Raw genomic sequence first — 72,089 nt, 5'->3', positions numbered from 1 at the left:
ATAAGCATAATTCTTCTCTGTGATGCAAGATTCATGCTCTATGAAGAGTGAGCTAGCATGGTTACCATTATTAACGAGGTATGGCAAGCATTTTTCATGGTGTTACATCTACTTTTTGGAAAGAAGTTTTGGATAAATGCAAACCCTTAAGAGAGAAGTCAGCCAAAGCTTCCAGAATCAAAATTAAGTGTGAGTCACTCAATTCATCTCTAAGTAACAGTCTCGATGTTGCAGGCTGCCATGATATTGGAGAGAAGAATGGAAAATTGTTCCTTGGCTGGGACATAAAATATTAAGGGATGCCAAAATTCAATATGGTAACTGATGCTTTCTGAGACCCTTAGTGCCCTAGGAGATAAAAAACTGCCTCTCCAACTCTCTTTCCACTGTTAGGTCAAGCGTGTAAAAGACCTTCTAAAACTATGTTAGCTCAGCTAGGAAACATTTGACCTTGTCCTCATGAATTGCTTATTCTGTTATCTTCATGTTTTACAGGAAATGTCTGCTCTTCTGAAATGAGTCCAAAAATAAATGATTGATTTGACCTATTCAACTAACTAGCAAACTTAGTAAGAAAATAAAACAGGCGAAAAAAAATTGAACAAGTTGTAAAAATACCTAAGCAGGAATTGCCCCTTCAAAGCTCTTCCCTATCTCACATGAGTATGGAGGAAGTCATCACCTAAGCACAAAGAAATCACATTCCCATGCAAGCACAAGGTCATTACCTTACTCACCTGAGCACAAGATCATCACACTCCCCACATGTGTACAATGTAACCACTTGAAACCACACTTGCAACCACAGTGGATAGGTTCAAGGGCACATAACTGTCCCACATTAATGAATCCATTTCTTTAGATTTTTTTGTATACTTGGGACAAAGTTAACACAATATTTTTCAGGTGACCAAAACTGTAATGTATAAACATTTTAAATTGACCACAGCCATATTTTCTTATCTGTGGAAAAGCTGATCTGTGGTGGAAGAAGAGAAAAAAAAAGCTGACATTTGGGGAGGAAAAGAAGAATTGAAAGATAGAAACATCAGTGAGCACATTTCCATCTTCAACTCAGTTGGCCCTAACAGTGTGATGCATCCCAGCCCTTTAATGGTTTTGGTTGTTCAAATTTCCCTTAAACTATTAGATAAATCCAGCATGCTTTTGATAAAGTCTCCTTTTAACTTAAGATACATGCAACTTGGTTCTTCTAGCCTCCAATAACAGTTTCAATTTCTAAATCAGTTAATGAGTATAAATTTCACTGAAGTTAACAAAGAAACTCCAAATGACTTTCAAATACAAAGTTTAGTTTTTCATTCTTATCTCTTTACTGTAGACTCCAACCAAGTTGATTAAGCAGCCACCTCCTCAAATATTGCTGCTCACTGTGGCAAAGAAAAAAAAAAGAAAGAAAAGAGGGTCTCACTTTGTTCAGAATTTATGGGTCGGAAATAGCCACAGCCCTACCCAGCCCCAAAGAGGCCTGGAAGTACAGTTCCAATGAGTAACTAGAATATGAAAAGCTAGAAATATTAGGGAAATATCTCTAATCACCACCACACCCACATTTCACTGTTAACAGAATTGAAGCTGATATTATATTGATGAAATATAATATGTATTGAAGCCAGAAGAAATTGCTGTGCTAGTAATTTTGTTGTGGGCCTCAAATATTCAGTTCCTTAGCAATTAGGTCAACTTTGCTGACTAATACTTATTTATTGGCATTGTTATACTCAGGACTAGAATTCACTAATTTTAAAAATGAAATAATTTCAACTGTGAGCTCTTTTCTATTTGTTTGAGTGAAAATAAAGATAAGGTTAAAAGTGAAAATAAATTGCTTAATTGATTTTTAGTTTTGAGGCCAAAGTATCTAACATACAGATAACATAATTGATACTAAGGTTGAGAATTGTATAAGATACACAGTAACCATTATCTGTTGCATTAATACAGGGGGTCAGGGAGTAGCTGCAGAAGACAAAAAGCAAAGCTCCCCTATCCCAGTCAATCTATATTAGACATATAGAGTAAAAAAACAAAAAAACACACTCTGTATTTAAATGCCATTTGGAATTTCTTTGATACTTCAACAAAATACTATATAGCTGATTGAACTGAAACTGTTACTGGAGGCTGGAACAATGTTGACAAGGATAAAACATTTGATAAAAGTCCTGCCTGTAATAACTTAAGTCAAATGAGGTCCCAAATGAACTCTCACATATAAGAGAAGATACTGTAAAAAGGATATTAGTTCTGATTGCTGTGGCCAAACTTCCAAAACTATGTTGAATAGTAGTGGTGAAAGTGCTGGAGAGGGTGTGGAGAGAAGGGACCCTCTTACACTGTTGGTGGGAATGCAAACTAGTACAGCCACTATGGAGAACAGTGTGGAGATTCCTTAAAAAACTGCAAATAGAACTGCCTTATGATCCAGCAATCCCACTGCTGGGCATACACACTGAGGAAACCAGAATTGAAAGAGACACGTGTACCCCAATGTTCATTGCAGCACTGTTTATAATAGCCAGGACATGGAAGCAACCTAGATGCCCATCAGCAGATGAATGGATAAGAAAGCTGTGGTGCATATACACAATGGAGTATTACTCAGCCATTAAAAAGAATACATTTGAATCAGTTCTAATGAGGTGGATGAAACTGGAGCCTATTATACAGCGTGAAGTAAGCCAGAAAGAAAAACACCAATACAGTATACTAACGCATATATATATGGAATTTAGAAAGATGGTAACAATAACCCAGTGTATGAGACAGCAAAAGAGACACTGATGTATAGAACAGTCTTTTGGACTCTGTGGGAGAGGGGAGAGGGTGGGGTGATTTGGGAGAATGGCACTGAAATATGTATAATATCATATATGAAACGAATCACCAGTCCAAGTTCGATGCATGATACTGGATGCTTGGGGCTGGTGCACTGGGATGACCCAGAGGGATGGTACAGGGAGGGAGGTGGGAGGGGGGTTCAGGATGGGGAACATGTGTACACCCATGGTGGATTCATGTTGATGTATGGCAAAATCAATACAATATTGTAAAGTAATTAGCCTCCAATTAAAATAAATAAATTTATATTAAAAAATAATAAATATTAAGTAAACTATTTAATTAAAAAAAAGATATATTTGAGTAGAATCATTGTCAGGAAATATACTATAATATACTATTTTATAATACTATCATGTTAACAGTGGTTATCAGTTAAAGATGGGATTACAGATGATTCTTTTTTCCTTTTTATCTATGTTTTCTAAACTTTCAGTATTGGATGTGTATCCAATAAACAAATATTTTTGTGATAAAAATAAAGTTATTTAAAAATCAGTAGTTATAATATTGAACTACATCAGCCGAAAGATAAAAAAAAAAAAAAAAAAAAGGATATTAGTACCATGTTTGTTAAGGTGGTTGAATTTGATAAGGCACAAGAAGAAAAAAAGGGGAAGGGAAAGGAAGTCGCTCAATTGTGTCCTACTCTTAGCGACCCCATGGACTGCAGCCCACCAGACTTCTCCATCCATGGGATTTTCCAGGCAAGAGTATGGGAGTGGGGTGCCATTGCCTTCTCCGAGAAGAAAAAACTGGCCCATAAAAGAAATAGAGAAAATTCAGGAATCGGTGTTTGTGTAGGATTAAAAAGACAGCTTTTTATCATGCTAAGCAGTGGATAAAATTGAGAGAACTTTTGAGCCAATTAAAATTCAGCCTTGAGTTAAGGATCAAATCAAGGGCATGCTGCTAAGTCGCTTCAGTCGTGTCCAACTCTTTGCGACCCCATAGATGGCAGCCCACCAGGCTCCCCCATCCCTGGGATTCTCCAGGCAAGAACACTGGAGTGGGTTGCCATTTCCTTCTCCAATGCATGAAAGTGAAAAGTGAAAGGGAAGTCGCTCAGTCTTGTCCGCCTTTTTGCAACCAGATGGACTCCAGCCCACCAGGCTTCTCCATCCATGGGGTTTTCTAGGCAAGAGTACTGGAGTGGGGTGCCATCGCCTTCTCCAAATCAAGGGCATAGCCATGGCCATAACACCCATTTGTTAGAACCGATAAATGAAATAAGATGTTTCAGAGCAGAGGTCCACATAAGTTCATGGTATATAGTGGATATCTTCAATTGAACACAATAATTCAGAGAAAAGAGATTAGATACATGGTTCTCCCACCAAAGTCTGAAAGAATGAGAAACACAAAAATAATTTAAAATAAAGGCGTGAGGTAAAGAAAGCATTAAAATACAGCAAATATAAGAAATATGTCTGGGAAAGAACCATAGCTGTGGCTGTTGGCACATCAAGATGACCAAGATCAAATACATAAGAATCCTTGTGAACTTTTAAAGAGTTATGTTGGCAAAGAAACTGTGGGCTAAAAACCATTTAAATCCAATCAAAATTCAAAATGACACTTTAATTTTCATCACTCTACAGAGAGGAAGCTGGCTAAAAAAGCCGCTCAAATTTCAAGAAGGGCATATTCTGAAATAACATTTTTAGATATCTAAGTTGGATCATGTTGAAGGAAGAATTTCCCTGGGAAATGGACATGGGGAAGGTCCATGGAGAACTTCAGTCAAAAGAACTACATCAAGAATGTGGATTAATTAAGAAGTTTTCAAAAAACAGTGCCATCATAACAACCCCAAGTAAGAGTTCAGAACTGGACAGATCAGTGACTGAGGATTTTCACATTCTCCACATTTCCAGATCAAAGTTTTTATTTCAGATCTCCTGTCTCTATTCCAGTACTGCATATTGGACATGCGGATGGGAGCATGATGTGGATTGAATGGTGGTCCCCCAAACACATGTCCACATTCTAATCATCAGAGCTGTGAACATGACTTTATTTGGAAAAAAGAAATAGTATTTGAAGATGTAATTAAGGGTCACTGACAGCTTAGATAGAAAGGAATAGAGACAGGAAAAAAAGAAGACTGTTGAACTTCTAAAATTCTACAGTGAGGAAATGGAGTGTTAAAGTCACTCAGCTGCAAGCAGGCGCTACCCTTCCAGAAAAGGAAGTATGACTCCAAGGGCAGAGCAGTAGCCGGTGGCACAGGGGCCAGTGGAGCCATCACAGGCCTAGAGGGTGGGGCCTGGAACCGTAAAGGATTACTCTCAGATTTTGAAACCTGACGAAATTTGCCCTGCTGGGTTTAGAACTTGCTTGGGACCACACTGAAATTTGGAACTTTTTTCAATCATAGCATCTTAATCCCCACAGTCAGAAGAAACAGTCAGTGGCATTGTTTAAGTGGTAAGTGTACTAATATCATGGATGAGGCATTTAAGCACTGTACTAGGCCAAAAAGTGGGTCCCCAAAGGACCTACATCCTAATTCCTGGTACCCTTGAATGTTGCCTTATACGGTGGCAAAAAAGAGTTAAGAATTTTGAGATGGGGAGATTATCATGGATTACCCAGGAGGGCCCAGAATGCAGTTATGTGTATCCTTGTAGGAGAGAGTGCATGTGTGCGTGCTAAGTCACTTCAGTCATGTCCGACTTTTTACAATACCATGGATTGTAGCCCTCCATACTCCTCTCTCCATGGGATTTCCCAGGCAGGAATATACTGGAGTGGGTTGCCATGCTTTCCTCCAGGGGATCTTCCCGACCCAGGGATCGAACCCGCAGCTCCTGACTTACAAGAGGATTCTTTACCCATGAGCCACTGGGGAAGCCCTTACAAGAGAGGCAGAGAGATTTTTACACACGATCACACAGTGAAGAAAGAGATGTGAAGACAGAAGAGAGAGATTTGAAGACACTAGTCATGAATAATTGATTGACACAGTCAGACACCAAAAGAACTTCCAGCAACTACCAGAATCTGGCAGAGATAAGAAAGGATTCTCCCTAGTACTTCTGAAGGGACCATGGGCCAGCATCTTTATTCCAGCAAAGCAATACTGATTTCAGACTTCTGGCCTCAAAACTGTGAGATAATACATTTATGTCATTTTAAGCTACTAAATTTGTAGTAATTTGTTACAACAGCCTGGGGAAACAAATACAAATCCCAAGCAGATTGACTTGGCTAAGGGCTCACAACTCATGAACAGCCGACAGAAAACTAAAATGCCTGTGTCTTTGCAGTCTCTTTGCACTACAGCATTTAGACTGAAGGGACTTTTATTAGAAATTCAAGGGCTAGAGGTGGAAATAGGGGTGAGAGGGAATAAGAGATGAGCATATTAGAAATTATTCTTCCAGCTTTTCCCAGCTCTCCGGCATAAACATTTCAGGGCTCCAACTTCACAGAAGGAGAGCAGGCTTTCTAGGACACTGAGCTGGCATCCACTTCTCTAGCCAAGAACATGAGTCAGCCCATGGCGGTGAGCATCCTTGGCTAAGTCTGCATGATAAGCCAGCTGTTTGGTCTTCTCTTTCTCGCTGCTCCATGTTTGCAGGTGGATCAGCATATTTTTCAATAGAAGAAAGATTCTGAAGTTTGGCAGGCAAAATCTATAGAGATGAATGGCCATTTTAGGCTGGGATCTAATTAATTGACTCAAATGATGAATGTGGGCTGAGAGCTGCGGTTTGCTGCTCTAAGGCTGGCTGAGCACACCCACATTAAGGTAATCTCCACCAAGTCATTGACTCTTCAGCCAGTGGAAAGCTTGTTGCCCTTTCTCCGTCCAAGTCACAAGGCTAGTAGGATACATCCCATTAAAAGTTCAGAGTCTAAGAAGAGCCACTGATTGGAATTCTGAGCTTCACATCCCCAGGGGAGTCTGAGGAAATGGAAAATCATCAATCTGACTCAGGAGTCGTCTGGTGCATAACAGTAAGTTATGTACTTACTGTTAGTGTTCCTGAGCTCCCAAATTGCTATGTGTCCTTATACACACGACTCAGTTACATCAAGTGACTCTCTGAAGGTGAGAAGCATTGCAGCAGGAACCATGGGAACTCACTTTAGTCCCAGCACTCCTAAAATTAGTTTGGCAATTCACATGACACCTTTGAATCTCAACTTTTTTACCTGTCAAATGAAGATCCTTAACGTTCTTCCTTGGGAGCCCTTGTGCCCTGTTGGTAAGAAGATAAATTGCCTCAGCCTCATTAAAAAACAGTATGAATGTGCCTCAAAAAATTAAAAACAGAACTAATATGTGATCCAGCAATCCTACTTCTGGGTATATACCCAAAAGAAAATAAAAGATAATGAAAATATATTTGAAGTCACATTTATGTTTATTGAAGCCTTATTCACAATAGCCAAGATATGGAAGCAACCTAAGAGTCTGACAAAAGAATAATGGATACACACACACACACACACACATATGTGTGTATATATATATGAGGGGTGAAGGAGAAAGAGGTTGAGGTTGGTAAAGAGTACAGAATTTGCTATATGATGAATAAGATCTGAAGATCTAAAGCAAAACATGGTGACTGTATTAATAACACTATTATGTGATTGAAATATGTGAAGGGACTAGAACTAAATATTCTCACCAAAGAGAACAAAGATACATATGTAACATGATGAATGCATATATAAACTATATGAAGTGAATCCTTTTACAACGTATACATATGTCAAATCACCATGATGTATATTTTAAATATCTTATAATTTTGTCAATTATGCCTCAATAAAGCTGAACGTCTTTTTAAAGACGTTATAATAAAAAATTCTTCCTGGCTTTACAATCAGTTGTGCCACTAGGGGTAAAGAACCCACCTGCCAATGCAGGAGACATAAGAGAGGTCAGTTTGATCCCTGGGTCAGGAAGATCCCCTGCAGAAGGAAGTGGCAACGCACTCCAGTATTCTTGCCTGGAAAATCCCATGGACAGAGGAGCTTGGTGTGCTACAGTCTATGGAATCACCAAGAGTCCAACATGAGTGAAGCAACTTAGCACTACATTCAGGTGATTAACATAATCAGGACCAAAACATCTGGACTGCTGCATACACTCATGTCCCTTACAAGTGATTTTAATACATCCTTCAGGTCCAGTGGGCATTAGGTAGACAGGGACTGGGGATTCTCAAATATGTGACTGGAATATATTGACAGTGTTCTCTGCTTTGCAGATATTTTTAACTTGCATTCTGATTCTCACAAATGCGTATTTATCTCTTACTTCCCAGCAGAGCTTGGCTGCAGAGTGAATCATCAATCTATTGATTTTAGAAGTATCTTTCTGCTCTGTGGGAAGAAAAAAGAGACACCAGTATTAAGTGAAAACTTGAAGGTCAATACAGATATAAAGAATTACCATCAAGAAGATGTTGCTTTCCTAAAAAAGATGAAATTCTAAATTCTATACTCCCCTCCCCAAATAGTATAAGGAAATTCTAAGGAAAAATGCAACTTGGTATACTAAAAACAAGTAAAGAAGAAAGCATACAAACCAATGCAGCTAATATACAAATAAAAACTTGTGTTCAAATTCTATAATTTCTCGTTACTAGGTTAATAAATGAACTTTACTTTGTGGAAGGGGGGCATTATAGCTATTAAGAGGAAATGAAGGTCATTCTTGATTTGTACCCCAGTTCTTCCATGTCCTAAGTGTGACAATCGACAGATTAATTTCCTCAGGCTCAATGTATTTATCTATAGTATGGGGATAATAGTGATTCTCTCAAGTGTTACCAGGCTTCAAAGGAGATCGTCAATATAATAGACTTTCTCTAGAGTCAGGAATATCTAAGTTAGTATCAGTAGCTGATTTTGCTACAGATTGAGGACAGGATGGACAATGAATGTAAATGAAAAGCCATTTGAATGACTATTTTGGATAGTTTGGCTAAAAAGGAAAGAGGAAAGTAGAGATAAAGGAGATAGAGGAATATGTATGGTAAATGGTGTGATGGATACTTTTTCTTTTTGCCTGCTTGTTTGAGGGCTACTGTGTTTTTTATTCTGATGGTAATCAATGGAATAAGATCCCAGGGGTCAGAAGGAATGGAATCCAGTGTGTTTAGTAGGAGAAAAGTTTCCTCTTCCACAGACTTGGATGGACGGGAAGGAAGCAGAAGGAGATGGAGAGAAGTTGGACTTGCTGGAAGAAGAAGAGGAAACAGCCCTTGTCTGAGGCCACAGTGCACTGAGGGAGGAGAAGATAGGGCTTCTCTGTGGGAAGTGGTGGCTAGATTATGCTTGAGGAGAATCATAAAAGTGCAAAATTTGTTAGGAGAACAACTGGTCATGACAACAAAAAGTGAGTTTGTCATTTATCCCAAAGGAGTTCCCCTGGGACACATAAAAGACTTGCCATGTAAGAGGAAGGACTCAGTAGAGATTGAAACTGAATTAGCAGGACATAAATCTGCAATGTTAACAACTTTTCTCCAGCAAAGAAAGTCTTAACAACCAAATTTAGGAATGCATCTGGGTTCTTTAGGAATGGAGTTTTGTTGAATGATTGAAGTAAAATGACAATATTGTTCAGTCACTAAGTCATGTCCGACTGTGAGCCCTTGGACTGCAGCCCATCAGGCTCCTCTGTCCATGGAATTCTCCAGGCAAGAATACAGGAGTGGGATGCCATTTCCTCCTCCAGAGGATCTTCCTGATTCAGGGATTGAATCCATGTCTCCTGCTTGGCAGGCAGATTCTTTACCATTGAGACTCCTTGGAAGCTCAAAGTGACGATAGTACTACTAAGTATTGTAACATGCTTATACTATGCCAGGATAGGTTGGTTTGGAAGGGGGCTTAGATCATGCAAATTTAGGCATTTGTAAAAGGAGAACAACAGTGTCAGTAATAGGACAGTTGTTGTTCATCTTTATCATTGACTTAATGCACAGAAGTGATTAAAACCTTCCATGTGAGGTTTGTCTTAGAGAGCTGTTCACACAGGTTTAAAATAGAATTTTTAATTTTTCTACCTCAAAACCTCTCTTCCTGAAGTCTCTCCCATGTCTGTGAATTGTTTCACCATCTACTTCTGTGCTCAGGCCAACCCATACTCACCCAAGATTCTTCTTTACTCTCCCCTCCCACCTCCACATCCAATCCAGCAGGCAGTCCTGTTGGCTTTACATCTGAAATATTGTCTGAATCCAACCACTTAGTGCACAATCTCCTAGTCCAAGGGTGGCAAACTTTTCCTGTAAGGGCGAGATTAGGTCTTGGGCCATAGTGTGATGAGCCCATTCTATTCTGCCTTTGTCATTTTCATCCTCTTATTTGTATACCCTTTTAAAGCCATCTCCTTGATTCTAATTTTACTGGCCCTTGACCCATTTTCACAGTAGCTAGAGTCATCATTTTGTAACAAAAATCAAACTGTCTTGCTTAAAATTCTGTAATGACTTCCTGTTGTAATTAACAAGGCAAGGCTCTGGCCTCCAAAGTACTCCGTGATTCAGCCCCTGCCTTCTGCTCCATTCTCCCTTTGCTAAGCATGCTCTGCTTATACTGTCCATTTTTCTGTTCTTTGAACTCTCCAAGCCTGAAAAGGCTTAACTCAGACCCTAGTCCTTGTAGCTCCCTCTACTTGAAATGGCCTTCTCTGGACTGATTTCTTTTTCTCATTTATACCAACTATCCTCAAAAAAAATCTTTTCTTTCAATAAAATTACTTAAAAAAAAAAGTCTCTTCTGGACTTCCCTGGTGGTACAGTGGATAGGAATCCACCTGCCAATGCAGGGGACATGGGTTTGATCCCTTGTCCAGGAAGATTCCACATGTTTCAGAGCAGCTAAGCCAGGATGCCACGACTACTGATCCTGTGCTCTAGAGCCTGGGAATCACAACTTCCAAACCTGCGTGTTGTAACTGCTTAAGCCCATGAGCCTAGAGCCTGTTGTCCTCAAGAGAAGCCACCACAGTGAGAAGCCCAAGCACCTCAGTGAAGAGGACACCCATGCTTGTCAAAACTAGAGATGAATTGCACACTGCAACAAAGACTCAGCACAGCCCCAAAATGTCTTTTCTGATCTACCTAACTACTCCTTTGTATCTCATCCTGTCTAATCATGCTACGGCCAATTCTCCTGGTTAGTTTCTTCATTGCAGACTGATCTGAAATCATTCCATTTACCTATTTATTTGCATATTAAAGTCTCCTCCTTGCCTATAAACTTTACGAAGGAAAGGATTTTGTCTCCTTTCTTTGTGTGTCTATAATCCCTATAATAGACCTGGCAGATAGCAGGTACTCAAAAAATATTTGTTGAATGAATGGAAGAATGAGTAAATGCATGAATGATCAATATTAAATGGTTTGGAGATGAAATTCAATGCCAAAGGCATCTCTCTGTCTTATTCTTCTTCCATTCTCTCATTTTCAACAACTATTTGATAACCTTTTTAAAAGTTTATGGAGCTACTTTGGACACTGTGAAGTTTTAATCAGGAAAATAATCCATGCTGATAGCTTAGCTGTCTAATTAATGCTTTTCTCCCCAGTATCATGATGATCATACCTTAACTCAGGGAGTGATGCGGACTTGGACAAGGTCAAACACTGCAGACAATGGAATAAAAGCACCATAGTTTTGTTGATCCCATGGCTCTTTGAAAGAAATTCAAAAATCAAAAGACTATGGTGCCGCGATGGCAGGACCTAGAGCCAGAAGACCTGAGGTTAAGCTCTGTCCTGCTGTTCACTGGATATAAGGCCATAGGCAAAGGACCGAATCTCTCTCACATTCCATTTCATTATTTACAAACTGAGCTAAAGGTGAGATGACTCCACAGATGTATTGTAAGGACTAGTTCAGTTCTATACCTAAAAGGGCTCTGTAAGTTCAAAAATGCTGTCAAATCTTCAGTTCAGTCCCTCAGTCATGTCCAACTCATTGCGACTCCATGGACTGCAGCATGCCAGGCTTCCCTGTCCATCACCAACTCCCAGAGCTTGCTCAAACTTCCCTATCCATCACCAACTCCCAGAGCTTGCTCAAACTCATGTCCATCGAGTCAGTGATGCCACCCAACCATCTCGTGTCAAATCTTAGCTGCTGTTAAAAACATGTTGCCTTTGTCTAAATGATCTGTGTTGTGCAGATCCCATGTGAGTTATTATGTTTTCTGAACAAAATAAGCCTTTATGGATTTTGACGTGTTACTGGTCAGGGATGCATTTGGATTTTAACAGGACTCTTCGATGAATAGGAAGCCTAACAAAAGAATCAATGCAAATATGAAAACTTTAGGTACCATGAAAAGAGCACAGGAGAGGGAGATTTTATAATAAGCACAGGCTCTTATAAGGAGTTTTCTTGGTTTTTAAATCCTGCTTCTGCCACTTATTAGCTGAATGACCTTGGAGAAGTTACTTTGCCCTGAGTTTTGGATAACTAACCTATACATGAAAAATGATAATTCTTATTCTAGGGATTCATTAAAAAGATAAAATGAAAATATAAATGTAAAAATCCCTGGTCTCATGCCCCATAGGAAGAACAGGGAGAGTGTGTTCTCTTTGACATATTTTATAGTAGGCAGCATGGCAACTGACTCTTCTATTCTAGAGGAAAGGGGGCCCAAAATAGAGGCCCTTTCAAGAAGATGTGAGTTCGAATGGGACAAGGGCATATTTGGAGGGAAAGATCTGAGCCATGGGTTGATGCCTGGGGTGGGAACTTCCAACTTCCAATCAGGGGGATCCTGAGTAAGGAACTGGAGTCTAAAAGATTAGAGAGGAAATGGACTAATTTCTCAGGTCTCCCCAAGGTTGTGGCTTTTACAAGTGATTTCCACCTTATCCAGAACAATGAGTTCCAGCCCAATCACCAAATGCAACATTTACTAATTTACACATATCTCTGAAGCCAGAGAAAGGGCTTATGAAATCCAGGTCCCACTTAGGCATGTTGTGCTGTGCTGTGCTTAGTCATTCAGCAGTATCTAACTCTTTGTGACCCCATATACTGTAGCCTGCCAGGATTCTCTGTCTATGGGGATTCTCCAGGCAAGAATACTAGAGTGGGTTGCCATGCCCTCCTCCAGGGGACCTTCCCAACCCAGATCTCCCTCTTTGCAGGCAGATTCTTTACCATCCAAGCCCAAGAATACTGGAGTTGGTAGCCTATCCCTTCTCTAGGGGATCTTCTATCTAAACATGTGCCAAGTGAGGCATATGTATTGCATGGGAAGTTAGAGATTGCACCAGACCTGGCATTCCAGATCTGTTCAAAGAGTCAACTTTAGTTCAGCTGAAGGCTGCTAATGAGTGGTAGAATTCATTTCTGACTGAAAGGAATCTTTCTTTTCGTTTCTATGTGCTCTTCCAAAAAGAGCCTAATTGTTCCTTCTGATTAATTTCTAACTACATATACTTAGTAGAATTGAAAACAGGCAGGTGCACCTCGTAAGGAGATATCAAATGAGCTACATCCTAAAATATACTCTTTTTTCAAAGACAAAGTATAGTTGCCTAAGCAAACCTCACCCGAGTCCATAATAAGGTAAAGAAAACAATAAAATCTGGATTGGCCTCAAAGGTCCATAAAGCATTGTCATTCCTCGTGATGGGTCAATGGCCCCCTCTCATAACTCAGGGTGGGATCTTGCTTAGTTTTATTTACCAGGAAACCTGAAGCATGGTGAAGCAGCATAGCTACTCTTCAAGAACCAAAGGCCTTAAAAAATTTTTGGTCCTGGGTTAGAGATGAGGAGTGTCTGGTCTGAGCTAAGTGAACACCTTACTCAAGAGTTTTGATCCTTGAGTTCTCAGGAACATATCACAGATTACTCCAAGCTATGGGCAAAATTGCTTCTAGAAAGACATTTGTATGCTTAGACCAGTGCTCTCAGGTGAAGTCCATGTAATAAATATCTGCCCAAAATACCTCCAACAGGTGAGCTCCTGTGATTATATATCAATAAGGCTAATAAAAGAAGGGGGCTTCCTGGTGGTTCAGTGGGTAAAGAATCCACCCTCAACACACGAGACACAGGAAATGCAGTTTTGATTTCTGTGTCAGGAAGATCCTCTTGGAGGAGGGCATGACAACATGCTCCAGCATTCTTGCCTAGAGAATGTGGTGGATAGAGGAGCCTGGCAGGCTACAGTCCATAAGGTCACAAAGAGTCTGAAGTGACTGAGAACGTAGGCAAACAAGAAAACTGTTGAATAATCGTCTCAATGACTGCCTCAGATCTACTTGTGAGGAGGGCCCTGGATGATGGTTTTTGAAGCATCTACTTTTTTAAGTACTTTGATGAGAAACTAAGACAAGAACTACTTAGAAGGGGTTGTGCTCTTTTCATTATATACAATCCCTGTTTTCACGATGAAATAAAACCCTAAAATCAGAGAGTATGAACCTGTTTTATGGTCGGTGTCTATGAAATGGGTAAAACTCATGTCCTGCGCAGACCTCTGGGCTCCAGGCTGGCGGCCTCAACGTCCTGACCTGGTCCCTTCCTCTGTTGGGATCGGGGTTGGCTGAGGTGTTCTGCTATCTTCAAGGCATTGACATGCACTGTTGTCTGTTGTTGTTCAGTTGCTAAGCCGTGTCTGACTCTTTTCTAACCTCAAGGACTATAAATCATCCATGGAATTTTCCAGGCAAGAATACTGGGGTGGGTTGCCATTTTCTTCTCCAGGGGATCTTCCCAACCAAGGGATTGAACTCACGTCTCCTATGACTCCAGCATTGGCAGGTGGATTCTTTACCACTGAGCCACCAGGGAAGCCCATACAGACATCTAAATCTTAATTTTCTCTTGAATCTTTAAAATACTGTTTCAGATACAATCCCAAGGTAGAAATAGGTAGGCAAGCAGCAACAAAGAACTTATTTATTCTATTCATGTGGTACTAATTCATATTCATGATAACAGAATTCAAACAATGCAAAAAATCAGTCTCCCTCATGCCCCAGGCCCTAGGTTGTCCATCTTTTTCCCTCTAAGAAAACCAATATTACCAGTTTTGTGTGTGTGTGTGTGTGTGTGTGTGTACTCTACAAGAGAGAGCTTATGTATATAAAAGCATCCTTTAAAAGTAAAAGCAATACTATATAATATACACTCTTCTGTATTTTGCTTTTTTTCATTTGCTAGTCTATCTCAGAGATTATATCAGTGGGAAATCTACTTTATTATTTTTAATGGGTAGCTTGTTTGTACAGGTGTATCTGTTTTGGGAGGTACCATGATTTATTTAACTAGTCCAATATTGATGAACATTTAAATTGTTTATATAGTCTTATGTCACTTGAATGCTGTAATTTTGAGCAAAGATGAATCTGGTCGAGATTCAAACCACCGGTCAGTTGCCTATCTTCATATTTGCCAAAGAGAGCATCAGAAAGATGAAAAAATTAAGTGTTCTTATCCCATAAACACACACACACAAATAAACATGATAATAAAAGGCTAAGAAGAAACTTTGGGAGGCAATGCATATGTCTATGGCCTTGATAGTAGTGATAGTTTCATGGATGTATGCTGCTGCTGCTGCTGCTGCTGCTGCTAACTTGCTTCAGTTGTGTCCGACTCTGTGTGACCCCATAGACGGCAGCCCACCAGGCTCCCCCATCCCTGGGATTCTCCAGGCAAAAACACTGGAGTGGGTTAGTATACTTATCTCAAAATTCATCTTTCAATATGTTCAGCTTTTTACATTGTCAGTCATACCTCAACTCTTTGTTTCTTAAAGAAAAGGAAGCACAAAAGATTCTTTGACCAAATGCATGTACTCTCTCATTAGTGTAATAGATTTCTTGCAAAGATGGCGGGAGTAATTCCACTGATTCCTACATGCATGCTCCTTTGCAATGGACTTTGTCATTCATCCCTTCCTGAGGGACAGTCCGTGACTTCTATCTGACCTCTCCTTGTGATTGTTTTCTACCATAGATTGTAGCTAAGTTCCCAGTGTACTGATACTGAATGCCTGAAGCACACACTTGGCCATCTTTACTCCTCGCAAGTCCCACAGACATTCCCCCACCACCACCGGGGCTAGTGTTGTGGCTGGATTGGTCCTTGTATTTCTTTTTTTAATTAATTTATTTTAATTGGAGGATAATTTCAATACTCTGATGGTTTTTGCCCTACATTAACATGAATCAGCCACAGGGTTCAGGATGGGGGACACGTGCACCTTTGTGGTTCTTATTATGACTGCAGGATTCCCCTCAACAAAATCATCAGGGGACTTTGAAGAACGTGATTTACTTCTCACAGGTCCTGGAGGGTACACAGTTACAGAGACTACACAGAAAGGTCTTGATAGAGACGAAGGTAAAAGTGTAGACCTGGGGCTCTGCCTTTATTTTAGGGCCCAAGTGTGCGGTGGAATTTCACGGGTTTATTCTTTATAGGAGATTTTAAAACTTCAGCATGGGAATCAGAGCAGAGCGTTCTGTTATCTAGGTTGCTCAGCACTTCAAAAAGGGAAACTTCACTGGGTAAGGGATGCCGGGGGTGGGCAGCCTGGCTCCTTACCTAGTTGTTTGCTAATAGTTGTGCCACACGGCTGGCAATTTGTTTCCAAGATGAGTGTCTTTACAATGGTTGCCTCAGCAATCGCAAAGCTTAATGTCAGGCAATTACATTACAACCGAAAAGCTTAATGTCAAGCAGTTACACCGCAGAAGCCTTGCAGCTTCTCCCCCTGCCCTCTTAAAAGGCTGCCTGACATCACTCAGAAGCCCTGTGAGGCCTGATGGTGAGAGGCCATATGAAGACGGGCTGATGGCAGAACCCAGATGTGAACGAGGCCACCTTCAACTCTCCAAGGGCAGTTAGGCAGCCTGAGACTGCCGCTGTACCGGCTGATTCTAACCCAGACTGCTACCCACAGAATCATAGCAAGAACGTGGTTGCTACTTAAGCCACTGAGTTTGGGACTGTTTGTTAAGTAGCAGTGGACGAGCGACTCAGGTGCTAAGGATTTCACCAAACCTTTCTCTCAGGGTTTTTCCATCCTCGAAAATTTTATGGATGGACCTAGGAATTCACATTTCAGCAGCTTCCCCAGAGGGTTCTTTTTTAATGTAATAGTTCAGGCATAACTCACACGCTGTGTTTATGTAGTATAAAAGGTTATGAAGCAGGATAATCAAATAAATAACCATAAAATCACTATTATCTTAAGAACTAGTAATTACCAACACTGTGCTATCTATCTATACTCTCATTCCCTGATCTATTCCACTGTCTCCCCAAGACAGAGGTAGCAACGTCCTGAGTTGAGAGTTCATCATTCCTTTGCATATAGATATAGCCATATAAAATATATATGTACATACATATTATAGGTACATTACATATGTATCACATGTGGATAAATATGTGTGTATAATATATACATTCACACATAATATATTTGGTTTTGCTTATTTTAAAACTTTATTAAAAATGTTATCATACTACATGGCAAAGCAGATTATTAGATTGATAAGGATATAGATTCTGGTGTTAAGCTGCCTGTGTACAGATTCTAGCTCTATGCCCCTTAGTATATGAGGGACCTAGGCAATTTACTTAACCTCTATGGGATTTGGTTTTCATTTCTAGGAAATAGAGGTGATGATAATAATATCTACCTCTTAGGGTCTTGGTGAAGGTTAATGAAATAACTTATCTAAAGTAATTAAGACAGTGTACTATACAGAGTAAGTGCTTTACGAAAGTGAAAGTGAAGTCATTCAGTCATGTCCGACTCTTTGCGACCCCATGGATTGTAGCCCACCAGGCTCCTCCGTCCATGGGATTCTCCAGGCAAGAATACTGGAGTGGGTTGCCATTTCCTTCTCTAGGGGATCTTCCCAACCCAGGGATCGAACCCAGGTCTCCCGCATTGCAGGCAGACGCTTTAACCTCTGAGCCACCAGGGAAGCCCAAGTGCTTTATAAGTACTACTATTTTTATTTTGCAATACACTGATTTCACCTAGTGTTATGTGTGCCATGATTCATACCTGCTGTGTATATCCCTGCAGTTCATTCATGTCTCACTGATGTATATCACTTCAGTACAGAACTATACCAAAATTTATTTAGCCATTTTCTATTAATGGATATTGTCATTGTCCCCAATTCTTTGCTTTTGCAGCAGGGGTACAATGAGCATCCTTTTACATACCTCCTAGGGTATAAATGCAGACTTTTCTCAAGGTGTATGTCTCAGAGGAGAGTTGCTGGGTCACAGACAGTGAGAATACTTAGTTTTACAAAAAGAGGCTGAGTGATTTCCAACTGTAGTGGGACCAGAAGACAGTCTCATGTCCTTGTTCTTTCCCATCTTCCCCAGGATTTGATTTTATCAGTTTTTATTTGATTTTACGAAGTTTATTGGGGAGTGTTCTCAACACTTTTGAGGGGTTGCTGAAAGCAGAAATGTGCAGAGAACCATGATGCAATGACAACAAAGATCTCACCCAATCCTATAAGACTTTGATCAGAATTTTAATGCTTTTTTTTTTGAGCCTTAGAGAAATTTTTTGCCTCGAGTATTTGGTGAAGGAAACATATGCCCTTTTAAAAAGTCTAATAATTTTGACTTTGTTGACTTCACACTCGGAGAAACCATAAGGCATTTCCTCAATCCTTCTTAGATTCTTGCAGCCCCAATTCTCCCCACTATCCCTTGCCCATTGCAATTCTCCTTTGCCTGCCTCCCTAATGCTGCCCCATTTCTATTCTCCCCTTACTTCCCTGACCACTCTCTCCTTTTACCTCCCTCTTTGATGACCATGCTTATTCCCTGCTGCCCCTCAGGTTGCCTGAGTTTTGAATCCTGACACTTTCGCCCATGGCAACTGTGAACCATTTCTTACTCCTTAATTTTACTGTCCCCCAATTTCCATTCAGTTCTAAATGGGCATCAAAAGAGTATCTACTCACCTGGTTTAGTGAAGATTAATGTAAAACTTGTAGAAAAGAATCTGATACATACTAAGTGCTCATGAAATGTTACTGTGCATTATTCCCTTCCCTTCCATCTCAAGTCAGGTTTCCTAGAAAGGGGTCTCAGATGCAAGAAGTTTATTCTCAACACTATTGGGGTTGTAGAAAACAGGGATGGTCAGAGAACCATGATGTAGTAACAGCAAAGGTCATAGCCAACCCTACAAGAGTTCTAGAGCTGGATGACCTTTTCAGAGCTGCCCTCAACTGGAGACAGAGGTCAAGTCTTTATTCTCTATATTGTAGTACAAACTAAAGCCACTTAATGTTGCTGAGACTTGGATTTCTTTATCTGTAAAATGGCTAAATTTTACCTATCTTAAAGGATTAAATGGAGAAAAAAAGTCCAAAAACAGATGCAGTAAAGAAATAACCCAATCAATGTACGGTGTTAGTCATCACAGCATGTGGCAATAGCACCTTAATAGCATACATTAAAACTCAACATTCAGAAAACTAGGATCATGGCATCTGGTCCCATCACTTCATGGCAAATAGATGGGGAAACAATGGAAATAGTGAGAGACTTTATTTTCTTGGGCTCTAAAATCACTGCAGATGGTGACTGCAGCCATGAAATTTAAAGATGCTTGCTCCTTGGAAGAAAAGTTATTACCAAACTAAACAGCATATTAAAAAGCAGAGACATTATTTTGCCAACAAAGGTCCATCCAGTCAAAGCTATGGTTTTTTCAGTGATCATGTATGGATGTGACAGTTGGACTATAAATAAAGCTGAGTGCCAAAGAATTGATGCTTTTGAACTGTGGTGTTGGAGAAGATTCTTGAGAGTCCCTTGGACTGCAAGGAGATCCAACCAGTCCATCCTAAAGGAAATCAGTCCTGAATATTCTTTGAAAGGACTGGTGTTGAAGCTGAAACTCCAATACTTTGGCCACTTGATGCAAAGAACTGACTCATTGGAAAATGCCCTGATGCTGGAAAAGATTGAAGGCAGGAGGAGAAGGGGACGACAGAGGATGAGACGGTAGGATAGCATCACCGACTCAATGGACATGAGTTTGAGTAAGCTCTGGGAGTTGGTGATGGACAGGGAAGCCTGGTGTGCCGCAGTCCATGGGGTCACAGAGAGTCAGATATGACTGAGTGACTGAACTGAACTGAATACACATTTAAAATGGGATTTAAAAATCTTAGTAATTTAAAACTACAGTGACCACCAGCATATATGAGGACAGCAGAGAACTCACTCTCACTAACTGTTGAGAATTTTCAGCAAGATTCATTTACTCATCTTCATTCATAAAGGGAACATTTTTTGAATTATGTTTCCTAAAAAAAAAGAAGAATTATTCAGATACATGTCAGGATGTTGGTAATTTTAAACAAAAGCTGATTAAATATTGAGTGCTCATAATCTAATTTAGAGTGTTTACTCATCTTTTGTGCTTTCTAAAAAGCTGATCTATAAAAATAGATTTGGGGCTGTGATGTGTGATCACAGCCGATGTCAAGATGCACCCTGATCACAGGTGTGCCAGACATACTCTTGCATTTATTGATCTACCTTATACCAGACACCCAGCATGAAAATAGCACTAGGCAAAGACCAAGGCCCCTTTCTGAAAGAATATAACAAGGATAGTTCAGAACTATCTATACTTAAGGAAAAGGGAGGTTAGCAAGGAAGACAGAGCTATAGGTCTTTCTAATGCTTTCTTTCTGCAAACCCACTGAAGAGTGGCTACAAACAACCATGGAACATTTTTCCTGCCTCCCACTACCATTTCTCTACATAATTTTCTCCTGATTTTTTTCTCTTTTCTCTTTTCATTTCCTCTTAAATACAGATGAAAAAAAATCAGTCAATTCCTTTTTTAACAGAATACAGCAAAAGAAATGAACTGAGAAGACCTCTCAACCCAAGAGCCTAGAAAACCTCTTTATATACCTGGCAAGATTATACCTTCTTCTTGGACCACTGCCCTGATCCCTTGCTTCTTGTGATAATCATATCATTTGGTTTTCATCTCTGGTACTTTGTCTTCGCACAGTGAGCCAGTGGAGCATCTCTTGGTTAAATTACTAGAGGATACAATCAAAGAAAGTGCAATCAATACAATCAAGTTTCCAAAGTACTGACTCTTTTAAGTCATTGCTGAGTTGCCGTTTTCCAGCAATACAACAACCAGAATCACATTTAAAGAATTCTACTGAATTATTGTCTATTTCCTGCCTCTTTCCCACGTGACTATCATTTTATTTTCCTTCTCCCAAGACAGTGATCTACCTGGACAACTTCTCCTTTACAAGGATATTCAAATTACCTTAAAATGATATCTGCACTAATTTCTAACTGCAGTTGCCTGCTCAGACTCTCTCAAGAAACCTGGCTCTTTAGCAAGTGACAAGGGGGAATCAATATTCCAGAGACAAAGTGATGAGAACTTTCCTGGAACAGTTTGCCATCTCTGCTTAACTCGAAATCTTTCTGTGAAGACTCAGGCAATTCTTCTGGAAAAAAAAAAAAAAAAATATATATATATATATATATATATATATATATATATATATATTTATTAGCCTTGCAAATGTCTACCAAATTTTACAATGTATTTTTTTACAATTATAAATGTACAATATAATCATAATAACCATTTATAGGACACTACGTGCCCGCCCTATCCTTTAAGTTTGTCCGTGGTGGCCCAGTTGGTTAATGATGGAGGTGGGATTTCAATGTGGATTTCTTTGACTGTAAAGTCCACGTTCTTAACTACCACATGGCTTCTTTATTTATTTGCTAGTAATTAGTACATGAGATAATGTATGAAGGGTCTAATACAATGCATAGCCCATATATACTCTATTTTCTTCTACTCATCTGAATCTTACATTAATGATAAAAAATGGTAAACCAGATACAAGAAGAGAACCACCAAGCTCCAAAGTGATCACTTGTGTTGGTAAATGGAATAACTACTATCAGTTGATTTTTCCATCCTTAAGCCAAAAATATTTTTTAGCTTACCTTGATGTCAGAGAATAATTAAGGAGCCCAATAAAGGAAGGAGGTATTCTTAATTATCTGTTGACTATTATTTGTTTTGAATGGGTAGATTAAGTAGCTTATCTTCAAGGCCAGCTTACATTATTAATGATAATTATAACAGTTAAATTAATTTTGTTAAGCATTTATTATGAGCCAGCTACTGGTTGAGATATTTTATACACAGCATTCATCTAACCTTTATAACAACCTGTAAGACTGGCGTACGATCTCTATTTTACATAGGTTAAATTTAAGGCTTTATAAAGGTAAGTATCTTGGCCCAGGGGCTTCCCTGGTGGCTCAGATGGTAAAGAATCTGCCTGCAATGCGGAAGACCTGGGTTAGGAAGATCACCTGGAGTAGGAAATAGCAACTCACTCCAGTTTTCTTGCCTAGAAAATTCCATAGACAGAGGAGCCTGGCAAGCTAGAGTCCACTGGGTCACGAAGAGTCAGATGTGACTGGGCGACTAGCGCGCGCACACACACACACACACACGCGCGCGCATATATCTTGGCCAAGATCAGAGGACTGGCAGATGCTGAAGGTAGAATCAGAACCTAGTATGCCTGACTCCAGAGCCTTTATTCTTTATGTGTCCTTCATTTGACATTTCTTTACAAAGATATCTGTAAGCACCTGAAGAGTGTCGCACATTTGTCTAGGCTTCAAGGACATTGTGCTGAACAAGATAAGCAAAATCCTGGCCCTCGGAGACTCTTCTATCAGATAGGAATACCACTGTGACAAATGTTCTTGAATGCTAAATGATAGAAAAGGGGCATACAGAATGTTATGAAGACTTATAACACGGCTATCTAACCTAGTTTAGAGAGTCAGTGAAACTGCACAGTGAAAGCAACATTTAATCTGAATCTTGAAAAATGAGTAGGAGACGGCCAGATGAAGGAGAAGAAAAGAGTATTGGGAGCAGAAGTAATAGCACATTTGAAGGCCTGGAAGCAAAATGATATGGCTCATTGGAGGAACCATAGGGTCCAACAGAACTCCAGCACAGAACTGTTCTACTACAGGCAGGTTTGAGGAAGGAGATAATTACATAACAGAGGGCCAAAGATGATGAATGAGAGCTAGACAAGGGCCAAATCACGTGCCTGTAAGCCACCTTAAGGATATTGGGCTTCACGTAAGAACTGGGGAAACATCCAAAAAAGGGTTTAGGAAAGACCAGATTTATGCTTGGAGGAGGGCAAGGTGGATACAAGGAGCCCAGATCCACCTGAGACATTTTACAAAGTCACAAGTAGAAGAAAAGATGTTTTTCTTTTCAAAGGACTTAAATGCTAAAGTGAAGTGAAGTTGCTCAGTCGTGTCCGACCCTCAGCGACCCCATGGACTGTAGCCTATCAGGCTCCTCCGTCCATAGGATTTTCCAGGCAAGAGTGCTGGAGTGGATTGCCATTTCCTTCTCCAGGGATCTTCCCGACCCAAAAATCGAACCCGGGTCTCCCGCATTGCAGGCAGACGTTTTACCATCTGAGCCACCAGGGAAGCCCCAAATGCTTAAGAGTGAATATAACTATACATGTTAACATGTGTAGCAGATACAGCTATAGACAACACTTATTGAGAACCATGTGACATTTGTCCACTTGCAGATATTTATTGGAAACTTACTTTGTACCTGGCACTGTTCTAGGAACAAAAATGCACAAAAATGCCTGTAGTCATAGAGTTCATGTTTGAGATTTGATTGCCAGATACTAAGTACAGGCATTAACTAGATAAGTCTTCCTATGAGCTGGAGAAGGCAATGGCACCCCACCTCAGTACTCTTGCCTGGAAAATCCCATGGACGGAGGAGCCTGGTAGGCTGCAGACCATGGGGTCGTGAAGAGTCAGACACGACTGAGTGACTTCACTTTCACTTTTCCCTTTCATGCATTGGAGAAGGAAATGGCAACCCACTCCAGTGTTCTTGCCTGGAGAATCTCAGGGACGGGGGAGCCTGGTGGGCCACCGTCTATGGGGTCGCACAGAGTCGGACACGACTGAAGCGACTTAGCAGCAGCAGCAGCCCTATGAGCTGGGCTAGCAGATTATCTCACCCCATTATCTCTTCTTACAAAGACACTGAGGTGCAGGGTGGTCAAGGACTCCCCAAGATTTGCCTGCAGATCTGTCTGACTCCAGAGCCAGTGCCTTCCTGTGGGATAAACACAAAGGAAAGGCAAGAGAGCCTAAAAATAGCACCCTCAGTCACTGCAGCCATGGGAGCAATGCAGGGTCCTACACAGGCTGAACTCACAAGCTTTAATTTCAGTCTTGCAAGTGGTGTTTTCAAAGATTTCAATGAACTTTTATTTTATTTTACAGTAAGACCACATTTTCCTTAATGCTTCCTTAATCAAAGTATTTCTAATGGGTAAATTCGATTCTCAGCTTGGCGCAGAAATCAGCTATGTGTTCTGAAGACAGCATACTCAACAGCCTGACTCCACAGGGCATGACTGTGATGGATGAATTTGGAGTGTCTGACAGAGAGGCAATGCCTCTAGCACCTTTATATTGATTTCCCTTTCATCCTGTTCTCCCTCCTGCTCATTGAGTCTTTTTTTTTTAAATTTTATTTATTTATGTCTACTTTTGGCTGTGCTGGGTCTTTGGTGCTGCGTGGGCTTTTCTCCAGTTGCAGTAAGCAGGTGCTACCCTCCCGCTGTGGTGCTCAGGCTTCTCATTGCAGCGGCTTCTCTTGTAAGGAGCACAGGCTCTAGGGCACACAGGCTCAGGAGTTGCAGCTCGCTGGCTCTGGAGCACAGGCTCAGTACTTGCGGCACACGGGCTTAGTCGCTACGTTGCCTGTGGAATCTTCCCAGATCAAGGATTGAACTTGTGTCTTCTACATTTGCAGGCAGATTCACAACCACTGAACCACTGGGGAAGCCCCTCACTGAGTCTTTAATGAAGAAAATTTGGCTTTGCTTTATTCAGGAGCTAGATCCCTGTTCTCTCTCCCTGCACAGTTATGCCTGCTTAGCTCCTTAGTTTTCAATTCCTCTCAGGAACTAGGATCAAGAGGTCATCTTAGCATTAGTTTCTGGAAGAATGTGCTTCAGGGCACATCCCTCAAACTCCTAGGAAAGAGGCCCTCAATGAATGCTGGAGTCAGATGCTTGTTTAGCCCATTAGCAGACAACCTGGCCTTTGTTTACCTCTGCGTCAGAGCGGGCAGCACCTCCGTGGTGGGTGGGTGGAAAGGACAGAACCTCTCCCTGTGCGCTGTCATCTTGAGTGGCCCTCCTCCGCTTGCAGTCCTCTGATCTTCTACTGGCAAAGGGGGAGACAGGTAATAGGAGAGCTGGTATCTGAACTGGTGCCTAGGAAAGGATCTGGCAGATCCGTGAATCTAGAATGTTGGGCCTGTAGAGCCTTTTTCTTTATCTCTGGGCTTTAGTCCCACTTTAGGACTACAGAAGGGCTCACTCAGTGTCTGGTCACCTATACTATAAAGGAAGAACAGACAAGGTGTGCGACCTTGAAAGGGCCAGATGATCAGTGGTTATGCTATACTGTGTCCATCATTCCTTCATTCCCACCTAAACCAAAGATAAAGGAGTTCCATTTTCCAAAGCTAATCCCTTCTGCCAATCTGACTTCCTCAGTTAGGAGGCCAATCTCCTTTCTCTGGATTCTTTACCTCACCCTTGCAGATATGTTTAAGAATTCTCTATGTCACTGAACTTTGATCTAAAACATCCTACTAAATTACTTAAGTGACCTTCCTCTATCTCTTCTTTGATCCCAGATTCTTATCACTAATTTCCTTCATTTCTAATTCTACTCAATCCTTTTCCATTTCACTTTGAATTCTGCTGCTCTCCTGTGGGAGAAGGCAATGGCACCCCACTCCAGTACTCTTGCCTGGAAAATCCCATGGGTGGAGGAGCCTGGTAGGCTGCGGTCCATGGGTTCGCTAAGAGTCAGACACAACTGAGAGACTTCACTCTCATTTTTCACTTTCATGCATTGGAGAAGGAAATGGCAACCCACTCCAGTGTTCTTGCCTGGAGAATCCCAGGGACGGGGAGCCTGGTGGCTGCCGTCTATGGGGTCGCACAGAGTCGGACACGACTGAAGTGACTTAGCAGCAGCCGCAGCTCTCCGTGACTCTTCCCTTGCAGGTTCAGTGGCCTAACTACAAAATTATTTTTTTTTCCCTCAATCTGTAGGGAAAAAAATTGATAAAAATATAAAGACTAAATAGGTCAAAGATGGAATTTAAGGTTCAGTTCAGTTCAGTTCAGTTGCTCAGTCGTGTCTTACTCTTTGTGACCTCATGAATCGCAGCACACCAGGCCTCCCTGTCCATCACCATCTCCCAGAGTTCACTTAAACTCACTTCCATCGAGTTGGTGATGCCATCCAGCCATCTCATCCTCTGCCGTCCCCTTCTCCACCTGCCCCCAATCCCTCCCAGCATCAGAGTCTTTTCCAATGAGTCAACTCTTCACATGAGGTGGCCAAAGTACTGCAGTTTCAGCTTTAGCATCTTTCCTTCCAAAGAAAAAGGGTATATAAACAAAAACTCTTAGCTAAGTGGGGATGAGAATGAGAGCAAATGCTTATTTTGAACAATTAATATAGGCAGGATAACATTCTAGTTATTCTAGAAATATAGGATACATCAGACAAGGATTATTAACTCCATCAAGGATCTATAAACAAGAAAAACAGAAAAGGTCTGCACAGACTGATTAAAGGTAAAAGCAGAAATCTATATGTGCTATACATAATTTTCATAAAAAGTTTTTAGAAGACTGAGTAGGAGACATTTCATATTTTAAGTTTTAATTTACATTTCTGATTCCCTTTGGGGGGGTATGTTTTATTGTCTATATATTTATAAGAACAGAGATGTGATAGACATTCAACAAATGTTTACTGAAGGAGTGAACTGAATGAATGACTGAAACGAAAGTTTCTGGCAGGTTTGTGTTTCAAAGTAATGCTGCCATAGAATCGTCCTTCATTTGAATATTTCATATGAAATAAATGAGAATTTTCTTCAGACCAAGGGCCATGCCATGTATTCTTCTCAGGTTCTTCTCAGAACCTGGTTGGTATGATTAATGCACAATAAATATTTTCTGAATAAAGTGAATTAATTAATGAATAAAGATACTTTAACAATGCATAGCAGGTAACAATTCTAATGCATTTGTCGAAAATCATAGAAGTATCTATTAAAATGTATTTTTATGATCAAAGAGGAAATAAAAAATACCTAGAGAGAAAAGAAAACGAAAGCGCAACAGTCCAAAATGTATGAGATACAGCAAAAGCAGTTCTATTAATAAGGGGGAAGTTTAGAGCAATAAAATCTTACCTCAAGAAACAAGAAAAAGCTCAAACAACCTAATCTTACACCTAAAACAACTAGACAAAGAAGAACAACTAAAACCTAAAGTTAACAGAGGAAACAAATCATAAAGAGCAGGGCAGAAATAAACGAAGTAGAAGCAAAGAAACCAAGTGCAATGATCAATGAAACTAAAAGCTGGTTATTTGAAAAGATAAACAAAACTGATAAACCTTAAGCCAGACTCAATCAAAAAAAAGGGGGCGGGGAGGAGTCAAATCAGTATAATTAGAAATGGAAAAGGAGAGGTTACATCTGACGCCACAGAAATATAAAGACTCATGAGAGACTACTATGAACAACTGTATACCAATAAAATGGACAACATGGAAGAAATGGACACATTCTTAGAAGGGTGCAATCTTCCAAGACTAAATCAGAAACAGAAAATATGAACAGCCCAATCACAAGCACTGAAATTGAAACTTCACTATGCTTTATATAGTCTGTTCTTCTTGTAGCCCATGTAGGTGAGGTATTTATGACATTTATGACAGCTGGAAAGCTGTGAAGAAAGGGATAAAGAAAGTGGGGTTGTGGGAAGCAAAAAGTCTCATTATCTCCAGGGCTACAGCTAAGACTGTGAAATGGCTTAGCTCCCCTGAGAGGGTACCATGTGATATGAAAGTACACACTTCAAACGTGCCATTTTGGCAGTCTCCTAGTCCTTCAGTTTCAATCCATCTTTCACTGTTATTTAAGGACATGCAATCATGGGCAACAACTCCAGCTTTCGTACCCCAGATACTTTTTCCTGGTTTTCCTTAACTTTTGCAAGTAGACTCAAATACGTGGGAGTAAAATTTTTTTTTTTTAAATGGACTCCGAACATTCCCAAGTAAGATGTTGAACTGAAAAACTTCCCATGTCTCCTTCTAATTACCACTGTCCTTCCTGCCAGATTACAAGCCATTCAAATAGCAGGCCCTGACATTATCTCACATTTGACCCATAAAAACCTCAGCACTCTGTCATTACACAGAAAACAACAGCTGAATCTTGGACATGGGATAGATGTGTATGTCATTCTGGAAACCTTCAGACAGCCCAGGACTAGTGATTCCCAACTGTTTATTCTAAGAAGAATTTCAACAAGGTTTTATTTGTGTATGTGCCCACTTACACGTGGCTGTATCAAAAAGAAAGTGAGAGAGAAAAGCTCTCCATTTTATGCTGTATTATACTGCAGTTAGAGAAAATGTAAGCAACACAGAGTTAAACCTTCTATTCCAGAACCCTTTCTATCAGGCAAACTCTGTTTTGGGCAGCTGATTCTATTTGCTCAACATACTCTGTTTTGGGCAGCTGATACTATTTGCTCAACATTCAAATGATCTTTTGTTTATATGCAAATGACACCACCCTTATGGCAGGAAGGGAAGAACTAGAGCCTCTTGATGAAAGTGAAAGAGGAGAGTGAAAAAGTTGGCTTAAAACTCAACATTCAGAAAACTAAGATCATGGCATCCAGTCCCATCACTTTGTGACAAATAGATGGGGAAACAATGGAAACAGTGAGAGACTTTATTTTCTTGGGCTCCAAGATCACTGCAGATGGTGACTGCAACCATGAAATTCAAAGACGTTTGCTCCTTGGAAGAAAACTGTGACCAACCTAGACAGCATATTAAAAAGCAGAGACATTACTTTACCACCAAAGGTCCGTCTAGTCAAGATATGGTTTTTCCAGTAGTCATGCATAGATGTGAGAGTTGGCTATAAAGAAAGCTGATCCCCGAAGAATTGATGTTTTTGAACTCTGGTATTGGAGAAGATTCTTGAGTCCCTTGGACTGCAAGGAGATCCAACCAGTCTATCCTAAAGGAAATCAGTCCTGAATATTCATTGGAAGGACTGATGCTGAAGCTGAAGCTCCAGTATTGTGACCACCTGATGAGAAGAACTGACTCTTTTGAAAAGATCCTGATGCCAGAAAAGATTGAAAGATTGAAGGTGAGAAGAGAAGGGGACAACAGAGGATGAGATGGTTGGATAGCATCACTGACTCGATGGACATGAGTTTGAGTAAGCTCCGGGAGTTGGTTATGGACAGGGAAGCCTGGCGTGCTGCAGTCCATGGGGTCTCAAAGAGCTGGACACCACTGATCTGACTGAACTAAACTGAACTGCTACTATTTGACCAAATAGCAACTGGGCAACTGACAATTACACTATAGCGCCATCTAGCTCTCACTACCAGAGCCTGATGTCCTACTCCCAGCCTGGTTGAGTGTTTAGGGTTAGTCATTACCCAATAACGCAAGGGCTTCCCTGGTTGTTCAGTGGTAAAGAATCTACCTGCCGATGCAGGAGACCTGGGTTCATTCCCTGGCTTGGGAGGATCCTCTGGAGAAGGAAATAGTAACCTACTCCAATAGTCTTGCCTGGGGAAATCCCATGGATAGAGTAGCTTAGTGGGCTACAGTCCCTGGGATCCCGAAAAAGCTGGACACAACTTAGCCACTAAACAACAGCAACTATACAGTGTAACTCAGCTGATTGCCATTAAGTGAGGATGAAGCCAAGCAAAATCCCAAAGCAGGTTTATGTTTAATAATCCATATTTAAATTTTGTTGGCTACATTCCAAACTAGTTTTCCAGTAAAAATACAAAGGCTTAGATCTTCCTTGTTGAACATGGGTTAAACGCTGCTCTGGGTTAGTTTTGTTAACCAAATTTCCACAGAGTTTGCATCGATTACCTCCTGCCCTCTTTGGAAAGGCTGTCAGGAGACAGTGTTGCAGACTTAAATCTAAAGTCACTGGATCACTGATTTTGCAAATCCCCAGGACATTTATAAAAATCCCTAATGAGGACACTTGGTAAAATTGTATTTTAATTCACTTACATGGAATAACAGAGTTGTTCACAGAGTATGTGTGAAGAGGAATGTTGAGAAGGAGGTCATATAAATAAAATAATGAATGGGTGCCACGCTTGTAGAAGATCAAAGATCCTTGCTGAAGGCATGATCTAGAAAAAAAGTCTAAGAACAAAATTTTATGATGCTTCCACATAATAAATTCTTTACTAAAGTAACCAGTTGTGGAGGGTTATGCCTGCTTTCCATCACTATTCCTGGCTAGTGCAGGGGAGGGAAAAGGGGGCACTAAATGTCAAAGGGACAAGAACACCAGAATTGGATATCTTCCCTCCAATAAACAGTGTTATGGTGGAAAGATTACAGCTTTTGGCTTACAGACTCGGATTCAAATATTTAAACAGGCACTTTCTAGATGTTTGGGAAATTAACTTACCTGAACTGTTCAGCATTATTGCAAAAAGTAGTGGAGATAATGTCTGTAAAAATATCTAAAACTATGTTTCCTGAAAAACAGTGTTTACGACTACGTAAACACTATTGAAACATCAAAAAAGAGTATAATTGCCTACTGGTATGTTTGTGGGCATCATTAGACTGTACTTATTTGGATTGCTGGTAATCTGGTGATGATTTGAGTCAGTGATTTAAGAGGGGCCAAAGGTTCCCTACTGCATTACCTTTCGTCTGCGTCATCCGGCTTCCAAAAATAGGGCCAGTGCATCCTTTAACAGGAATAGATGTCTGAAATAGCTGAAAGATGTGTAAGTGTCAAAGTCGTAAGTATGAGGAAAATTAACCTGAAATAGAAGCAGAGAAGACTTAGGATGTGTCACTGTACTCAGCAATGGGGAGAGTGCTTGTGTACAAGATTCCTTCTGACTTCAGGGGGACAATTTGGTAGGGAAATAAGCAACAGACCCACTGCATCTGCAAGCCCGAGGTTTCCGCACGGCCTTTCCTTTCATTAGCTGTGTGGATAGAAACACGTCTACACTCCTGGAGACTTGACTACCTTATTTGTAAAACAGAAATTATATTTTTTACTGCCTCTCAAGAATTGTCATAAAAAAGAAAGAGAACAACATATCTGAAAGTCTTTTGCCCTTCTCAGTGATCAATCCACCCCCAAGCAGCAATGGCTGAAGCCAAAATCCAGCAGCTTCTCTGATTCCTATCTCTCTCCCCATCGCCAACTACCTCCAACCATCAGTAAGTCCATTCACCTCTCCTCTCTGAATACATCCTGTGTTCAGAAACACATCCACTTTCCATGCAAGGCTACTATACGAGCCTCATTTCTGAACTCCTGTTCACACACTGACCTTACTAAAAAGCCTTCTCCAAACAAGAGTCAGAATGACCTTTTTAAAAAATAAACTAAGAGAGAACTAAACATTTCATACCTCTCTGTGGAAGGATTCGATGACCTTATGAAATATTCTTGACAAATAAATTAAACATTATTAGCCCTGACCACTTCTCCACTCATATCCAATTCTTCACTGCACTTCACATACTGGGATCCAGCCTCTTTGGTCTAACCTAAAGTCACTATGGTATTCTAGCTTTTTACCTAAAAGTTATACAGGTTTAGCACTTACATTTAAGGCCTCTGATGATCCATATCAAGTTTATATTTATATTTAATATGAGGTAAGATTTGAGGATTTGGGGGACATATAAATATCCATTGTTCTCATACCATGTGTTATAAAGATTATCCTTTCCCCACTGACTTGCTTTGCCTCCTTTATCAAAAATGAATTGACCATATATATGCGAGTTCTATTCCTGGACACTAGTCTATTCTCATTGATCTACATCATTATGTATTTAGGTGTTGTTGTTTAGTCGCTAAGTCATGTCCGACTCTTTTGTGACCCTGTGGACTGTAGTCCACCAGGCTCCTCTGCCCATGGGATTTCCAGGGCAAGAATATTGCAGTGAGTTTCCATTTCCTCCTCCAGGGGATCTTTCTGACTCAGGAATCAAACCCACATCTCCTGCAGTGGCAAGCAGATTCTTTACCACTGAGCTACCAGCGACCCCCTGGACTAAAGCCTACAGGCTCCTCCGTCCATGGGATTTTCCAGGCAAGAGTACTGGAGGGGGGTGCCACTGCCCTCTCTGAAATATATAGAATCTATGTTGTCTTGTGGAGAAGGCAATGGCACCCCACTCCAATACTCTCGCCTGGAAAATCCCATGGACGGAGGAGCCTGGTAGGCTGCAGTCCATGGGGTCGCTAAGAGTCGGAATGGACTGAGCGACTTCACTTTCACTTTTCACTTTCATGCATTGGAGAAGGAAATGGCAACCCACTCTAGTGTTCTTGCCTGGAGAATCCCAGGGATGGGGTAGCCTGGTGGGCTGCCGTCTCTGGGGTTGCACAGAGTCGGACACGACTGAAGCAACTTAGCAGCAGCAGCAGTAGCAGCATGTTGTCTTGATTACTGCAACTTTATATGGCAAGTCTTAAAATCTAGCAATGTTAAAAGCCTTAAACTTTATCCTTCTTCAAAAATGGCTTTGACTATTATGAATCCTTTGTTTTTCCATATAAATTAACATATCAATTTCTAAAAAAAAGAAAAATTGCTGTCTCCTAGTCCCTTTGTACGCCACTGACCCACTGACTTATTTTAATTCTTGTATAATTTTTAAAAAAATACTTATCATTCTATTTTTTCCCAGTAAAATACAAACTTTATAAAGGAAGGGAATTATCTACTTTTTCTCCACTATTATCTTCAGCTCCTCAAATAATACCTTTTGCATAATAGGTTTTCAATAATATTTGTTGAATAAATGAGTTCACTAGTCTTAGAAGTCATTTATCTTATGAAAACCCCTATTGTTTTGAAATACGTTCCTTGCCATTGAAGAAGTCAGAGCTAGAGCACCTTTCCATAGTGTCTTCTTGAATTAGAAAATTTTTCAAGGCAACCACCATCTCCTCCATACCTAGACTGACAGTAGCCAAAATGTAATAGATAGAAGGAACATTGGTCTGAAATTTGGAAGATCAAAATGTCTGATTCTGCTCTGCCACTAACTAGGAGCGTGACCTCAGGAATGTCACTTAACCTCTTCAGACCCTTTTTTTTTTCAATCTGTAATTTGGGGATATCAGTTGTATCTACCCCACATGCATTGTGGAAATTCAATGAGATAACAATGTAGTCTTTGATGCACTGCCTGTCATATAGCAAGTGATCAACAATCATTATTGTTATCATTGTGTAAATGATTATAACTTTTGGAAGTTTCTTTAGGGTTGTTTCAGGAAACCTTAGGGCTTCCCTCATAGCTCAGTTGGTAAAGAATATGCCTGCAATGCCGGAGACCTTGGTTCAATTCCTGGGTTGGGAACATCCACTGGAGAAGGCATAGGCTACCCACTCCAGTATTCTTGGGCTTTCCTTGTGGCTCAGCTGGTAAAGAATCTGCCTACAATGTGGGAAACCTAGGTTTGATCCCTGAGTTGGGAAGATCCCTTGGAGAAGGGAAAGGCTACCCACTCCAGTATTCCGGCCTGGAGAATTTCATAGAGTCCATGGGGTCTCGAGGAGTCGGATATGGCTGAAAGACTTTCACTTTCACTTCACTTTCAGGAAACATTGAAAGCTAAGGAAAAAACAAAGAGAAACAAAACAAATAACAAACTTTTCAGAAGTAAGGGTTAGGGAATTATTAGTAACTCTGGGCCTGACTGCCCTGGTATGACTTGTACCACTTCCAGTATGAGAAGAAACTTAGCTCTCTCACCCCTTGTTAGAAAAGTCATTCCTCAACCACAAACCTCCTTTCCATAAAGTAAGATTCAGATCTTCACCAACAGACGCTTTCATTCCCAAATGTCTTCTGCATTTTCCCCAAACTGCTTTTCACTGCAGGACTTGGTTCCCTAAATGTCAAAGAGATATATCAAATCAGCAGTCCATTCAGGCATGTAAGCCTTAGTTCTTTAAAATCAGGCTACACGAAGTTGGTGGCCTTCCTTGTTAATGTCACTTCCCTGGTGGCTCAGCAGTAAAGAATCCACGTGTAATGTGGGAGACACAGGTTCAAACCCTGGATCAAGAAGATCCCCTGGAAAAGGGAATGGCTACAGACTCCAGTATTCTTGCCTGGAAAATCCCATGGACAGAAGAGTCTGGTGAGCTACCATGGGGTCTCAAAGAGTCAGACACGACTTAGCATCTAAACACCTACTACTAGTACTTGCTAATGTCATTATTTGCTAGAAACAAGAGAAGAATGGGCAAGAAGGAAAGAAAGCTGGGAGACAGTGAGAGTTTAGCCCGCTATATGCGAGAGTGTATTTGTTCAGGTGTCTCTGTGTGTGTGTGAGAGAGAGAATACCTGAACCATCTCTTTCTTTAAAAAAAAAATTATTTGTTTATTTTAATTGGAGGCTAATTAATTTACAGTATTGTGCTGGTTTTTGCCATATATGAACATGAATCAGCCACGGGTGCACGTGTCCCCCCATCTTGAACCCTCCTCCTACCTCCCTTCCCATCCCATCCCTCTGAGTTGTCCCAGTGCACAGGGCTTTGAGTACCCCGTTTCATGCATCAAATTTGCACTTGGACCATCTCTTTCTTAAGGGCTACACCAGGAACTCGAATCTTCTTCTGTCTTCTAGAATATGGTTGGAACCCGAAGTAGTAGACGCTCTGCATTGCAGTTAGGATGGTGTAGACATGACGACTAGCCAACTCTGCCCATCATTTGGCTGAAGCACTGGCCTCAGTTAGGTGTAGAAGGTGTAGAAGCAGCCCAGCTGGGCTGGCCTCTACTGAAAGGCATTCAAGGAATGTGGGAACAGAGACTATGTCTCCCAGGTTGAATGACCTAACTTGACTCTCACTATTGGAAGGGTCCAGATAGGAGATGGGATCTCCATACTTCCCAGGGAAGGAGAGAGGAGAAAGTGGGCACAAAGCCCTGTTATGACGAAGCTTTGGCACTTTTCAAAGGAACCGGGACTCTCACTGCTAAACACTGATAAATGTCCTGGGGCTGGATAACTTGAACCAGAGGAGTATAATCAGTGTACGGGAGAGGTGGATCTGGTCATTGGCACACAAGTAGCTGCCCAAAATTCCCCAGGCACAGGCTTCCAGGAAGAACCCTGAGCACCACAGGGCAGGGGCATAGTTCATGGTTCACCACCCTCATTGAGCACACAGGGGATGCAGAACGCTGCTAAGAATGGTCTCAGTTTCCTCCACAGTGGATTACACATGAAAATCCAGACAGACTAGAAAAACATTTTTTTTTTTGACAGGGAAGGGCTGGCCCTGCTTCCTTGCCTCGCATTTGCCAAACACCTGTTTAATACATTCTCCTGCTCATTTCCTCAGCCAGGTGCTGGGCACACAAGAAGGCGGAACCCAGGTGAGAGGAGGCAGGAGCAACTGACAGCACCCTGTCACCACAGGTCACCTTCAGGACACCTAGGAAGGACCACGTCCTCGGAGGACTGTACACAATGCTCCAAAAATCGAACTGTTCAAAACTAAAGATAATAAAGCCCCCAGAAGCATTGCCTAGCTGTAGCACTCTGTGCTTGTAAAGCTCAAACCATCAGAGTTCAGAGCATGTAGGATGCTCCACTCTAGTTCCCACAAGGTAGAAGACAGCAACTATCTCCAAGGTACCCAGAGGAAAAGATAAGGAAAACAAGACAAGGGGAAGGAGCCTAGAAGCCTTGAGTTCCCCCTTTTCCAGGATGGTCCCACCAACCACTCTGCTGGTGCTCGTCCCATCTCTGGTTAAACACAGAAAGCCCGCTAGAATAGCAGCAGCAGTCCTGACAGAGTGATTTCTCATACGGCACCATCTGTCCTGTGCAACTGCCACAGCTGTGGCAACGGTCCCTCTGCTCAGCTTTTGGAGCAATAATAACTCTACTCTTGCTCTTCTATATGATCCAATGACTCTTCAAATATCTGGATATGACTACTAGGCAACCTGAGTGCATCCTCAGCCAGTCTGTGTATCTTCTCCCTTCAGTCAGTTCTCAGCATCTTAACTGCTTGTTTTTTTCCCAGTCATTTCAGCTCCTGGGCATCAGCCTGAGGTAGGAAGGGACCACCCTCCTTCTTGCATCTGACAGGCAACAAGTCTGAACTCCCTTCTGAGAACTGGGGGAAAGGAAACCCCTGTGTCAAGCAGTGTAATTTCTGAGCCCGGTATAACATTGCCTATTGATGGAGAAATCAGAGAGAAGTAGTTTGACCTTCTCTGTGGTATGGTACAGGCTTCCCAGGTGGCCCAGTGGTAGAGAATCTGCCTGCCAATTTAGGAGACATAGGAGACGTGGGTTCAATTCCCGGATCAGGAAGATCCCTGAAGGGAATGGCAACTCACTCCAGTATTCTTGCTTGGGAAATCCCATGGACAGAGGAGCCTGGTGAGCCAGTCCATGGGGTCACAAAGAGCTGGACACAACTGCACATGCGCACATGTGGTATTGTACAGATAGAATCCAGGAAGAAGCTGCCTTAGGTTATTGTAGACAGGCACTGGAATAAAGTTTAATACTCACTTTTTCAAATTTACAAGCAGATTTTTCCTGTCCCTCTTATTTTTGATGATGGGGACAAGGGAATACTCCACCCACCACCCACTGTGTGCGCACAGACACACACACACACACACACACACATACACACAAACACAATGCTATACTAATACTCTGTAGAAGAATCAATATGCTTACTGTGTATCCGAGGTCACCCAGGAGCTGGGCCAGGAAGCACTCTGAAAAACAACCTGTTTTTCTAGAAGACACCTGACACCGAGAGGGAACAGTTAATCTGAGCGCTTCTCATTGCTTCACAGCAAAGTAAGTGGGATTTCCCCCAGAGAGAGCAGGCTTCTACCTTGACACAGCTTTCAAGTATAGCTGAGAAGTACAGTTAATTTAGCTAAGGAGCTAAATAATGTTAAATGACCTCTAAGCGGCTGTCTGCAAGGAGTTCTAAAACACCACAAAATAGCTGATTCTATCCCATGAGAGACATGCTGAAGCCCCCCACACGTGCACACTTATCATCCATCATTTGTCAACTAGGTCTCCAACACCCACTTTGGCCATCTCTGCTTTTTCTCTAGGTTTAGAGAGGATCTAGATAAAGGTCTATTTTCAGCAGACACCTACTCATCTACTGCCTTCCTTCTCGTGTATTTTCTCCTCCTCAGTGGGTCTGTTCAGGTTTCTCTAGGGCATTTGAGCATTAAGCCCTGTGCCTTTTGTGCTACTGTCTTTTATCTGATTGTCTTCAACATTTGATCCATGACTTTATGTGCATTAGGGATAAAGGCCTGAATCAAAGAAATAGCTCTGTAGTTAAAACAAAATAAAACACTAAGAACAGAACCAACAGTGGAGAGACTACTAATTAGGGGGAAATTATATAGCAAACGTTTCCTAGTTGGTGGCTTAGAATTCTAAGTACATTTTCTCATAGTAACCATGATATGCACCACACTAGATATAGATGAAATGGTATAATTATTGTCCTACTTTGAGTAAAAAAGATCCTGGGAACTAGCCTGAGTACCTTATCATTTTTATAATAATATCTCATGGGAAGATACCCTCCTGTTCTTATTCACCATGACCCTTTCCTGAAATGGCAAACATGATTGGGTTTTACTTGTTTTTGTAGGACAAGAAACTAAATGAATAAATTATTTCATTCGTTCCTCAAGCATTTGTTAAATGCCCACCATAGTCAGATGCTCTGCTCGGTGCCTATAGAGACAGTTCTCACCATTAAGGAGCTCAGCTGATAGAGACAGATAAATAGAGTGTCAGAGTATTATGCGATGGAGCAGAATGGTGGTTAAGGACATTAGAAGTGTGATAAATACAGAAGAAAAGACCTTGTGGAATACCACTAAAGGAGATGATGGGTGAAGCGAAGTCTTCCAGGAAAACTGGGACGAGCCAAGAGAGGATGCTAGAATGACATCACAAAAGCCAAATAACAACACTTCAAGGAGTGAGTGGCAATCATGCCCCATCTATTTAGGCATCCACTTCCTCTCTTTGGAATGGATGTTGCCAGCACAGACCTCTCACCTGAACTCAGAACATTGACCTGTCCACTCCGCATCTCCACAAGGATATCTAATAGACATCCCATCAAAAAAGCCAGCAATTGGATGAGGGGGGAGAAGAGGTTGGATAAGAATAAGAGAATGGTCTTGAAATTTTATTTGTTAGAACTAGAACAAAACCCTAAGGTATGGAGGATGTCAAAAAAGCTTCAAGGGGAAGATGAGCTATAAGATTTGTTATTGTTGTTGTTTAGTCCCTAAGTCATATCTGATTCTTGCGACCCCATGGACTGTAGCCCACCAGGCTCCTCTCTCCATGGGATTTCCCAGGCAAGAATACTGGAGTAGGTTGCCATTCCATTCTCCAGGGGATCTTCCTGGATCAGGGATTGAACCCATGTCTCCTGCATTGGCAGGTGAATTCTTTACCAATGAGCCACCAGGGAAACATGAGCTATAAGATACATCTTAGGGAAAGATAAGAAGAGGGGAAGTCTCAATTTTGAAAAGAAGAGTTTGGATCCTTGAACAGTTTGTTCTTTAACCAAAACTTGACAAGTCAGATGATACATAAATTACTTAGTGCAGAACCGAAGTTCACAAACATTTGTTCTGCCCTTTTGGTGTTAATTTTCTAGTCTAAGAGAAAATCTTCTCCTATTAATTAGAATGATTCTCATTTAATAGACAATTTCATCAAGCATGGTCAGCTATCAAGACAAGAAGCTTAGGACAAAAGGGATCATTTGATTCTTCTGAATCACTTATTTTTATTTGAAAGGTTAAAATCTAAAGAAGCCTTAAGAAACTCCCATTTCCCAAGCATTGTTTCATAGGATAACCCTGGAACCAACAAAAACATCACTGAATCAGCTGGTTACAGTGGGTCGGAGCCTAAATTTTCTAATTGAGAAAATTGAGGTGCAGCAGGTGCTGCTGACATTTAGAGCAGTAAGCATCCTGCTTCTTTGTAAATGCACTTAATAAGAAGGGAATTAAAAGACTAATGCATCTCAACACAACTTCCTGTCAGTAGATGTTCAGCAAACCCTTTCCAATGTAAGGGACTCTAATGTTAACTTTTTAATTCAGCTTAATTGCTTCTCAGAGGTTTGCATTAATAACATTTTATGTGATGCCAAATGATGGAACACTGTCATGGATAAAATTTTATTTTTAAATCAATGAAAGAATACATGTCCCAGTGCCTGTGGACACTGCTTGAAGATCTTGTCCCTGCTTCCCCTCACTTTACCCTGCCCACTCCCACCTCTGTCCTCCTTGCCATTGCCCAATGAGGCTTTCTGCAAATGTTGCTTTAACCTATTTATCTTTCAGGATTTTTTGCTTCTCTTTACAGCTGTTATAGTTTCTCTAAGAGGAAAGGTAACTTGATAAATTATTTCACATTAGATATTAGGGATTTTTTTGATGTGCTGACTTCTCATCACATTTCAAAGAGATTAAATAGCTATTAAGGTATTTTGTTTTTTGGGGTTTTTTTTTGAGATTTTTTTATTTACTTTTTTTAAATTTAATTTTATTTTTAAACTTTACATAATTGTATTAGTTTTGCCAAATATCAAAATGAATCTGCCACAGGTATACATGTGTTCCCCATCCTGAACCCTCCTCCCTCCTCCCTCCCCATACCCTCCCTCTGGGTCGTCCCAGTGCACTAGCCCCAAGCATCCAGTATCGTGCATCGAACCTGGACTGGCATCTCGTTTCATACGTGATATTTTACATGTTTCAATGCCATTCTCCCAAATCTTCCCACCCTCTCCCTCTGCAACAGAGTCCATAAGACTGTTCTATACATCAGTGTCTCTTTTGTTGTCTCGTACACAGGGTTATTGTTACCATCTTTCTAAATTCCATATATATGCGTTAGTATACTGTATTGGTGTTTTTCCTTCTGGCTTACTTCACTCTGTATAATAGGCTCCAGTTTCATCCACCTCATTAGAATTGATTCAAATGTATTCTTTTTAATGGCTGAGTAATACTCCATTGTGTATATGTACCATAGCTTTCTTATCCATTCATCTGCTGATGGACATCTAGGTTGCTTCCATGTCCTGGCTATTATAAACAGTGCTGCGATGAATTTCACAATTTGTATGGAAATACAAAAAACCTCGAATAGCCAAAGCAATCTTGAGAAAGAAGAATGGAACTGGAGGAATCAACCTACCTGACTTCAGGCTCTACTACAAAGCCACAGTTATCAAGACAGTATGGTACTGGCACAAAGACAGAAATATAGATCAATGGAACAAAATAGAAAGCCCAGAGATAAATCCACACACATATGGACACCTTATCTTTGACAAAGGAGGCAAGAATATACAATGGATTAAAGACAATCTCTTTAACAAGTGGTGCTGGGAAATCTGGTCAACCACTTGTAAAAGAATGAAACTAGAACACTTTCAAATACCATACACAAAAATAAACTCAAAATGGATTAAAGATATCAACATAAGACCAGAAACTATAAAACTCCTAGAGGAGAACATAGGCAAAACACTCTCTGACATAAATCACAGCAGGATCCTCTATGACCCACCTCCCAGAATATTGGAAATAAAAGCAAAAATAAACAAATGGGACCTAATTAAACTTAAAAGCTTCTGCACATCAAAGGAAACTATTAGCAAGGTGAAAAGACAGCCTTCAGAATGGGAGAAAATAATAGCAAATGAAGCAACCGACAAACAACTAATCTCAAAAATATACAAGCAACTCCTACAGCTCAACTCCAGAAAAATAAATGACCCAATCAAAAAATGGGCCAAAGATCTAAATAGACATTTCTCCAAAGAAGACATACAGAAGACATAACAAACACATGAAAAGATGCTCAACATCACTCATTATCAGAGAAATGCAAATCAAAACCACTATGAGGTACCATTTCACACCAGTCAGAATGGCTGCGATCCAAAAGTCTACAAATAATAAATGCTGGAGAGGGTATGGAGAAAAGGGAACCCTCTTACACTGTTGGTGGGAATGCAAACTAGTACAGCCACTATGGAGAACAGTGTGGAGATTCCTTAAAAAACTGGACATAGAACTGCCTTATGAACCAGCAATCCCACTGCTGGGCATACACACTGAGGAAACCAGAAGGGAAAGAGACACATGTACCCCAATGTTCATCACAGCACTGTTTATTAAGGTATTTTGGCCCCTGAAATGTACAGGCTGGAAAGGGAAATTGGGGCTCCAGGAGGTCTTCCTCCCCACACTCCTCTTCAAGTCATAATTATACAGGGTGGAGTATACTAACCCTTTTCAGGAAAAGGGGTGAGAAGAGGCAAAAACTGGACCCTAGCCATCTCCTGGCACTTCATAGATATAGTCCAGGTCTAATTTAGGTATTTAAGCTTGAACTTCCCTCGTAGCTCAGTTGGTAAAGAATCTGCCTGCAATGCAGAAGACCTGGGTTCAATTCCTAGGTTGGGAAGATGCCCTGAGAAGGAAGGAAATGGCAACCCACTCCAGCATTCTTGCCTGGAGAATCCCATGGACAGAGGAGCCTGGCCGGCTACAGTTCATGGGGTCACAAGAGTCAGACACGACTTAGTGACTAAACCATCAGTTTTTGATCTTTGCAATTACTTCCCCCACACCCAACTAATGTTTTCACCCTCTAAAACAGTTATTTCATTCCCACATTAGTTCTTACCTTGTTCCTCCTGCCTTTCCCCCAGTTTCTCTCCTCTTGACTGGTGTCTGGAAAGACTTTGGGGTCAGAAAACCTGGAATTAAGTGTGGCCTACCATTTGTTGGTTGAATGACCTGGAGTTTTCCCCTTAATTTCTTTGACTCTCTGTTTCCTCATGTGTAAAATGGCCACACTAATAATAATTACTCACAAGGTTATTACGGGGGTCAAACTATGTGATGGATGTGAGAGTACAGCTTTGCAAACCTACAAAGTCCAGTAGGTAAAGTCCAATAGGTATTGTACCAAAGAAGAAAGTGCTCTACTCCGAATGTTCCTGACTACATGATGATGACATCCCGGCACAGAGACTGACCTGGGTGGACCCATGTCTCAGAAGAAGCCAGGTAACGTGCCCATGAAAGATCTTTCAGGGGCGAAGGTGACTATGAATCCACTAGTGACTCTTCTGGGGGACTCGGGGCACATTCAAAAAAGTTAGCACTTAAAAATGGGAGGAAGGAAACAGACAAACAAACGAAAACATGGGCAAAGGGAACAGCAAGGCAAAGGACTGAACAGGCAGAATCTGTTAAGGAGAAAGAAGGTGGCAAAGGGTAGCAGAGCCAGCAGCACAGAGAAACACTGGGACAGAAATTAACAGATGCGCTGCTGAGTGGATAAGGAGACCAGATTGCTCAAGTTACACCAAACCTTAAGTGACCCAGCTCCTGAACAACAGTCTCTGTGTGGTCTGGCATTCTAATGCTTCCTTTCCTTCATGAGGCCCATGCAATGTGACTCCTATTTTCCTTATATCCCTGTGTACACTTAAAGCAAATCTTGTTACCTGAAGAAAGACCAATGGACTTCATTCTTCCAGCATGAAAGAGCCTAACGTTCAAACGGTAAACTTTATTATTTAAGGCCATTTTCTTCTCTTTTGTTTGCCCCCAAACCCTTGGATTATTTACTGGTGATCATTTAAAAAGATCTAGCAAAATGTCCTGTTTAAAAAAAAAATTAGTATATTGAATAAACAAATAAATATGATCATAGCTAGATTTGAACAAATAACATTCATGCAGTTGAAAAGAAACTAAAATGGTAATATTCATAAACTCTATGTTTGACTTTCAGACTTGTCTGAGGAAGCTCCAGACCTATCATTGTCTCAAATTAATATATGTGAATGTTCAAGGCACTCTCCTAGGAGGAGAATTCATGGATTGGCTTTAGGGAATCTATGAACTCCATGAAACTATATACAACACTTGGAACATATATGCTTTGTTTCTTTCCATGGATTTCATCACATTCTCAAAAACCACTGACTTAGATGTTCCTAACTCCATCTTGGGATCTCTTTAAACCTCTGGATGTATCTTACAAATTTAATCTTCTTTTATTGATCATCTCCATAGCTTGGTCCTTTCAATCCTAGTTATATAATAACACTTGCTTTCTACCTTGTCCTCAGCCCACCTTTGCCTTCCTCTTTTCTCTTCCCTCTTTCTTTATTGGTCTCTCCCCTTTGCCTTTTCTAACTCCCTCTCCAGCTTCCCTCTTTCCTCCCATTCATGTGACTTCCATGTTTCTTGCATCTCAAAGCTAAAGAGGGTGCAACTTCCCCACTTAAAATATTTCAACTAAATCTCAGTCCATCTCCTCATTTCTCCTTTTTTTTGGTAGATCTATCTCCACCCCTCCCCTCCGGCAAGTGCCTGAAGAGTCACACAGTATGAGTCACTGTGATATTAATAATGTCCTTTGTGTGGGAAGATGACATCACTAACCCACCATCAGTGGGCCATGTGCCCTTGAGCAATTTTCTCTATAGTAGGAACAGTGGGCATTGATGTCTTCCCACGCCCCAGCTCACTGCCCCTAAGAATAATTTTAAGAATTTGGGGGTATAGAAGCTGGACCCAGAATAGAACAAAGCCGATTTACTGTCTCCCAAGGTTTTGATCTAGGGCTGGAATAGTCTTAGGAGGCCCATGTCCCAAACTAGAAATAGTCAAAATATTTTAACTGATTTTATTTTATTTTTTTGCTTATGGTTAGTTTTGATTATTATTCTCTAATATGAAACAGATCGGGTGCTTCCCAATGATGAAGTCCTCAATGATAACATTCCCAGTTAGTGAGCATGGGTATGTTACATCACCTTTAATCTTCCCAGGATTAAATCCTCAGGAACCTGAAAATCACTGAGATTAAGTAATTTACAAAAACCACTGAGCTAGTAAGTAATAAATCCAGGAATGAATCTCCTTTTCTTTCTATGACACCATGCTGCCACATGTGCTACAGCTTCAGTCCCTCTCTTCTAGGATGCTAATAAAATGAACCTCAAAATATGGCCAAGAAGAGCCCCTGAGCAGCTTAAGTGACTTGGAGGTCCTCCTCTGGCTGACCTTCCCTTTCACAGTTACTTGCCTACGATGAATCTCAGACTCTTTCAGTCGCTGGAAATCGGATGGCTAATTTGTCCTCAGAGTTTTAAGTGTACATTTTTATAACTTGCTCTCTTATCCGTGGCATGGAAGTAGGATCCATTTCTGGCTTGCCCTTACTGGTCACTTATCTGCTCTAATTACTTGGATCAGCTAGTGCAGAAAGCAGCGTAAGCCACCTAAGAACAGTTTGTTTCCTTTCTGTCATGCCTGGAGAGTGATCTCTTCTTGACTGGAGTCAGCTGTGCTGTCCTAATGCTCCAAGATCAAGTGAGGGCTGGTAAATATCGGTCTGGTGCTGTGCTCTGGTGGCATTTCATCTGTGTCCTCCTTCCCTACCTAGATTGTAAGCAGGACAGACACTGCCTCTATGTTGATTATGGTGATGATACCTACAATGACAATAATAATCATAGATAACATACTATTTGATGCTCATGATATACCAGGAAATACACTATATGATTGCTGAAATGAGATTCCATAAGTGGTCTACTGACTTCAGACACCACATTTCCTCACTACTCTATATTGTTTCCCAAATTCTCATATGGGAAATTTGGGAAAAGAGAGAAAGAAGCCTCTTCTAATTGTAGGTCAGTTTTTCAGCTTTGAAGATTAGAGAGAACTCCCAATGAATTCTACAAACATTTGTTACATGCCTACTACATTCTAGCCTTTCTGCTAAATGGGATGGAGATTCAGATATATATATATATATATATATAAAATTTTAATCCAGCTTAAGAGACAAATATGCAAGGAAAAAGACTTTCAAGATGAACTGGGGCAAGGGAGGGGAACTAATATAAAATATAGTAGGAACCCAGAGGAAACAAGATTAAGTCTGATTAGGAGAATCTGGACTAGAATTTCTGTGGAGGCTGGCATCAAATTGGTCCTGGAAAGGTAAAAAAGATTTCTGTACATGGAGAAGAGGAAAGATATTTTCCACATAAGGAATCCACCAAAATTACTAATAATCACAGATATCATTGTTGGATATAAACTATATACCCACCATTATTCATAATACAATTATATCTATTGATTATTAAATCCCAATAGTAATATCAAGGATGAATTATTACTGTCTCCATTTTACATGTCAGAAAAGTAATGTTCTTGGAAATTTAAGTGGCTTGGCTAAGTGCAAGCTAGCTAAGGCATCTCTGGCTCAATATCCCACATCTTCCCTCTTCTCAGTATTGCCTTCACATCATATTTGTGTTGTGTTTCAGAGATGGGGATGTCATCCTTGTATAAGAACCACATTAATCAATCTATGAGGTTTTTTTTGCTCATTTAAATAAGATTTTCTTCATTGTCTAGAAAAAGATGCAGAAATAAATTGCTCAACCCTAGTCAAGGCATAATAAAAAATAATAGTATTATAACAGTATTATTATTATGTTTTCTCATATGTATTGAGTTTTAGTATCTGCCAGATACTGTTCTGAGTACCTTACAGATATTAATGAAATCATCCCTCACAGCCTACAGAGAAGGACGTCAATACATATCCACAAATCTAGGTTACAGGCTCACCTCTTATCTCATTTACTTCGTGCAGCTTTTAGCAGAGGTGGAGGTCAGAGGAAGAACATTTTCTTTGAAGTCTATTTTATTTAAATTCTATCTAAACTTCAGTCCTTCCCAGCTGCCTCCTTCCCTAGTGCCCCTCATCCCTTTCACGGAAATTCAGGGCCCACTTCTGAATCCAGTCTATTAGTGTCCCTGAGCAAATGGATTCCACTGCAATGCAGAGCAGGCTCTGCTGACTGAGGATTCCAAAGGTCCCCAAGTCTCCTCTGGTATAAAGGGCAGTGACGTGGATTGCATAGAATGGCTGCCAGCTTGGCTTGGAATACATTTGGATGCTTAAAATACCAGTTCAGTCAAAGGCTGGCCTGCCAAATGAATGCTGACTGGCAGGAAGCACAGACATTCCAGAGAAAGCTCCATCTCTCTTTAACCTGCAGTTCTCATCCGGAATTCACCTCAGAGTTTGCAACAAACAGCCAAGAGCTTCAAAAGTTTTTTGTATGTGTGTGTGCTGCAATAAAGAGATGAGAAAATGAAGGGAGCTGAGGGTGAACCCTTTCCTCCCTGAGCCTTCAGCCTGACCAGAGAAAACACACACCCGTGCTAACTGGTGTCACTGTCAATGAATGGTCACTGACCTACCTGAGGCTCCCTGGGACCCTTCCCATCCTCTTATCCCTAGTTCATTCAGTCCCTTTCTCTCCTTGACAAGAATTTCATACCTTTTCCTCCTATTTTAAACTTCCAACAACTCCCCTAATTCTCAACGGATGACGTTGCCTCTTATTTCCTGTAAGAATTAGAAACAACTAGAAAAGAGCTTCCACATGCTTCTGCCCAACAATCTCACAGAAGCTCTGCCTAGGAGCTATCTCAGGTCCAGTGTCAACGCATGAACTATCCATGGTCCTGGCTGAAGTCAACACCTATATTGTGTTGTGGGTCCCATCCCCTGGCACCTTCTCAAGGATTTTACTTCCTCCAGTGTTTCATCTCTTTCTCACATAATACATTTTCCTATCTGTATACAAACACATTGTTGTTTAGCTCACTTTAAGCCCATCTGTCAATCTCACTTCTGCCTTCAATTACTGCCCTGGTTCCCTGCTCCCCTTTATAGCAATGGTCATCAGAAGTTGTCTAAATGTGTTGTTTTCCTTGCCACTATTCTCATTCTCTCTTGAATTCATTCCAATCAGACTTTTCTCAGCATGCCTTAAAAACTGCTCTTGTCCATATGTTCAATCCCTTTCACACACACACAAACACCCTCAGAGGTGATTGAGTTAATTCTCACAGTTCATCCTACTTGACCTAACAGCAGCATTTGACCCTAAGGATCACGCTTTCCTTTCTGAATTTTTTTCCTTGAATATTATTCCTGGTTTCCTATCTACTTCATTGACTCCTTCTGAATCTCCTCTGTTAGTTCTTGCTTATATCCATGGCATCCCAGTGTACACAGGACCAGAGCTTGGCCTTCAGATAGCTTCAGCACCTGTACTCACTCCCTTGGTGATCTCCTCCAGTCTCACAGAATTAAATGCCATATCCGTGGTGAGGATTCCCTGTTTTATTTGCTGTTGCTGTTCAGTCACTAAGTTGTGTCTGACTCTTTTGCAACCCCAGCCTGCCAGGCTCCTGATCCATGGAATTTCCCAGGCAAGAATCCTGGAGTGGGTTGCCATTTCCTTCTCCTGGGGATCTTTGTGACCCAGAGATTGAACCTGCGTCTTCTGCATTGGAAGGCAGATTCTTTACCACTGAGCCACCTGGGAAACACCCAAATACTATTTTAGTAGCATCTTAATTGGTGTCCCTGTCTTCACACTTGCATCTTTCAGAGTGACCTTGATGCACTATAAGTTATATTGTGTCATTTTTCTGCTTATAACTCTCCAGTGGCTTCCAGCTTCAGAGGGGGGAATAGGAAAAACTAAGCTCTTTACTATAGGTAAACTGGCCTGAAAACTTAGTGATACAGAAATAAACCTAGCAAGGAGTTTCGAGGGAGTAATGGAAACAGAAACCTTATGAGCTGAAAAGTTAATTAGAGATGATAAAATAGAAGCAGCCAGAATAAGCTACTGTTTCAAAAACAGTGAAAGTCACTCAGTCATGTCTGACCCTTTGTGACCCCATGGTCTGTAGCCCGCCAAACTCCAATGTCCATGGAATCCTCCAGGGAAAAATACTGGAATGGGTAGCCATTCTCTTCTCCAGGGGATCTTCCTGACCCAGGGATCGAACTTGGGTCTCCCATATTGCAGGCAGATTTTTTACCGTCTGAGCCACAAGGGAAGCCCATTTCCAGTAAATAGAAGGAAAATAAAACAAGAGGGTAGATGCAGGTAGCTTAGGCGTAAGTGGGTATAGATAGAATAGATGTGGATGTATTTTTATGTTAAGGGTAGTTATGGGAAAGGAAGAGGTAGTTACTAAAAAGAGACAGTGTTATAGCCCCAGAGGAAGCAGAAAGGGAAGAAAACCTGGAGGTTCAGTTGAAAGAAGCAGCTTCTGACAAGAGGCAGAACATATACTGTAATGAGGCAGAAATCAAGGAAAAGATTGGTTCAATACAGGTAAGCTTGTTGGTGACAGGGGTAGAAATCAAAGGTAATAAAGTGATCAATGTGATTTCAAAGTTTCAGTAATACTGATCACACTCATTGAAGAAGCTAAGGTATTTTAAAAATCAGTACCAAATTTGTAGCAAACATATACTAGTAAATTAAAGCAGAGGTCAATTCTGGATGAATTTTCCTTCTTTAAAAAAATAGTTTTTAATATTAAAGTTCTGCAGCACATATTCTAATTTGATATCAAGTCTCTATCACAATGTAGAATACCAGTGTTTCCAAACTGGTGGTGTGCCAAAACCAAAGATTCAAAAGTAGATTCCAATAAATCTATTTTATTAAAAACAACAATGTCAGGTTTCCATTGTTATTTCAAAGCATCAATCAATAAACTCGTTATTTAAAGTTTTTAATCACAAAATAGAAGCTTAAAAATGCCCAGGTCATACTAAAACATATTATATGGCAGTCAGGGAACTCCAGTGAGCTTGCTGATAACTCAGTAAGTCAGTTTATCACTCAGATAAGCAAGGTTAACTACTGTGCATGTTTTTACTAGTATGCAGATTCACATGTGTTCTTTCCTAATCATATATTATTTGGTGTATACACATAATGAATGTATACCCATGATTAACCAATGTTCACATGAAGGCAGCTTAAGTCATGTTACTGTTGAAATATACTAGGTTATTAGAGAGCATAAGAATTATAAGAAGCTTGTAAACTTTCCCCAAGATGCTCTTCAGCAGACACATGTTAAATGTATTTGTTCCAAATCCTCTTGCTTTCCCTATCTTGGGCTTCCCTGGTGGCTCAGATACTAAAGCATCTGCCTGCAATGCGGGAGACCTGGGTTTGATCCCTGGGTCAGGATGATCCCCTGGAGAAGGAAATGGCACCCCACTCCAGTACTCTTGCCTGGAAAATTCCATGGATGGAGGAGCCTGGTAGGCTACAGTTCATGGGATTGCAGAGTTAGACACGATTGAGCAACTTCACTGATTCACTGGTTCCCTATCTTGGCAAACACTGCACTATACGTTCAGTCTTTGGACACTGAAACATTGAATCTTTCTATTCATTTTTCTCTCTCAACCCCTATACACAATCAATCAATTACATCACCAAGACTGAAGATGCTTCCTCTTTAACATCTCTTGAATAAAATCTCTAACCCTCCTACAAGCCTCAGTGCAAGCTCTCATCACTTGACAAGATAACTAACATTTTCCCCAATATCCTGCTTCCTGTGTAATTTCCCTCCAAGCTATAGCCATACTGCTTCTACTACTCCAATTCCAAACCTTTGAGAGTTTCCTACAGCTTTCAGGGCAAAGCTCAAACTCCTAAGTAAGATTAAACTACAAGGCCCTGAATGGTGTGACTACTACCTGATTCTGATCTTATTCCTCCTGACTTTATCCTGCCTCTCATCTTATGTCAAACCTATATATGTTTCAATAAAGACAACAATGAGTGCCTTACAATACAAGAGCATGACCAAATGCTACCCCCTTAACTGGAATTCCTCCCGTGTCCAATGACTAGCTAACTCCTATTTTTTCTTCAAAGCAGAGTTCTGAATTTGATATATACTTTAAGGGTTTTGTTTTTGTAGGAGGAATAGGTTTGTCCTAATATAACCCTAGCCTTCCTTCTGATCACCCTTGATTCAACAGTGTGTATTTCTAGAAATTGGAAAACAACTGAATGCTTCTTATGAGAGAGAACTATAATGCAAAGAATTGGTCAGGATAAAAGGATGATATTCCAAAGAATAGCAAAGAGAAATAAGAAAGCTTTCCTCAGTGATCAATGTGAAGAAATACAGGACAACAATAGAATGGGAAAGACTAGAGATCTCTTCAAGAAAATTAGAGATATCTAGGGAACATTTCATGCAAAGATAGGCATAATAAAGGACAGAAATGGTATGGACCTAACAAGCAGAAGATATTAAGAAGAATTGGCAAGAATACAAAGAAGAACTATACAAAAAAAGATATTAATGACCCAGATAACCACAATGGTGTGATCACTCACCTAGAGCCAGACATCCTAGAATGCCAAGTGGGCCTTAGGAAGCATCACTACAAACAAAGCTAGTGGAGGTGATGGAATTTCAGTTGAGCTATTTCAAATTCTAAAAGATGATGCTGTTAAGGTGCTGCACTCAATATGCCAGCAAATTTGGAAAACTCAGCAGTGGCCACAGGACTGGAAAAGGTCAGTTTTCATTCCAAACCCAAAGAAAGGCAATGCCAAAGAATATTCAAACTACCACACAATTGCACTCATCTCACATGCTAGCAAAGTAATGCTCAAAATTCTTCAAGCAAGGCTTCAAAAACACATGAACTTCCGAATGTTCAAGCTGGGTTAGAAAAGGCAGAGGAACCAGAGATCAAATCGCTGACATCTGCTGGATCATCGAAAAAGCAAGAGAGTTCCAGAAAAACATCTACTTCTGCTTTTTTGACTATGCCAAAGCCTTTCATTGTGTGGATCACAGCAAACTGTGGAAAATTCTTAGAGAGATGGGAATACCAGACCACGTGACCTGCCTCTTGAGAAACCTATATGCAGGTCAGGAAGAAACAGTTAGAACTGGACATGGAACAGACTGTTTCCAAGTCGGGAAAGGGAGTACGTCAAGGTTGTATACAGTCACCCTGCTTATTTAACTTACATGCAGAGTACATCATGAAAAATGCTGGGCTGGAAGAAGCACAAGCTGGAATCAAGATTGCCGGGAGAAATATCAATAACCTCAGATATGCAGATGACACCACCCTTATGGCAGAAAGTGAAGAGGAACTAAAAAGCCTCTTGATGAAAGTGAAAGTGGAGAGTGAAAAAGTTGGCTTAAAGCTCAACATTCAGAAAACTAAGATCATGGCATTGGGTCCCATCACTTCATGGGAAATAGATAGAGAAACAGTGGAAAGAGTGACAGACTTTATTTCTTTGGGCTCAAAAATCACTGCAAAAAAAAAAAATCACTGCAGATGGTGACTGCAGCCATGAAATTAAAAGACACTTGCTCCTTGGAAGAAAAACTATGACCAAACTAGACAGCATATAGCAGAGACAGTACTTTGCCAACAAAGATCCATCTAGTCAAACCTATGGTTTTTCCAGTGGTCATGTATGGATGTCAAAGTTGGACTATAAAGAAAGCTGAGCACCAAAGAATTGATGCTTTTGAACCGTGGTGTTGGAGAAGACTCTTGAGAGTCCCTTGGACTGCAAGGAGATCCAACCAGTCCATCCTAAGGGAAATCAGTTCTGAATATTCCTTGGAAGGTCTGATGCTGAAGCTGAAGCTCCAATAATTTGGCCACCTGATGTGAAGAATTGACTTATTTGAAAAGACCCTGATGCTGGGAAAGATTGAAGGCAGGAGGAGAAGGGGACAACAGAGGATGAAATGGTTGGATGGCATCACCGACTCAATGGACATGAGTTTGAGCAAGCTTTGGGAGTTGGTGATGGACAAGGAAGCCAAGTGTGCTGCAGTTCATGGGGTCACGAAGAGTTGGACACAACTGAGCAACTGAACTGAAAAGGAAAAGACTAGTGGCATATCCACCTTCAAAAGAGAAATGCACCGGAAGTATTGAATACTCTATTCTGATGTGACATAACATGGATTTTTCTTCACGCCTATACTGAAATATGTCGTTGGCAATGTGTTAATAATGCAGCATATAAACCTTCTTCTTTAAAAAGAGGTAGATGTAATTGTACATACTTTTTAAAGATAGTTATAGAAACACAAAATATACAAGAGTTAAACAGTAAGAAACAAAAGTAATCTTGCTTTGGCGATTCAGAAGGTACTAGAAATCTCATGATATAATTCACTAGATTATAGATGCTCAAAAATATCTGATTGGACAGAATTCTCTAGATAATAGAATGGCACCTAAGTACTATATGTCTCAAATTTCCTGGGACAAGTCTGTTCCATTTAAATGAAAATAAAAATTCCTATTCAGATCATATGCCCTTATTTAATGCATAATTTATTTCTATTTCAACTCTGGGTACTTAGTTTAGGAGTTTAGGGGGTACAAGTCTTAACTCTCTTTTCTGGCACTGAATCACGAAGGAGAAATATAAGATACTTCTTTTCCCAATTTTTAATGTATATTTCAAATTCTCTCTCCTCCACAAGGCTTTCTGGAAAGTAAGATGCTGACACATGTGCAGTGACCAGCTTTCTAGATGAGTGGACAGAGAAAGAAAGCTGATTTATAGTATTTGCCAATTTTCAAGCTGTAAATACTCTTACTATGGCCACTTTCAAACTACCAATGGTTTAACAGTCAGTTTGCAATATTGACATATATTTAAGTTAACTCATGAGAGCAAATTCAAGTCAGCTCCACAGTAGCACTGTTTCCAGGCAACACTGGTCCACAGTGCTTGTCTGAGCTCTGATGCATTCATAGCCTATGCCATCCCACAGTAATCTCCACACCACACTTACCGATGATCACCTTGTACTCTGACACAGTTAAAACTTACCTGAATTTTGTGCTCCTATAAAACACTAAAAGTTAATAAATTCCTCCATTCTTTTGTTCCTCCGAACTTTTGGGTTCTAAAGTAGATAACCACAAGGTCCTCCAATATTGTTAATATTCTGAAATTAGACCCTTCCTTGAGATTCTCATTCATCTGTCTCTACAATGCCAAGTCTCCTTCCTTCCTTTTCTTTGAGACATTATGTGTGGGGGGTGTGTGTGTGTGTGTGTGAACATAATTCTTTTTATCCCAGAGTGTTTATACCCCAGAGTGCAATTGACAGGTCATAGAATAATCACTTAAAAAAAAAAAAAAAAAAACTACCAAGCTGTTTTCCAGAGTGGGTGTATCTTCCCACCAAAAAAATATGAGAGAGCCAGACTTTCTGCATCCTTGTCAGGATTTGGTATTGTCATTATTTTATTTTAGCCGCTCTTTTTGGTATATAGTAATAGTCCATCATAGTCTTCATTAGCATTTGCCTGATGGATAAAGATGTTGAACATTTTTTTGTGCTTATTTGCCATTTGTACCTCATCTTTGGTGAAATGTTTCTTAATGTCGTCTACCTGTTCTCTAATCAGATTGCTTATTTTTTCACCATTGAATTTTGAGAGCTCTTTATATATTTTAGACCATTGTCCTTTGTTGGTTATGTGATTGGCAAATATTTTCCCATGGTCTGTAGCTTATCTTTTCATCCATTTCATAGGGTCTTTTGAAAAAGTCTTAACAAAGACTTTTTAAAATGTATTTATTTGGCTGCCTCCAGTCTTAGCTGTGGCACACGGGACCTTCCTCGTGGCACTCAAGCTCTTTGTTGCCACATGCAGGCTTCTCCACTTGTGGTGTTCGGGCTTCTTTGGGCTTCTTTCTAGCTGTAGGATATGGGCTTAGTTAATGCAGGTAAAATCTTAGTTCCCTGACGAGGGATTGAACCCTAGTCCCCTCCATTGGAAGGCAGATTCTTAACCACTGGACCACCAGGGAAGTCCCTTAACAAAGACTTTTAATTTTGAAGTCCAATTTATCCCTTTCTTCTTTCAGAACCTACACTTTTGGTGCTATTATTTAAGATCTCTTCATCAAACCTTTGGTGAGACATTCCTTATTAATGAGTGTCCGTTGTGTTGCAATAGCCCGAATTAAATCATCTCCTTCATTGTCTGGTGTGTTTTGTCTTTCACCACTCTTTGTTGTTAGTTTATTAGTATCCTGAAGCCTACCCCAATTCCTAGTTGGATTACACTATGAGGCAGTGGGGCATCCTAAGGGGCACTAGTGGTGCAGGAGACAAGGGTTAGATCCCCTGCAGTAGGAAGGAGCAACCCACTCCAGTATTCTTACCTGGAGAATCCCATGGACAGAGGAGCCTGGTGGGCTACAGTCCACAGGGTCACCAAGAGTCGGACATGACTGAAGCAACTAGCACAGCACAGCACGTGAGGGCAGTTAACTATCCATCTCTTGGGCCCATCGGGAGCAGGAAGACTCAGATCCCTGCATACCGGCCCTAAATGTGTTTTGATGCCCCCCATTGAGGTACCCCTGCAACACTGCTTGTTCTGATTAGAGGTCTCCAGATAGAAGAACAGGAGCAACTCAGAGCCTGAACTGAGACCCATGGGCACAAGCCTTCTCTTCCACATATTAATACTAGGAACCCTCCCTCACTTTGATGCAATACCACTGACCTGTAAGCATGGTGGTCCAGAGGGATTGGATAAATGAAGACCTACCACTTTCCTTCCTTCCCGATGCCCCGCCTATAATGCCTTCATCCATGAATACAAGCTAAGCCCCTGAGGCAATATCTAGGTTTGCTACCAGCTAGTTAGCCTGATATCACCTTTGCCCCCAGAGTAGGGCCCCCTGTTGCCCTATCAGTCTTGCCCTGCAAAACTCATTAAAAACACAAGATCTCAGGCCCCAGATACACCAGATGGAAACCTGTCTTTTTTTTAATATAAATTTATTTATTTTAATTGGAGGTTAATTAATTTACAATATTGTATTGCTTTTGCCATACATCAACATGAATCTGCCACAGGTATACACGTGTTCCCCATCCTGAACCCCCCTCCCTCTTCCCTCCGGTACCATCCCTCTTGGACTCTGTGAGAGAGGGAGAGGGTGGGATGATTTGGGAGAATGGCATTGAAACATGTATAATATCATATATGAAATGAATCGCCAGTGCAGATTCAATGCATGATACTGGAAACCTGTCCTTGAACAACATCCCAGGTGATTTATTTGAGGGGTGTGGCTGCTGTAAAGTGTGACAGATGAAATACTGTGTGCAGAGGAGGGGCTCCTAATCCACTTTGAGGGGTCTCAAGGCAAGCTCTTGCTAAGAGGTGACATCTAAGTAGGGTCTTAATGTCTGCACCCAGCTGCCTGCGAATGTCAACAAGCACAGAATGAGAGCAGAGGGCTGCTGCCCACGCCATCCTTCCTTCTCTCTTCTTCCACTGCTCCTGGCCCTCTGCAGCCACACTCCACACCCTTGCTCCATGCCTAGCACTCTCAAGGGCACCTCACACCATCTGGGTAAGGAGAAACCCCCTTGGCTCAGTGAATCCCTCACTCTGAGAATGGCTTCCACCCCTAATAGAGAGCAAGTGCTTCTTTTGGAAAGATTTTTCTCACTGTGTTCCTTGGATGAAGGGATGACTGATGGCTTGATGAATTGAATGCTGAACTCTGACTTTCAGGTACTAAATATAGACCCCTGCACATGCTGGGAGAGCTAAATTTAGCAGAGCTGGCTTGGGAGGGGGGAGGAGGGGTTTCGGGGGCTTCCCCCCAACCCCCCCTGCAAGAATGGCTATAAGCAGCTCTGAGTAGTGCCCCAGCAGCTGCTGCAGCCTACAATTACTTTTTATTATTCCTGTCAGGGAAGGAGGAGCTCTGGAAATATCATCCCTGGTTTATTTGTTTGTTACGGGAGTCTGCCAAGGGTCATTTTTTGATTTTTTAGGAACACAAGGACAAGTGCAGATCAAGGAGGCTTCCCTCTGCCTCCATCTGATTTGTTTTCTTCTATGTAGGTTACAGTCAGGTGTTCTCCTCCTCAAGCTGAGTTCCCATCTCCTGGTGGGTTATTGCTAATTCTGTCCTCTGCTGCCCCAGATCTTCTCTGTTTAGTTAGATGGAAGGGCACTAATTATGTAGAGTGAAGGTCAGAATGAGAGTGGATCTCTCATGCTGCCAAATTGCAATGCCCTGAAGTGTCTGTTCTGGTTAAAAATCCCAGTGGCCTGGCGTACTTCGGGAAAAACCACTTAGCTGCTCATCTTTGTTCAGGCTAGGGTGAAGGCAAAGAAGTAAGATCCTTGGTCCTCACCTCTCTTCCAGTAGAGTGAGAAGAGAACATCAATGCAGCACTTAGCCCCTCCTGGCAGAAAGCAGCAGTCGATACAGGGTGGCATCAGTTTAGCACACAAAATGTTCTCCTGGCTCTGCATCCACTGCATGGTCCCCCTCACCCTATCGGCTACCAGTGGGTGGAGAAGCCACAGTAAATATCCACTTGCTGTTTTTCCTTTATTAACAAGAACACATATTCCTCTCCTATGATAAGATGGAGATAACTCTCACCTGCATGTTGATTGCTGTCTTTGGCTAATGACAACTAAAAATTCATTCTGAACAACCTCTACATTTTCCATTAATTAGGCTTAATGATGTGGCCTGAGTAAAGAAAAGAGAAAAAACATCTCCTTGTCTTCCAATGAATAAATATGATTTAGTTAATTCCACTGTGTTTTCTCTCACTGCTTCCTGGCTCCCCAATCACATGAGTTAGAGGACCTCTGGGGTAGATGTACCATATCACCAAGGAGCACAGACCGAGAGCCCTTTACTCTAGACCGTTTCTCTCTGAGCTTCCTTCCTCCCACTTGTGTCTCTGAGAAACTGGCTGGACTCACTTCCAGAAAAAGGAGATGAGACAGAGTCTGGCCCATTGATTGTTTAAAAGACTTAATGCCCAGAAGTTTGGGCGATTGTAATTTAAGGGCTCTCAGGCCAGGCTCTGAGAATTTGTGCTTGTGTGCTCAGTCATGTCTGACTCTTTGTGACCACATGGACTGTAGCCCACCAGGCTCCTCTGCCCATGGGATTCTCCTAGAATACTGGGATATATTTCCATGCTCTCCTCCAGGGGATCTCCCAGACCCAGGGATCAAACTCACATCTATTATGTCACCTGCACTGGCAGGCGGATTCTTTACCACTAGAACCTGGAAAGCCCATACTTCATGGCACCACAGGCTATTAACCAGTTTTATATCTATTAGCAAATTCATTTCAGCATTCCTGATTCCATGTGTGTGTTCTTCAAATTCTCCTTTGAATAGATTTTAGCATCTTACTCATTCCCTAATTAGTAGATGGGTTAAATAAAATGTTTGAAATTTATTCATTATGTATTTGCATATGAATCATGATTTTAACCTTTTGAAAATTGTACTTTAGCATAACTCCTGTATTTAATGTTAAGAGCTATCATATCATATTAATAATCACTCCCTCTATCAACTTTAGTTTCCATTTTCTTAAAAGGAAAGCAATAGCAGTGAAAGAAGAAAAAATTATCTCCCTATACCAGACTTAATTCAGCAGTTCAGAGTGTCAGTACAGAAGGGCTCTTCTGTTGTTTCCTAACTTATCATAAGTAAAGGAAGGAGACAATTACATGTATTCAGGTTTATTTTCTAGGTACTCTTGTGTATGTTGTCAAATTTATACCTCACAGCAACCTTGTGATAAAATTATTGTTGTGATCATCATTATTATAAAACAGTTACTCTTTATTAGCCACTCTTTTAAACTCTATGCATATAGTATCATATTTAATCATTGCAGCAACCCTATGGGGTAGGTACTATTGTCCTCTTTTTCCAGATGAAGAAACTGAGGTGTCAGGAGATTCAGCAACTCACCTAAGATCACAGCTAATAAGCAGTGGATTCTGTATTCAAGCCCAGGCAGTTTAACTTCAGAGTTTGAGCTCTTAACCACTTTTTATTTAACTCCACTTAACAGATGAGACGGAGAAGGCAATGGCACCCCACTCCAGTACTCTTGCCTGGAAAATCCCATGGATGGAGGGAGTGACTTCACTTTCGCTTTTCACTTTCATGCATTGGAGAAGGAAATGGCAACCCACTCCAGTGTTCTTGCCTGGAGAATCCCAGGGACGGCGGAGCCTGGTGGGCTGCCGTCTATGGGGTCGCACAGAGTTGGACACGACTGATGCGACTTAGCAGCAGCAGCAACAGATGAGAAAACTGACAGTGAAGTTACTTGCCTAATAACAAAAGGCAAGTAAATGACAGGGCCAAGATCTCTACCCAGGTCTGCCAGACTTTAAAGGCCAGCTTCCTCTACCAGAGCAAAGAGAGTGACTATTACTGAAGTTGAATACAAGCTGAAATGTACCTACAGCTTTTGTCCTGTTGACAACCTGATCAGATTTACTGGATGCTTGGGGCTAGTGCACTGGGACGACCCAGAGGGATGGTATGGGGAGGGAGGAGGGAGGAGGGTTCAGGATGGGGAACACATGTATACCTGTGGCGGATTCATTTTGATATTTGGCAAAACTAATACAATTATGTAAAGTTTAAAAATAAAATTAAATTAAAAAAAATACAGCAATCATTCAAAATAACTCACATCTTGTTCCTCCAAAGCAGAAAATCAGCTGGAAGGAAAGCTGTTAGGTATTTGAACCTACAGGAAAAAAGCATATGACACTTTGCATCTCCCTTAAGAATTTCAGGTACCATATTCAGCCCTGTGCTTTATTAATCTGGCCTCTTTCCTATTTGTTACCATTATCTCGCAAGACCTAGAAGGCAGAAATACACCCTGAAAGGCCTTGCCTGGTACCTTGTAGAGAAAAAAAAAAAACTCAAATATTGTGGGATGCAACCACCTGATTGGTGCAGCATGGAGATGCCTACTCAGCTGAGATGTTGCCCTGTGTCCCAAACACGATGACTCCAGCAGAGCTTCTCTGAGGTACTAGGTGCTGGGGTGGGCAGCTGTGGGCCACGGTTTAGGAGACTCAAAGATGCGGAGGAGTCTGGCTGAGATCATAAGGAAGAATCTTGCTGCTTTAATTCCTCCTCCTGCAAAGCAGCTCCAAGACCTCTGGCCTTTTCCTCTCCCCTCGGCTCCCTCCCTTCCCTGCACACCCCCACCTATTGTCACAAACAAGCCCCAATAAGGCAGCTTTCCCACCATCTCCAGCCCTGCCCACCCTAAGCATTGCCAAATTAGGGCTTTGCCTCCCAGCACCACGGCTAGAAGCTCATAAACCCTCCTCCGCCCCTGCTGCCTTCCCCTCACTGCAGCGCTATGGTCTTGCGGCACCTCCACACGCAGCTTTGCAAGCGGGCATCTGCACTGCGGGGCTGCCTCACCGGATCTCCCTGCCCCCGCCTGGCTTCTGTTCTCCTCTGTGCACTGCTGCCTGCAGCTTACATAAGCCCCGCGCACGCACATATGCAGTGAATTCATCTTCTCCTTTATGGAAGCTCCTCTGGCATGACAGGGAAGCTGAAATGCTACTAGATGTTCCCCCCCTGCCCGGGAGCTGTCAAGTCGTCACGCCCTAAAACAACAAATTCAGCAGCTGCAATACCCTCTGACAGGGCTGAAAGCCCTGAATTGAGAACTCCGTCCTAAGGAAATAGGAACTGTTGAGAAGGGGTATCTGAGCAAGTGTTTTAACCTCTGGGCTGTATCTGAGCAAGTGTTTTAACCTCTGGGCTAGCGCAGCATTGCATCTAATCAGTTGGGTCCACCTGCCAGCCGCACTGGCCTGAGCAGAGCCAGCCAAAGTCATCAGATCTACTTTGCCAAGAGAAAGGAAGGACAAACTGGTTTGTGTCGAATCTTCTCAATTACTGCATAGACTGATTGACGTAGTAGGTATTTGCTTCCTGCTTGGCTTTACTAGGATGTTCTATTCTGAAAACCTTAAACATCTTACCTGGTGGCAAGGGGATAGTCCTAATTTCCTGCTTACAGGATTGAGTGGCCCCGTGGTCTCCTCTCATTTCCCACCAGCCACAGCCACTCTCTTCCACTCCCAGGAGGCTCTCAAGTTTCCCATCAGGAAGCCCAGGACACAGGAACGTCTGTCCTTTACAGTCACAGGGACTCTCCTTGTCCCACCAAGCAAAAGGCTATCAAGCTGAGTTCACCAATCCATCTGCCTTGTTAGATGTAGATGGAGCCACAGAATGTCTTTCTAGTGTGGACAGAGCATTTTGCCGGATCTGATTCATCACCCTCAGGAGCAGGAAGAGGGAACTCCTTCCCATCAATACTATGGGGCTAAGTAGGGAGATTCATGGAAAGGGCCCTCCTCTGTCCTGGCTATCTCGTGGGGACTCTTACTGCTCTGTCAAGTTCAGCCTTGCAAAAGTTAGCCCTCCCAGGTGACTCAGTGGGCTTCCCTGGTAGCTCAGTTAGTAAGAATCCACCTGCTATGCAGGAGACCTCGATTCGATTCCTGGGTCCGGAAGATTCCGTTGGAGAAGGGATAGACTACCCACTCCAGTGTTCTTGGGCTTCCCTGGTGGCTCAGATGGGAAAGAATCTGCCTGTAATGTGGGAGACCTGGGTCTGGTCCCTGGGTTGGGAAGATCCCTTGGAGGAAGGCATGGCAACCCATTCCAGTATTCTTGTCTGGAGAATCCCCATGGACCAAGGAGCCTGACTGCCTACAGTCCATGGGGTTGCAAAAAGTCAGACATGACTGAGTGACTAAGCACAGCACAGATGACTCAGCAGTAAAAATCCACCTGCAGTGCAGGAGACGTGGATTTGATCTCTGAGTAGGGAAGATCGCCGGGAGAAGAAAATGACAACCCACTCCAGTATTCTCGGCTGGGAAATCCCATGGACAGAGGAGCCTGGCAGGCTATAGTCCATGGGGTCACAAGAGTCAGACATGACTTGGTGACTAACAACAACAATAGAAACGGAAGAGATATGGATTTGACAGGGAGCTGCTCTAGAAATAGGGTGACATAGGCTGACCGACCATCCCAGTTTGTCCTGGGTTTAAAGGAGGACACAGGACATTCTGTTGGGAAAGTCCCAGGCAGGCTGGGACCAATCGTGCAACCAAGGCAGGGGTAGGGGTAAAGCAGATTTTTCTTGGCAACTCAAGCTCTGGACTGAAAGGATGTTTTTTTCCTTCCCAAAGCATGCAAGAGAGTACCTGCTCCCTGACAAAGGACAAGGAGGAGGACATCTCATATCCATTGATAAACAGAAACTACTGCAAATATAAAAAGACAATTCTGGGAGAAGGTGTCAAGAAATCTAATGGGTTAACAACGTTCAGGACATTTAATCTTCAGCTGTGCCTTGTTTGTGCCAGCTGGAATGGTATAAGTCATAAAAAGGACTCCATATCCATGATGGCAGGATGGCATCCCCACATTCCACCCCTGGCTGTACTCACTGCATCAACCTCTCCCCCCACCCCCACAACTTAAACTTAGAATAGTAACAGCAGTCCTCTGCGCGGCATTTCCTGGGCATTGGATGTGAGCCTCTCAAAAGCAGGCAGCTACAGCATAATGGAAAGAGTCCTCACCTAGAAGTCAGGGCACCTAAGTCCATTTTCTTCTTAGTCCCCTCTGACTCCATGACCTTGGTCAAGCACTTAACCTTCTCTCTACTGTAAAAGGGAGAAAACATTCCTATTCCACTTCTCCCTTCCTGGCTGTGAGGATCAAATGAAGTGACCTGGCTCTCAAGAACCCTAAGAGAGTTGGACTTTGATCTGCAGTTCCCAGGATGTCCTAAGTATTCCAAGCTAGCTCAACTTTTGCCCCAGCTTTGGGAAACATCACATCCACTCCCTTGGATTTTTTTGTGTATCTTCCTTCTCGTGCCTCTTCTGAAGGTATAAATTGAACTTCTTTCCAGGGATGTTTTGACCGAATTTACACTCCTTTAGGCACTGGTGACCCACTCCAGTACTCTTGCCTGGAAAATCCCATGGATGGAGGAGCCTGGTAGGCTGCAGTCCATGGGGTCGCTAAGAGTCGGACCCAACTGAGCGACTTCACTTTTACTTTTCACTTTCATGCATTGGAGAAGGAAATGGCAACCCACTCCAGTGTTCTTGCCTGGAGAATCCCAGGGACGGCGGAGCCTGGTGGGCTGCTGTCTATGGGGTTGCACAGAGTCGTACACGACTTAGCAGCAGTGAATTAGCAGCAGCAGCAACAATCATTCAGTCCAATGGTCAGATCTTCAAAGATAGGAGTGGGCTGGAGACCAGTCATAACCAGAGGCTAAAAGCCTATGGCAACAACTCAGTTGGGAGAATTTGAAGATCGACTCTCCGTGGAATAACTGAGCCCCTAGGAGACCAGCCTTTGAGATTTGTATCTGCAAATTGTCTCTGCAACTTACCTCATGATTGCTCTAAACTTCAAATACATCATCATTAAAGCAGGGGTGGGGCAGGGGAAGCAGGAAATGGTAAATATTTTGCCCTGTTTGTAGGATTGTGAGGGCTAAATATCACGATGATCTTTGGTAAACTATAGAATGTAGTATATTTTAAATATGAAAGCCCAAAGCAATCGATTTTTTTAAATTGTGGTAAAATATGTACTAAGAATATGTAATTTTTATCCATTTTAGGAGTTCAATTCAGTGGTATTAATTACACTCACAACATCATGGAACCATTACCACTATCTTTTTCCACAGATTTTTCATCACCCTAAACAGAAATTTTGTACGTATTAAAGCAATAACTCTCCATTCCTGTATTCCCTCAGCTCCTGTTAATCTCTGATTTACTTTCTAGCTCTATGAATTTCCCTTTTTTTATTATAGATATTTCATATCAATGAAATCATATAATATTTGTCCTATTGTGTCTGTCTTATTTCACTTAACGTTTTCAAGGTTTATCATATTATAGTATGTTTCAGAATATTATTCCTTTTTATGACTGAATAATATTACATTGTATTATATACAACATTTTGTATATCTTTTCAACTGTTGCTGAACACCTGAGCTGTTTTAATTTTTCACGCATTATAAATCATGCTACAGTGAACATTGGTATACAAGTGTGTTCGGGCCCTTGTCTTCAGCTTTTTTCCAGAGCACAGTTGCTGGGTGATATGGTAATTCTATGTTTAGCTCCTTGAGGAACCAACAGACTGTTTTCCACAGGGGTTTCTCCATCTTACATTCTCACCAGCAGTATATGAAGGGTCCAGTTTCTCCACATTCTCACCAACACTTGCTACTTTCTCTTTTGTTTTGTTTTGCTTTTATAGCCATCCTAGGAGATGTGAAGTAATATGTTGATTTTTTTCAAGATGCATGCAATCTTCAGACATAAGCCATCAATCAGTATAGATATGTGAATTGAGTTCAACTACAGACAGATTGCTTCATTTAGAAAGAGACACTGATGCATAGAACATTCTTATGGACTCTGTGGGAGAGGGAGAGGGTGGGAAGATTTGGGAGAATGGCATTGAAACATGTAAAATATCATGTATGAAACGAGTTGCCAGTCCAGGTTCGATGCATGATACTGGATGCTTGGGGCTAGTGCACTGGGACGACCCAGAGGGATGGTATGGGGAGGGAGGAGGGAGGAGGGTTCAGGATGGGGAACACATGTATACCTGTGGCGGATTCATTTTGATATTTGGCAAAACTAATACAATTATGTAAAGTTTAAAAAATAAAATTAAATTTAAAAAAAAAGAATTAAAGAAAAAAAAAAAGAAAGTATTTCTTGACCAGAGTACACTGCGTATTCAGGAGAGGGATGAGAGAACTGGAAATAAAGATGAACTCAAAATTAGAGAAGTTGGCCCAACCAATCAGGCAGCAGAAGAAATATTTGCCAAGTGGTTATTGATGCTAAGAAAGGGCTCAAGACTTCCAGCATCCGTTGTTCAGGTTAATCTTGTTTTTCATTTAATGTCATGGATCCGTAAAATCTGTATCACAGTAATTTATGAAACTATATTTTTTTGTGCTGTTGTGCATTGGTGAGATGCATAAGATACACACAGTACCATGATGAAATCTCATCTCTGTAAATTACTCTGAGTCCACTGATGTATTTCTTTCCATTAAAGCTCCTTGGCCTGTCCAGATTAGTTGTTTTTTTTTTTTTTTAATTTGTATAATGGAAGCTATATTCATCGTAGCTTGAGATGCTTATTAGAGAAACTCGCCGTCTCTTTTCTTACTTAGCTTTTTTCTTTGCCTCCAGATGTTTTAGCACATTTTTGTCTTCCTTTTTTCAAGGAAAGGATACGAAGCAAGCTTCCAGACTCCTCACAACTCACCTGCTGCATATGAATGTTTATTCTCAGATCAGTTAATGCCAGACTGAGAAGCTGGGCTAGGAAAAGAGAACAAAGCATGAAAAGTTCCAGCCATTTGAAGCCCAAAATGAATTTGTAGCATATCTCTGAAACTATAATCTATGCCAAAGGAAAAGCAGACTATAATTAAAGGAAAGAGAAACAATAGGCTTTATCCACAGCTTTGTGTTTTCTCTGTAAAGAAGGAATACGGACATTCCAGGAAATAAGTAAATTGTTGAGCCGTTTAATAACAAACATCATATATTATCCTTAATACGCCTCTGGGACAGGAATATCTATTTGTTCCTTGGTATCTGTTCTTCACTCTTCTGATTTTTAGCTGGAGAAATGATCACATGGAAAAAAGATTGCGTTTCCCACCCTCCCTTGGAGCTGAACTTGGCTGTATGACTAAACTCTGGGCAATAAGTTGTAAGAAGTGATACAACTTCTTACAGAGCATCTTCTTACTCTTACAGAGCTGCTTACAGAGCAGCTTCTTGCAGAGCATCTTCATGGAGGAAGAAACATGACTGTTCTTTTCTCCTTCTTGTTGGACAGAATGTGGATTTTGGATTTGGGGTCACTCACGGCTTAACCTACTCTTTAGCAATAGACTCCTACAGCCTCTGGAAGAATACCTTGCGTTTAATCAACAGTTAAAATTGTCACAAGTACCATTGACTAAACAAATACCTTGGGGGTGTTACTTTCCTTGCAGTTTTGGAAGGTTTGGTGTTTGAGAGTCTTGATGATGTGTATAGGAGAGAGAGGACTGAGTCATAATTCACTCAATATGGTGATCAAAATAGTCTGAGGGAAATTATGTCAATATAGATACAGAAGCATGTGTGTGCTGCCACTTCAGTCATGTGTGAGTCTTTGTGACCCCATGGACTGTAGCCCGGAAGGTTCCTCTGTCCATGGGATTCTCCAGGCAAGAATACTGAAGTGGGTTGCCATTTCCTCCTCCAAGGGATCTTCCCAACCCAAGGATTGAACCCATGTCTCTTATGTCTCCTGCACTGGCAGGGGATTCTTTACCACTAGTGCCACCTGGAAACCCCACAGATATAGATATATCAGTTCAGTTCAGTGGCTCAGTCGTGTCCAAGTCTTTGCGACTCCACGGACTGCAGCACGCCAGGCCTCCCTGTCCATCACCAACTCCCAGAGTTTACTTAAACTCATGTCCGTTGAGTCGGTGATGCCATCCAACCATCTCATCCTCTGTCATCCCCTTCTCCTCCTGCCTTCAATCTTTCCAGCATCAGGGTCTTTTCCAATGAGTCAGTTCTTTTCATCAGGTGGCCAAAGTACTGGAGCTTCAACTTCAGCATCAATCCTTCCAATGAATATTCAGGACTGATTTCCTTTAGGATTGACAGGTTAGATCTCCTTCCTATCCAAGGGACTCTCAAGAGTCTTATCCAACACCACAGTTGAAAAGTATCAATTCTTCGGCGCTCAGCTTTCTTTATAGTCCAACTCTCACATCCATATGTGACCACTGGAAGAACCATAGCTTTGACTAAGCTGACCTTTGTTGGCAAAGTAATGTCTCTGCTTTTTAATATACTGTCTAGGTTGGTCATAACTTTTCTTCCAAGGAGCAAGCATCTTTTAATTTCATGGTTGCAGTCACCATCTGCAGTGATCTTGGAGCCCAAGAAAATAAAGTCTCTCACTGTTTCCACTGTTTCCCCATCTATTTGCCATAAAGTGATGGGACCAGATGCCATGATCTTAGTTTTCTGAATGTTGAGTTTTAAGCCAACTTTTTCACTCTCCTCTTTCACTTTCATCAAAAGGCTCTTTAGTTCTTCTTCGCTTTCTGCCTTAAGGGTGGTGTCATCTGCATATCTGAGGTTATTGATATTTCTCCTGGCAATCCTGATTCCAGAAATATATATATATAGTTGTAGTTTTATATATATATATATTAAAATATATTGCATACTTCACATATATAAAATATGGACAAACATCTACATTTAGCAGCTAGATTGGTAAATAGATAGGTAGCATAACATTCACAGAACGTTTGGTGAGCCAGGGTTCAAGAAGTAGTGGCCCCGCTACTGGCTTGTAGAAGTGTAAGCTGGTAAAATTTTTTTGAAGCAATGTGCCAACAATTTGTATCAAAATCTTAAAAATGTTCATTCTTTTTTATACATCATGAAAATTTTAATAGAGACGTCAATTAAATAGAGTTGGGAAACCAGCAGGGGGAGCTCTCATGTCCTGCAGCCATTGCAGAGTTCAACTGGAAGAGAGACTCCTCTTCCTCTCCTGCAAGGACTCAGTCAAAGCAAAGTGACAGACTATGATAGCACTCCCAACTTCCTTTTCTTCTCCATAAAAGTGCTCTCCTTTCCTTGCCTTGCTGGGGACTTGCACATGGCCTATTATAATTGCAGACCCTGAATTGTAACCCTGCAGCCCACTCCAGTACTCTTGCCTGGAAAATCCCATGGACAGAGGAGCCTGGTGGGCTGCAGTCCGTGGGGTCGCTGAGAGTCGGACACGACTGAGCGACTTCACTTTGACTTTTCACTTGCATGCACTGGAGAAGGCAATGGCAACCCACTCCAGTGTTCTTGCCTAGAGAATCCCAGGGACGGGGGAGCCTGGTGGGCTGCCATCTATGGGGTCGCACAGAGTTGGACACGACTAAAGCGACTTAGCAGCAGCAGCAGCAGCTGCTGATCCCAAATAAACCCATCATTACTGGAGAACTATCTGGCAGTCTTATTTGTTTCAAGTTCACAGGAGTAATTCCATTTTTAAGAATCTACTCCAAGGAAAGACACTGGACAAAGAGCGATGTCCAAAATTTTCATCGTAGCACTGGTTATGGAGAAAGTTTCTGAGCCTAAGGGTTCAGACAATAAATATCATGAAATGTCAGAGTTGGCAGTGAACTGGTGTCTTTTGCATGAGTTGATTTTTGCATGAGCTTCTGAGAGGGAAGTTTGGCTTGTACACTGAGGGGCAGAGGTTAGGGTGAGTGATGGAGCAGGCAATGAGGTGTCTGCCTCCAACTCGGATCCATGAATCAGTTTACCCACAAGGAACAAAGGATTATTCAACACAAGCTGAAGAAGCTCTTTCTATAAATGAGGCTTAGAGACCTGAAAACACTGCCTGGTACCCAGGGAAGAAGTGCAGGACTCAGTAAAGAGCTATCATCACTTGAGGAAAAACCTTGGTTGGGTTCAAGACAGTGAGACTGGAGGCATCGTTTGGAAATCTGAGTCTGCAGCTATGGGAGAAGGAGGGCACCTAGCCCGGGGTGAGGCACCAGCTGCAGTGGTAGTGGGGAGGTGCTGCCCCCTCGTGGCCGTGCAGGCTGCACAGCAAGGGGCCAGGACTGAAGAGCAGGGAGGGCCATTTGTGAGCTCACTTGAATTCTCAGAGAGAACTGAAATGGGCTGCAGGTGGAGACACAAGCCAATGAGGTCTGAGTTACCACTGCCTCATTGGTGGTCATAGGTCAGGGTATTAACCATGGTGGGGAAAGTACCATGGTGGGGAAAAACTCTGGTCTGTCGCGTAACCTGTTCGCTCAATTTCACCCATGTATCTCCGTATCTTCGCCGTCATTTTAAGTTTTCCCTTGCACCACAGGCACCAAATGCCTGGAAACAATATTTTACAGATTTCCTTGGCAGGAGGTATCTGTTTGGATATCACCAGGGACAGCACTTTCCAAGGTTTGCAAGGTAGGAGAAAAAGATGCTTCTGGAATAAGCTCTGGGCAAGTGTGGACATCGGGGCAAATGACTGATGAGGGCTTTTGCCGGCAGCTCTCAGGTGCTGCTGGCAGCTGATTTTAGCGATAGTGCCATCGCTTCCCTGAGTTTCTAGATCTGGGGCCTTCCTGACTGCTGCTCTCTGTCAATGGGGGGTGTAAACAAGGTTCTGTGAGCTTTATATTCCTTGTATCCAATCCTTTCATACTGGGGAAAAAAAAAAAAAAAAAAAACCTTCTTTTTCATAACCAATACCTGATCGACTCAGCCTGTTGGTTAGCACTTGAACTCCAGAACCACTCAGACTTGGTTCAATCCCGTTCTGTACTTAGTTCTGGTGAAAACTTGAGCGACTTCCCTAACCTACATGTGCCCAATTTCTTCATCTTTAAAATGGGTTAATAAAATCACTTACTTCATAGGACTGTAACATGAGTAAAATTGTATGTATATAGTATAATAGCATCCATAAACATTCGGTGGCATCATTATTGAATATTGCACGACTATTGAGTTGAGGTGGTTGAATTGTAGGTGGAAAAGGGAAGAAAAAAAATGACCTATACAAAATAATCCCAACTGTCTGAAATACATAAATTGAAATACACCGAAATGTTTTCTCTCTAGGTGATGGGTTTACAGGTGATTCCATTTCCTTCTGTATATCTTTCTTGTAGTTTTAAAATGATCTATATAATAAGTATATGTGTACTACTTTATAAAAGTAATAACATGAATGTTATTAAAATAGGGAACTTTGTTAAGTATACATTCAGTACTCAGCTTTGCTCACAGATTCAATGTCCCATGCAAGCACACCAAAATAATATGATCTTCTTGACATTTAATATTCACCATCTTTGTTTAGTTCCTTTCCCACAAGTCCAAAAACAAGCAAACATAGTGATAATACCAGATCTGAGAATAGTAAAGCTCCAGTTCAGGAAATTTGCAAAAGGTGAACCCTGGAGGTGGCAGAAAAGTTTGTGGGATTCTTCTGGGGATACTGTTTCACTCTTACTGCAAATAGGAGGAGAATCTATTTCTGAGTCAGCTGTGGCTTGATATGTATTCAGAAGAGTTTTCCAGGGTCTGTGGTGTCTATTTGTGTTTTAGTTTGCTCTTAAATCCTTCTCACTCACTTTGGCTGTCCATCTACAAGACTGGAGTGGCCATACTCCAGGTTATGTCTCCTGTTGTCACAGAGTAATTAGTGATAGTAGTAATCCCTTTTGCTTTCAAAAATGTCTCAGTTTAGATAACAATATTTATATGTCCTCTCTGTAAGACCTATTCAAATAGCAGCAACTCTTGGACTTTAATAAATAAAGGTCTATAAACAAACAAACAAAAAGTCTGCTTAGAATTGGTCCTTAGTCAACTACCTGAGAATAGCATCTGTTTGGGTTTTGCTTTTTGAAAAGTTTTTGTTTGTTTTTAATTGAGGTATAATGGCACCCCACTCCAGTACTCTTGCCTGGAAAATCCCATGGACGGAGAAGCCTGGTGGCTGCCGTCTCGGGGGTCGCACAGTCGGACACGACTGAAGCGACTTAGCAGCAGCAGCAGCAGACACATAACATTATATTAGCACATCTGAAACTAATATCATGTTGTATGTTTTGTTTTGATGAGCTTCTTGACTTAAGAGGTTGCAACTCACTTACAGTCTCCCCAAAACCATCATACCCTATATTTTTCCTTCTCTAATTAGGAATAAGTTAGAGTCCTAGGGTATCTCTTTGAAAAACAAGTACTGTATTTAAAAAAATAGTTTCTTGTATGCCTGTGTATTTATCTATATCTGTTCAGCAAACCCACCTACTAGGAAATTCCAAGCAGTCATATGAAATGTAACCCTATAATCACATCTTATTTTTTTCTATGTCACCAGGGTCGAATACTGCAGCAGCTTATAGAAATGAAACAAATGCTGATTGAATGGAATGGAATTTGCTGTGAGTTACTAATGAATAGGTGGTAAAAGAGTTCATTATTTGGGCTAATCTATTAGTCATTTTCTCACCAAACCAAACTTGGGTCTGCTTGCCCTGTCATATTAGAACCACTCTGCTGACACTGAGATGTGGTGAAGAAAAGTACAGTGTTATTGCAAGGTGCTCAACATGGGCCCAAGCAAGGAGAACGGGCAGCTAATGCTCAAACTCCCCAAACCACACCCCGCCCCCACCAGTGACTTTCAGGGAACAGGCTTTTAGAGTCAGTGTGAGAGAGAGGGTCATGGGTTACCTGATTGGCTCATGGACATTCTTCTGATTGGCTGTTTGTGATGTAAATGGGTAGTATTTTGGGAGTCAACATCATCTTTCTTCTGGTTCCAACCAACTTTAGGTCTATGAGCTTATGGTCAGCATGCAGTTAACTTCTGGGTGAGTGGAGGTTTTAGAACCCACTCAACAACTCAAGGATATGACTCAGAATATTATCTATAGCCTTTGAGGAGGAGCTAAACATTCCTGATTTTGCCTTATGGCTAAACTATTATTATTTTGTCTTGTTTGACAGTTTCTTTGTTTCAGCATTTTTTTTTCCCACTTCTCTGACTAAATGTATTCTTTGGAACTCAGGGAAGACTCAGGAGGCTAAAGCTTTTCTACAAATAAGAAACAGGGGAGATGGGGAGGAGGGAGTCATCTGTCACCAAGAAGGCCTCACAAGTTCCTTCTTGGTTTCAGTTTCTATGTATGCTGTTTCCCAATCAACATCCTGAAAATAAACATTGTTTTGGTGAGAATTTTTATTTACTTTTTAATTTCCTCTTTATTTCTTCATCATATTTGGAATAGAGTCAGCATAGATAGAGCAGATGCATTTATCAGTTGGGCTGTATGCCGAGATAAAAAGTCATTAACACGAGATGCTGCCTTGGAGTTTTAGTGTACTACAGAAGATAAAATACATACACAGCATGTTTTTGACTTACTGGTGCATAATCTTGATAACCTACCACATGCACCTGCATTTTCTCTCCATCACCCATGCCTCCTCTCTTCACCCTTCTACATAAGCTTGTAGATTTCTTAGCTGCAAGATGGAGTGCCAATTTATCTGAGGAAGATATTTTCATAAAGATGAGAAGGGGAAAGTGATGAAGCCCGTCCCTAAAAAGTTCTACAAAAACTCATGAAAAGCTAAACAAGACAATCCCTGCATGACGAGCGCTAGATGAGTGCTGTAGGAACTTTAAAGGGAAAAGAGGTGAAATGAGCTGTGGAGTCACAAAGAGAGGTCGCTTACAGGAAGTGAGCATGAACTAGGTCTTGAGTGTTGAAATGAACAGGAGGATGACTTTTCCTGGGAGGACCACACTCTGTAGACAAAGCTTAGGCCCCCCACAGAAATTCTAGGACTCTCAGTGGGGCACAAAAGTAGCCGTATTATCCCATACTCAGAAGCAGAGGAGAGAGTCACATGGATGCAACTGAGGGATGCCCCCGTGGTGACCGCATGGAACAGTGGGTGCTTGTGTGAGCCAAAGTTTACATGGGGCCCTTGCCCCAGTGCACTGTCTTTACTCACATCTCCTGAGACTGGAATTAACCCCAGATGCTAATGGCAGTGGGAAGAGAAGACTCCAAATTGATTGAGAATGCCTTGCACAATCCTAATCAATTGGGGCTTGAAATTAGCATTGACTAGGGATTTGGAAAACAACTTGGAAAATAAAGGAGACTAGGTTCCTTGCACACTTATGTTTGTAGACTGAGTTGTATACTTGCTATTTGTGTCTCTGTGACAATCGTTGGAAATGATGAAATCACCAGCTGTGCGTGCTGCTGGCTTGGGAAGGGGGCAGGAGAGGCACTTGTCTCTGGGGCCCATCCTCAGTCCTGTTGTGCACTTGACTTCTCAGAAGCTGGCTTGCAAGGCAGGGCTGTTGCATGGAGAACCTCAGGTCACAAACTGAGCAATGTGGGTCTGGACACTTTCTTATTGCCAAAGT

The 72,089-nt window shown here is 41.4% G+C and overlaps 1 long non-coding RNA gene across 2 annotated transcripts; it reads right to left on the bottom strand.

Moving 5' to 3' along the window:
• Positions 1-17,384: 17,384 nt before the first annotated feature.
• LOC109570695 (uncharacterized) lies at positions 17,385-46,155 on the bottom strand. Of its 2 annotated transcripts, XR_011560779.1 has the most exons (8): positions 45,863-46,155; positions 33,903-34,007; positions 33,622-33,727; positions 30,778-30,897; positions 30,125-30,262; positions 21,171-21,357; positions 20,795-20,928; positions 17,385-20,175 (listed from the first exon to the last, which is right to left on the bottom strand). It is a non-coding gene; the product is annotated as an uncharacterized lncRNA (long non-coding RNA). The 2 variants fall into 2 exon arrangements; XR_011560778.1 differs by lacking the exon at positions 33,622-33,727.
• Between the last annotated feature and the right edge of the window lie 25,934 nt (positions 46,156-72,089).

Source organism: Bos indicus, chromosome 16 (assembly GCF_029378745.1).
Source record: "Bos indicus isolate NIAB-ARS_2022 breed Sahiwal x Tharparkar chromosome 16, NIAB-ARS_B.indTharparkar_mat_pri_1.0, whole genome shotgun sequence".
Lineage (NCBI taxonomy): Eukaryota > Metazoa > Chordata > Mammalia > Artiodactyla > Bovidae > Bos > Bos indicus.
The sequence above is the reverse complement of the archived record's forward strand: the minus strand, read 5'-3'. Positions and strand labels throughout refer to the sequence as shown.